The sequence below is a fragment of the Ovis canadensis genome, chromosome 8 (genome assembly GCF_042477335.2).
Source record: "Ovis canadensis isolate MfBH-ARS-UI-01 breed Bighorn chromosome 8, ARS-UI_OviCan_v2, whole genome shotgun sequence".
Taxonomy (NCBI): Eukaryota; Metazoa; Chordata; class Mammalia; order Artiodactyla; family Bovidae; genus Ovis; species Ovis canadensis.
Window position 1 is genome coordinate 17,584,740 of NC_091252.1, and position 72,089 is coordinate 17,656,828.

General features: G+C 42.4%; 1 protein-coding gene across 2 annotated transcripts; it reads right to left on the minus strand.

The window, feature by feature from the left end:
• Window positions 1-12,817: 12,817 nt before the first annotated feature.
• ELOVL4 (ELOVL fatty acid elongase 4) lies at window positions 12,818-54,283 on the minus strand. 2 transcript variants are annotated; one of them, XM_069598950.1, is made up of 7 exons: window positions 54,094-54,254; window positions 53,830-54,041; window positions 25,831-26,018; window positions 24,310-24,390; window positions 20,957-21,128; window positions 19,674-19,801; window positions 12,818-15,387 (listed from the first exon to the last, which is right to left on the minus strand). In XM_069598950.1, exons 2-7 carry the CDS (start codon window positions 53,927-53,929, stop codon window positions 15,112-15,114), a joined length of 945 nt encoding a protein of 314 aa, XP_069455051.1. In that variant the 5' UTR covers window positions 53,930-54,041; window positions 54,094-54,254; the 3' UTR covers window positions 12,818-15,111. The 2 variants fall into 2 exon arrangements, with proteins under 2 accessions (XP_069455051.1, XP_069455053.1); XM_069598952.1 differs by having other exon boundaries at window positions 53,830-54,283.
• Between the last annotated feature and the right edge of the window lie 17,806 nt (window positions 54,284-72,089).

Here is a 72,089-nt window from a genome sequence, read left to right on the forward strand (position 1 = left end):
AATTTAGCAGTCTAAGAAATTCACCTCTTTAATACCGATGGGTAACAAAGTATATAAATTGTCTTTCACTGAAAAGAAAAAAAATCTCCATCTACTATAGACCACTGGACTGCCCCAAACTGTTGATGCCATGGCTCTTGAATTTACATACTTTTTCCCGCTCCCACCACCTCTTGGGCACTTAGCAAGGAACTATGGTATTTTCTACCTCCTGGGCTTCTTTGGTAGCTCAGATGGTAAAGAATCTGCCTCCAATACAGAGGACCTCGGTTCATTCCCTAGGTTGGAAAGATCCCCTGGAGAAAGGAATGGCAACCCATTCCAGGATTCTTGCCTGGAGAATGCCATGGACAGAGGAGTCTGGTGGGCTAAAGTCCAGGGGGTTGCAGAGTCAGATAGGACTAAGCATGCATGCATATATGCAGAAATAATCCACGGTCATTCTCCAAGACTCTCCAATATCTGGCTAGGGTCAAATGGGAGAGTTAAATTCAGTTCAGTTCAGTCGCTCAGTCATGTCTGACTCTTGTGACCCCATGAATCACAGCATACCAGGCCTCCCTGTCCATCACCAACTCCCGGAGTTCACTCAGACTCACGTCCATTGAGTCAGTGATGCCATGCAGCCATCTCATCCTCTGTCGTCCCCTTCTCCTCCTGCCCCCAATCCCTCCCAGCATCAGAGTCTTTTCCAATGAGTCAACTCTTCGCATGAGGTGGCCAAAGTATTGGAGTTTCAGCTTTAGCATCATTCCTTCTAAACAAATCCCAGGGCTGATCTCCTTGCAGTCCAAGGGACTCTCAAGAGTCTTCTCCAACACCACACTTCAGAAGCATCAATTCTTCGGCGCTCAGCCTTCTTCACAGTCCAACTCTCACATCCATACATGACTACTGGAAAAACCATAGCCTTGACTAGACGGACCTTAGTTGGCAAAGTAATGTCTCTGCTTTTGAATATGCTATCTAGGTTGGTCATAACTTTTCTTCCAAGGAGTGTCTTTTAATTTCATGGCTGCAGTCACCATCTGCAGTGATTTTGGAGCCCATAAAAAAAAGTCTGACACTGTTTCCACTGTTTCCCCATCTATTTCCCATGAAGTGATGGGACTGGATGCCATGATATTCGTTTTCTGAATGTTGAGCTTTAAGCCAACTTTTTCACTCTCCACTTTCACTTTCATCAAGAGGCTTTTTAGTTCCTCTTCATTTTCTGCCATAAGGGTGGTGTCATCTGCATATCTGAGGTTACTGATATTTCTCCCGGCAATCTTGATTCCAGCTTGTGTTTCTTCCAGTCCAGCGTTTCTCACGATGTACTCTGCATGTAAGTTAAATAAGCAGGGTGACAATATACAGCCTTGACGTACTCCTTTTCCTATTTGGAACCAGTCTGTTGTTCCATGCCCAGTTCTAACTGTTGCTTCCTGACCTGCATACAGGTTTCTCAAGAGGCAGGTTAGGTGGTCTGGTATTCCCGTCTCTTTCAGAATTTTCCACAGTTTATTGTGATCCACACAGTCAAAGGCTTTGGCATAGTCAAGAAAGCAGAAATAGATGTTTTTCTGGAACTCTCTTGCTTTTTCCATGATCCAGCAAATGTTGGCAATTTGATCGCTGGTTCCTCTGCCTTTTCTAAAACCAGCTTGAACATCAGGAAGTTCACGGTTCATGTATTGCTGAAGCCTGGCTTGGAGAATTTTGAGCATTACTTTACTAGAATGTGAGATGAGTGCAATTGTGTGGCAGTTTGAGCATTCTTTGGCATTGCCTTTCTTAAGGATTGGAATGAGAGCTGACCTTTTCCAGTCCTGTGGCCACTGCTGAGTTTTCCAAATTTGCTGGCATATTGAGTGCAGCACTTTCACAGCATCATCTTTTAGGATTTGAAATAGCTCAACTGGAATTCCATCACCTCCACTAGCTTTGTTCATAGTGATGCTTTCTATAAGGCCCACTTGACTTCACATTCCAGGATGTCTGGCTCTAGATGAGTGATCACACCATTGTGATTATCCAGGTCGTGAAGATCTTTTTTGTACAGTTCTTCTGTGTATTCTTGCCACCTCTTCTTAATATCTTCTGCTTCTGTTAATTCCATACCATTTCTGTCATTTATCGAGCCCATCTTTTCATGAAATGTTCCCTTGGTATCTCTAATTTTCTTGAAGAGATCTCTAGTCTTTCCCATTCTGTTCTTTTCCTCTATTTCTTTGCATTGATCGCTGAAAAAGGCTTTCCTATCTCTTCTTGCTATTCTTTGGAACTCTGCATTCAAATGCTTATATCTTTCCTTTTCTCCTTTGCTTTTCACTTCTCTTCTTTTCACAGCTATTAGTAAGGCCTCCTCAGATGATCATTTTGCTTTTTTGCTTTCTTTTCCATGGGGATGGTCTTGATCCCTGTCTCCAGTACAATGTCATGAACCTCATTCCATAGTTCATCAGGCACTCTATCTATCAGATCTAGGCCCTTAAATCTATTTCTCACTTTCACTGTATAATCATAAGGAATTTGATTTAGGTCATACCTGAATGGTCTAGTGGTTTTCCCTACTTTCTTCAATTTCAGTCTGAATTTGGCAATAAGGAGTTCATGATCTGAGCCACAGTCAGCTCCTGGTCTTGTTTTTGTTGACTGTATAGAGCTTCTCCATCTTTGTCTGTGTAGAATATAATCAATCTGATTTCGGTGTTGACCATCTGGTGATGTCCATGTGTAGAGTCTTCTCTTGTGTTGTTGGAAGAGGGTGTTTGCTATGACCAGTGTATTTTCTTGGTAAAACTCTATTAGTCTTTGCCCTGCTTCATTCCGCATTCCAAGGCCAAATTTGCCTGTTACTCCAGGTGTTTCTTGACTTCCTACTTTTGCATTCCAGTCCCCTATAATGAAAAGGACATCTTTTTTGGGTGTTAGTTCTAAAAGGTCTTGTAGGTCTTCATAGAACTGTTCAACTTCAGCTTCTTCAGCGTTACTGGTTGGGGCATAGACTTGGATAACTGTGGTATTGAATGGTTTGCCTTGGAGATGAACAGAGATCATTCTGTTGTTTTTGAGATTGCATCCAAGTACTGCATTTTGGACTGTTTTGTTGACTATGATGGCTACTCCATTTCTTCTGAGGGATTCCTGCCCGCAGTAGTAGATATAATGGTCATCTGAGTTAAATTCACCCATTCCAGTCCATTTTAGTTCGCTGATTCCTAGAATGTTGACATTCACTCTTGCCATCTCTTGTTTGACCACTTCCAATTTGCCTTGATTCATGGACCTTACATTCCAGGTTCCTATGCAATATTGCTCTTTACAGCATTGGACCTTGCTTCTATCACCAGTTCGCATCCACAGCTGGGTATTGTTTTTGCTTTGGCTCCATCCCTTCATTCTTTATCTAGAGTTGTTTTTCCACTGATCTCCAGTAGCATATTGGGCACCTACTGACCTGGGGAGTTCCTCTTTCAGTATCCTATCATTTTGCCCGGGGTGGTGGCCAGGAGGAGCTACCCTGCATCCGAGGCCAGGGACAGCAGCTGTGAGGAGCCATCTCACATCCGAGACCAGGGGCGGCAACCAGGAGGAGCGACCCCAGGTCCAAGGAGCGGTGGCTGCGCAGGCGCAGGAGGGCCTAGAGAAGCCATCCCAGGTTGAAGGTCAGGAAGGGCGGCGGTGAGGAGATACCCCTCATCCAAGGTAAGGAGCAGGGCTGCGCCTTGCTGGAGCAGCCGTGAAGAGATACCCCAAGCCGAAAGTAAGAGAAACCCACAGAAGATGGTAGGTGATGCAAGAGGGCATCAGAGGGCAGACACACTGAAAGCATACTCACAGAAAACTAGTCAATCTAATCACACTAGGACCACAACCTTGTCTAACTCAATGAAACTAAGCCATGCCCGTGGGGCAACCCAAGACGGGGCGGGTCATGGTGGAGAGGTCTGACAGAATGTGGTCCACTGGAAAAGGAATGGCAAACCACTTCAGTATTCTTGCCTTGAGAACCCCATGAACAGTATGAAAAGAGTGAAATTAGTGTATAATAAAAATTACCCCTGAATCTTCACACCTTTGATGCTGGCATGAACCTCTAACATTCATGGAGACACATGGTATTGCTTTTGGTTCACTGTTTCAGGAAGGAGGTGATCGATATTTAAGGGCTTTGACTTGGGCCTTTAATCCATATTAGCCCTAATTCCACGCAGGGAACCAATGTTGAGATTCAGCCAAAGACTGAGAATGACTAATCCACTGAACATTCAGGAGCCAAAGAGCGTAGGTTTGGGGATCCATGAGGCCACTGTGAGATGGACTAAGGCCAAAATTACCTTTATCCCCCAGCCTCTTTAAGCCTCGGTTTTGACTGATGGTCACAGTAGCAGTTTGGGTGCCTGACGATCAGCATCAGCTCAGTGACCCAGTAATTCCTCTAGGGTCTGCTTATTTCCCTTCCCTTTGGGTGAAAGCTAGTAGAATTTATACTGCATTCTTGTGACAATGTCACAGGGAATTTTCTCAAGGGAACTCCACATTCCTTGCATTTAGGAAGTCCTGGGTCTATGAAATGATTCAAGTATAGAAACTGGTGTGGGGGCTGTGTCTCTCTATTGTGGAGACTCAAGCCACACCTGTGCTAAGTTTAGAGTGAGAGAGAGAAATGAAGTAGGTTGCCTATCTGTTTCAGGCCTAGGGACATAAATTAATAGCCACCATTAATACTTGGGCTTCCCAGGTGGTGCAGTTGGTAAAGAAGAATCCTGCAGGATATGCAAGAGTTGAGGGTTCGATCCCTGAGTTAGGAAGACCCCCGTGGAGGAGGAAATGGCAATGTACTCCAGCATTCTGGCCTGGAAAATTCCATGGACAGAGGAGCCTGGTGGGCTACAGTCCACGGGGTCATAAAGAGTTGGGCAAGACTGAGCATGCACACACACACACACAAATACAGATGAAGCTATTTTAATAATGACGCAGGGGAATTCCCTGGCAGTCCAGTGGTTAAGACTCCATGCTTCCACTGCAGAGGGCACAGGTTAAATCCCTGGTCAGGGAAATAAGTTCCTGCAAGCCATGTGGCATGGCCTAATAATAATAAATGTCAGACTCAGCTGACCATTACTATAACCATGTCCATTTTGGCAGTTAAGTACTGGCATTTGGCTTCTCAGTTCAGTTCAGTTCAGTCTCTCAGTCATGTCCCACACCTCGTGACCCCATGAATCGCAGCACACCAGGCCTCCCTGTCCATCACCAACTCCCAGAGTTCACTCAGACTCACATCCATCAAGTCAGTGATGCCCTCCAGCCATCTCATCCTCTGTCGTCCCCTTCTCCTCCTGCCCCCAATTCCTCCCAGCATCGGAGTCTTTTCCAATGAGTCAACTCTTCGCATGAGGTGGCCAAAGTACTGGAGTTTCAGGTTTAGCATCATTCCTGCCAAAGAAATCCCAGGGCTGATTGCCTTCAGAATAGACTGGTTGAATCTCCTTGCAGTCCAAGGGACTCTCAAGTGTCTTCTCCAACACCACAGTTCAAAAGCATCAATTCTAGCAATCAGCAATACCATCATTCCTACTGAAGTCAGAGAATGTATTTCAGAAATGGCACTTTCCCTCCATCGTCCTGAAGGATCAAAGTATGTTACCCCAAAGCACTTACTTTGACAACAAGGATTATTTTGAGCTGCGGGCAATTGAGAAAAAGAAGACACAGAAAGAGCTCTTTGCCCTCCCTCTGACTGCCTAATAGCAGGGAATAAATTTTCCCTGTGAGGCTGTTCCCTCTACTCCTGTATCAGAAAAGGGAGAACAACCCTTATCCCTGAAAACAAAGAAGAAACAGAGATGAGTCTGCATTAGGAAAAAACAAAACAAAAAAACCACCTTATGAAATAACCCTTATCTCCCATGAGTTTCTCCCATATGCTTCCTAGTTACTTTCCCACAAAGTATGAGCCCTAGAATCTGAGATTCCCTTTCCTTTGTCCAGTCACTTCTCTACAATTTGTTGTCTTTTGTTAAAATGGTATATAACTCTGAAGGCTAACCATTTCTTCAGGTTTTTTATTTCTTCACCTATGCATATAAAATTGAAAATATTAACATCAATAAATGCTATAAAGCTCTTCTCTTGATATCTGTCTCTTGTCAGTTTAATTCACAGATAAAGTTGGCTTAAAACTCAACATTCAGAAAACTAAGATCACGGCATCCGATCCCATCACTTCAGGGCAAATAGATGGGGAAGCAATGGAAACAGTGACAGACTTTGTTTTTTTGGCTCCAAAATCACTGCAGATGGTGACTGCAGCCATGAAATTAAAAGACGCTTGCTCCTTGGAAAAGTTATGACCAACCTAGACAGCATATTATAAAGCAGAGACATTACTTTGCCAACAAAGGTCTGTCTAGTCAAAGCTACGGTTTTTCCAGTAATCATGTATAGATGCGAGAGTTGGACTATAAAGAAAGCTGAGCCCTGAAGAGTTGATGCTTTTGAACAGTGACGTTGGAGAAGACTCTTAAGAGATACTTGGACTGCAAGGAGATCCAACCAGTCAGTCCTAAAGGAAATCAGTCTTGAATATTTATTGGAAGGACTGATGCTGAAGCTAAAACTCCAATACTTTGGCCATCTGATGTGAGGTACTGACTCACTTGAAAAGACCCTGATGCTGGGAAAAATTGATGGTGGGAGGAGAAGGGGATGACAGTGGATGAGACGGTTGGATGGCATCCCTGACTCAATGGACAGAAGTTTGAGTAAACTCTGGGAGTTGGTGATGGACAGGGAAGCCTGGTGTGCTGCAGTCCAAGGGGTCTCAAAGAGTCGGACACGACTGAGCGACTGAACTGAACCAAACAGTCATGAACCTAAGAGGGTAGACGTTTTCCTCCTTACAGTCCACAGCCTACAGAAAACAGCCACTACAGAAATTTTCAAGGATAGATGACCAATGTACACTTAACACTGTATTTCTCAAATATGATGAGACAGTGGTCAAGGGGAGTCACATGCAATAAATAACCTGCAACATTCCTAACACCCTTAGCCTTTGGAGTCTCTCCTCTGTTAATGCAATGAATTTCTAACATATGTCTCACTCTGATGCAGGCCATCAGTGATTCCAGGTTTTCCTGATTTCAGGTTAAACATTTGACAGATTATTAAAGCTACTCCTCACTGTTATGTCCTCAAATTAAAATTTTCTGATAAGTACATATATATTAATAATTTCAATCCCTTAAAATTCTTTAAAAATAATTTCAGGCTAACCCTAAGATATGTTTCTTTCTGCTTGCTTAGCATTCACAGAATCAGGGCAGGGAAAAATTAGCTAAGTCCTATAATCCTAGGCTATCTCATCCCAGGATGGATTCTGTGTTTTCTCCCTGGAGCATGCTCTAATTTTTCTGACAGATCTGATGACACTGAAAGAGAAGAAAGCAGACACAAGGAAGATCAGCACTGCTTTAGAAGGTCTCCACCTTGGGTGAGACAGTGACTGCAGCCACGAAATTAAAAGACGCTTCTCCTTGAAAGAAACGCTATGACAAACCTTGACAATATATTAAAAAGCAGAGACATCACTTGGCCGACAAACGTCTGCATAGTCTAAAGCTATGGTTTTTCCAGTAGTCATGTATGGATGTGAGAGTTGGACCATAAAGAAGGCTGATGCTTTTGAACTGGGTGTTGGAGAAGACTCTTGAGAGTCCCTTGGACTGCAAGGAGATGAAACCAGTCAGTCCTAAAGGAGATCAACCCTGGATATTCATTGGAAGGACTGCTGCTGAAACTGAGGCTCTGATACTTTGGCCACCTGATGTGAATAGCTGACTCGTTGGAAAAGACCCTGATGCTGGGAAAGATTGAAGGCAAGAAGAGAAAGGGGCAACAGAGATGGCTGGATGACTCAATGGACATGAGTTTGAGCAAGCTCCAGGAGATTGTGAAGGACGAGGAAGCCTGGCAAGCTGCAGTTCATGGGGTCGCAAAGTCGGACAGGACTTAGGGACTGAACAACAACAACCTTGGTTGAAGTCATTACAGGATCTCAAGTAACCAAGGACGAATATCTGACCAGGAAGAAAGTGCTGCTTTTCTTGGCTAGAGATATTCAATGGGATTGAGAGATTCAGGTTCTTGGATTCATCCAAATCCATCCAAATGTCTCCATTCCAATTCTTTGGTTCCCACTCTTTCCCAATTAACACCACAACTTTCACTTATTGAGGCTGTGAACTTCAGTGGTAATTCTGCCACGACTTTGGACCAAACGTTGGGCCTCATTTTAAGGTGAGATCTCCCACTACAAGATGTAAGAGGGCCTCTTAGGGCAGCTAGGAATGAGCGATTTTTCTTTCTGATAGCTCTGCAGGGCAATCAGAAACATCCGTCTCACTCAAGTCTTTGTATTCCTCATTTCTATCACAATACTTCAATAATGCTGCCCCTAGGGCTGCCAAAGACTTTGCTTTCAGTAGTAATTTTGTTCTAGGTGACCACGGTGAAATGTCAGCTCTCTGCTACATGGAAAATAGTATCTCATTTCCCACTGGTCATGAAATTGTCACTGCCTATAAACTCAACTAGGTCAGATAACCAATGCCACATTCTTATCTCAAGCAGCCTGTTTCCTGATTACATTTTGGTACTGAGTACTTCATTTGAAAGATTCACTGCATGCAATAGATACCACTCAACGTATTCAGGCAGAAAGAGCTTAAATTCAAAGGATTATACGCTTATACTATTACTGGTAACTTGGAGGCATAAAAGTCAGGAGGCCACCCCCTAAGTCTTTGACTTCAAATTCCCATGGCCACATCTGCCATGACTGTTATCACCATTACCACTGCCTGCCTTCACCAACTTGGTGCCAAGATAGAACACGCAGTTCAGCTATTGCCAACATGTATGTCAGTAAGGAGCCTATTCATACAACTGCATTACTACAGAAAGATGGCATCCACCTCCCTTCTGCCTCTCAAAAGTTTCTTAAGTGCCTCCCTGAGGGCTTCCCTGGTGGCTGAGATGGTGAAGAATCCACCTGCAATGCAGGAGTCCCCAGTTTGATTCCTGAGTTGGGAAGATCCCCTGGAGAAGGGCATGGCAACTCACTCCAGTGTTCTTGCCTGGAGAATTCCAAATACAGAGGAGCCTGAAGGGCTAAGTTCATGGGGTTGCAAAGAGTCAGACACGACTAAGCAACTAGCTCACCTGAATTTGTGAGGGAGTCTGAGAAATGTAATCTTTCATCCCCCAGACACAAAGGGAGGAAAGGACGGAAGGAGATCAGTTCAAAGGGTTAGGAATGGATTCATAGAGTTGTTAACATCTTAGCACACAAACCTAAAGATGGGGCTGGATTTCCAAAGTAGTTAATATGTACGGAAGACTCCGGGATGTAAACTCCAAATTTCAACTCTGATGATAAATTAGAAATTTGTTCCCCAAATTCAAGTCCCATACTCCCATATGGAACTAGCTCCCATACTCCTTTTCTTTCTGACAAAAAGACCAGACACCACTTTTACAAGGGCTGGTGATAATAGTTCAAGTCTAACGTAAACATGTAAACGTTGTCGAATAAATATATCTTTAATGAGCAACTATCTTTGTGACCGAATAACATCTTGAATTTTCACTATGTGAATTGAACATGGAAAATATCTGAAATTCACCTATATGTATACAGTTGATAAACCCTAACTCTATATAATCTGCGTAGAAAAATGTTAAAGTTGTGTTTGGTTCCCAGATTTATTGAGGAAATTAGAACATAATCATATTCAAAGGTGAGGTACAAATGTCACTAACATAATACTATGCAAGGCTAATAAGCTACCCACCCTTTCATTACCAAATAGCTTGGTAATCATTATTCTTGAAAGACTGGTTCTTAGGATAGCTACCTCACAGGGAGGAGAATCTTAGTCTAAGCCTACAGCATCAGGGATGACAAAGAATGAATCTCAACCGGATGCTTTCCTTTCTCTTCATGGCAAATGAAAAAAGGAAGAAAAAAAAATTAAACGGAGGAAAGGAACTACCTGACTGGATTCTCTAAAATTGAAAGAAGAGGATTCAAGGGTATGTGGAGACTGACAGTGTATAACAGAACACGCCTGTGGGCTGACAAATACTCTTTACAATGCACAGTCTTGTATTTAAAGTGGGATATCCAGTAATTTCAAGATCTTGTCTTTTTAGAAATGGTTGTATTATTTAAACCTTCCCAGAGTTTTTCATCTTAGAATAGCTTTTAATGTGGACATATTCTTTGTGGAGATGTTCAGTTACAATGTGACTTTCTGATAGCTGCATTAGGTTATTATAATTAGGTAGATAGACATCAAATGATGTGTTTCAGCATGCATTTATTCTTAAAGAAGATACTGCTTTAAGGACACATTCTTCGGGGAAACCTCACCTATGAGGGTGCTAGTGGTAAAGAGCCCGCCTGCCAATGCAGGAGATGCAAGAAACGTGGGTTCTATCCCTGGGTCAGGAAGATCCCCTGGAGGAGGGCATGGCAACCCCCTCCAGTATTCTTGCCTGGAGAATCCCCATGCACCAAGGAGCCTGGTGGGCTACATACAGTTCATAGGGTTGCAAAGAGTCAGACATGACTGAAGCGACTGACATGCATACACATACTTATGCGAATGGAAAAAATAAAAAATTGCTAGTTGAATCTCAATTTAAGATCCGATGGATCTCCAAGGAATAAAAGTATGAAGGGAACTTTGGTCACACGTGGACATGTAAACATGTCTCTATGTTGTAAAATGAAAAAGACAAAGAAAAAAGGAGACCTAAGTTCTGGGGTTTCTTTTAAACAGGTAGAAAAATGTTTAACCTCTCAAAAGATAAGCAGAATTTAGACCTGTAAGTGTAAAAGGACATCAAGAGATAATTCAGATCATCCCCCTGCCAGGATGGTAATTAGTCACCATCCAAACAAAGCTATTACCATCTTTTCATACGTCACAGTCCTCGCCTGGTATTTGTTCTGTATGTCAATTGTAACTTTTAATTTAGACCTCTGAATCTTCAGGAACACAGAATTTTGTTACAGGCTCCTATTATAAATAACTTAAGAAAAAAAGCTGTGCCTTTCAATTGACACTTGTCCCTCTATAATTTACATCAGGAAAACTGACCTGAAAAATACTTGCGTGATCTGCAGTGTTTTGACACAAGGAATTGGTTTCTACATTTCTTGCTTTTCACAAAGATTTTTCTGGTTCAGACGTCCTCCACCTAAAATTGTTGTCGCTGTTCAGTCACTAAGTCGTGTCCGACTCTTTCGCTACCCCATGGACTATATAGCCCACCAGGCTCCTCTGTCCATGGGATTTTTCAGGCAACAGTCCTGAAATAGGTTGTCATTTCCTCCTCCAGGGTATCTTCCTGACCCAGGGATCGAACTCACACCTCCTACATTGGTTCTTTTACCGCTGAGCTACCAGGGAAGTCTCTGCCTAAAGTACCTAAGCTTAATTTAAGGATGGACTGTAAAACCCAGTAGTAAGAACTTGCTTTCTGGGGTTGCCTGTCAAAACTGCTTACATGCTGAGTGGCAGATGACTGATCTCATCAAGCAGGTTTTGTGTGTCCTGCTCAGATGCTGTGTGCCTGGGCGGGTTGCTGAGCCTCTCAGCAATTCGACCCTATTGATCATCCAGCAAAATCCTAACTCTGAGTCACGCGGGTCTGTAGTGAGGATGCCACTTACAGCCTATACATCCCCAGTCATCTTTTTCTCAGTAAAGACACTGTTACAAATACGGCTGGCTGAGGTTACGGTGAGAACAAGGAAAGAGCGGAGAGACTGTGAACAGTTCAGCATGCTGTCACATTCTAATGAAGGTGAGATTCAAAAGCTCTGCCCCAACAGTCAATACCCAAGGCTTCAATTACATTACTAACAGATATGACAGCAAAATCACCTCCATCTCTAGGTTCTCTTTCTCATTTACAGGGTATCCCTCTATGAAGCCCTTCTCTGGTGACTCAGATGGGAAAGAATGTAATGTAATGTAAATATCTGTAACGTGGGAGACCCTGGTTCAATCCCTGGGTCAGGAAGAACTGGAGGAGAGAATGGCAGCCCACTCCTGTATTTTTGCCTGGAGAATTCCATGGACAAGAGGAGCCTGGTGGGCTACAGTCCATGGGGTCGCAAAAATTCGGACATGGCTGAGCAACTAACCTATATGAAGCAAGCTTTCAAATTAAAATATTCCTGACAAATAAAAAAGCATTGCTAGATTTCATGTTCTAAAATGTGAATATAATTATCTACAGGAAAATATTTTTGAATGCCTCAGAGTATGTGTGGAAAGAGTGAAAAAGAGAATAACTAAATTAATAATGCTAAAACTGGGACTAGTCAGCATCCACCAGCAAAACAGAGCCAGGAGGAACACAGAGAAGAGAAGGAAGAGAGCCACAGTTATCAGTTCAATGGGAAAACGCACTGCTAACACGTCTCAGCTATTCCTAGTCAATGCAGATATTTCAGAAATTCCCTATTTTCTGTTAGAAAACTTTTCTTAAGTTAATGACAAACTTTTACCAGAAAGAGGATGCAATCCTCCTCACTGATTTTTACATATGAGGCATGTATATTTAGTGGGGTGACAGAGAAATTATGAAAGCAATCATAAAAGGCTGTATTTATTACATCTTAAAATCATCTTTGGTTAAAAAAAAAAACTTAAAGTATAGTAAGGACTGGAGGATTTAAATATCAGAACAGGAGAACTTGCTAACTTTATTTTTAGAACAAAAAACAGCACACCATTAAATAGTGTTACCATGTAAACACTGCTATATTTAAAATGGATAACCAACAAGGACCTACTACTGCATAGCACAGGGAACTCTGCTCAATATTATATAACAACTTAAATGGGAAAAGAATTTGGTAAATAATAGATACATGGATATGCGTAACTGAATCTCTTCACTATACACCTGAAATCAATACATTGTTAGTCAACTACACTCCAATATCAAATTAAAAGTTTCTTCAAAAAAAAAAAAAGCTTACATTTGAAACGACAAATGTAAGAATTCACAACAAAATATGTCAGAATCCAAAAATTCTTTCAAAGAAACACCTAAGTTTTAAAGTAAAAACATGCTACCATAAAAAAATAAGCTTTTTGCCAGAAATTATTGACACCCAAGTTCTAGTTTCGTTTCTTTTCTACGTTAGAAATTGGCAGCAGGGAATAATTAGAATATTAACAACTGGATTAAATAAATAAATATCTAGCAGATTTATATTATAATAAACTGAGTAGCCAAAAAAATCATTTTTCCCACAGCAGTAGTATATTTATTGTGCTGAAATCAGGGAGCAGGGAATGAATAGCTCTAGGGAACCAGTACAGAATGTTCACAAAGATTTACAAATCTCTAGTCATTACAAACTGAGCGGTAAAGACAAAGGTATTGAATCCTCCTAGATCAAACTATACGTGCTGCAAATTTTCTGTAGTTCTCATGTCTGCATGCCTTGAAGCGGAGGTTGGGGGGGGGCGGAGTGTGTAATTTGAATGCACAATAAATATTTCATAGTTTACAAAGTATTCTGAAATAGTCTGCACAAACAGCATTACATCCTGCACATGCAGTTCTGATATGTTAAAGATACGTAGAAATACTCATGCCTTTTAAATTTTGGTCACAAGATCCCTGTGCAATACCCTCTACCAATTTAACCTATGTAATAAGACACAGCACAAGTTCTTTCCTAGTGAATTTCCAGTTGTGTTTTTACATTACATGAAATACTTCATTGGTAAAGAGCAAATTTAATTTTCTGGTTCTGACTACTCTCACTTTTACTCACTTTATGTCTTAGCAATTAACACCGTGTAACAATCAAGCATTGAATTTAATGATCTTTAGCACCAAGGAGTCAAGAATATTGCACCAAAACGGGTCTATACTTCATATCTAGTTACAAATAAGATCTTGCAACTCTGTCACAGAAAAATATCACTCCAAAATTAAACACATTGAAAGAGAAGGATAATTTCACAAAAAAGCTTGCTGTACGGTATTTGTAAAAAAAAAAAAAAAGTTAGTGAATTTGAAAGTTAGTATTAAAATTTACATTAGAGGACTCCTTGATTTTTTAATTAAAATTTATTTAATTTTAAATGTTCTTTCCAACAGAAGAGGTAGGTATATTTCCACATATGAAAAATCAGTAACAGCCACAAATCAAAACAAGGAAAGCCTGATAAAATCAACATACTCTCTTCTAACAGCACATAAATGTAACTATTTTATGATGTTACTAGTAGACACATGAGTTGTTTCATGTTCCAATCAGACAGTAATCTTAATTTTCATAATATATACCTAGTAGTAACAGGAGTATTGAAAGGCTGCCTTTTCATCACAAAATTGTTTCCCACAGTGATTTGTGCTGCAGGTCACAGTGAACTTTGAGCCACTGGACAGGATTTCACTGTAAATCTATTTTCACCAACACCATCATCATAAAGCCTCTAAGCGTCTACAAAGATCATCAGATTTTTAAAATTTAATTCCAACCAAAAGGGTATCTTCGGACTATAGGTGGAGAGATTTGATCATTCCAGTCAGCAAATGAATTCAAATGTGCACGTTTTAAAATATCTGCATTTCCAGTTTGGGACCAGAAAAGATAAGGGAACTGATTTTCATCAGTATATAAGTTGCAAATTAGCTTAAAAAAAAAATGCATAAAGACCGTGTTTCTGTGATCATCAAACTGAAGGATGAAGAGAAATGAAAAATCTCATGCACTGCTGGACGTGAATGCAGGGGAGGGGCGCAGGGGAAGGGCCTCCAAAGTCACGTGATGATTGCTTTGGTCTGACAACATCAAGGCTAATAGAAAAAATGTTTAAAATAAAAACTTCATAAATAAAACATCTGGGTGTTGTATTTAACACTTTACTCAATCTAAAGGTTACTAATAATACATAGAGCACATTTGCCTTTTTGCTCCCCACCCTCAAACCCTCATTTGCTTCTGTTTTCCCTGAAATCTTAAACGAAGTGGGAACTTCCTCACTGTCAACACCAGGTAAGGCCCAGTTCGTTTTACTCTCCTTTCGCTTTTCCATTTTTCTGCTTCTTGCCATTTTCTACCACTAGGTGGTTTTCGGATTTGTTCACACCATTTGCTGAAATACCATTGGCCGCTGTTTTTCCAGGTTTTGCTTTCTTAGGCTCTTTGTACGTCCGCACATAGAAGTTAAGGAAGAGGAATATGAAGCTGATCGCGTAGGCAATGAGAGCCCAGTGCATCCATTTGGGGAAGGGGCAATCGGTGTAAAGGGACAGCGCTGTGTGCCCGATGGTCACGTGGAACTGCACCTGGAAAACACAACAGCACAGGCGCTCACTGTGGGCAGCAAGCAGCTCACAGGCCCTGGCCCCTTCCTGGCTCCTTCTCACGCGGGCCGCTTCTCAAAACCACGTCCTCAACGGGGGCTTCCTGCTAAGACCCAAGTACCCCCACCCAATGGGGCCCTCCATCCCTTTAACCAAAGGGGTCTGGCTTGTGCTGGTTTTCTGTTTCATAGGAATTATGTCTTTTGCATCTGCTGACTTCTGGACTGTCCATCTCTTCCCTCGAGTACCACCTGAGGGCAAAGCTACGCACTGATCCCCATGATTAATACCAGACCACCTAACCTGCCTCTTGAGAAATCTGTATGCAGGTCAGGAAGCAACAGTTAAAAGTGGACATGGCAACAGTTAGAAGTGGACATGGAACAACAGACTGGTTCCAAATAGGAAAAGGAGTACGTCAAGGCTGTATATTGTCACCCTGCTTATTTAACTTATATGCAGAGTACATCATGAGAAACGCTGGACTGGAAGAAGCACAAGCTGGAATCAAGATTGCCAGGAGAAATATCAATAACCTCAGATATGCAGATGACACCACCCTTATGGCAGAAAGTGAGGAAGAACTCAAAAGCCTCTTGATGAAAGTGAAAGAGGAGAGCGAAAAAAGTTGGCTTAAAGCTCAACATTCAGAAAATGAAGATCATGGCCTCTGGTCCTATCACTTCATGGGAAATAGATGGGGAAACAGTAGAAACAGTGTCAGACTTTATTTTTGGGGGCTCCAAAATCACTGCAGATGGTGACTTGCAGCCATGAAATTAAAAGACGCTTACTCCTTGGAAGAAAAGTTATGACCAACCTAGATAGCATATTCAAAACCAGAGACATTACTTTGCCGACTAATGACCATCTAGTCAAGGCTATGGTTTTTCCTGTGGTCATGTATGGATGTGAGAGTTGGACTGTGAAGAAGGCTGAGTGCCGAAGAATTGATGCTTCTGAAGTGTGGTGTTGGAGAAGACTCTTGAGAGTCCCTTGGACTGCAAGGAGATCCAACCAGTTTATTCTGAAGGAGATCAATCCTGGGATTTCTTTGGAAGGAACGATGCTAAAGCTGAAGCTCCAGTACTTTGGCCACCTCATGCGAAGAGTTGACTCATTGGAAAAGACTCTGATGCTGGGAGGGATTGGGAGCATGAGGAGAAGGGGACGAGAGGATGAGATGGCTGGATGGCATCACGGACTCGACGGACGTGAATCTGAGTGAACTCTGGGAGATGGTGATGGACAGGGAGGCCTGGCGTGCTGCAATTCATGGGGTCGCAAAGAGTCAGACACGACTGAGTGACTGAACTGACTGACTGACTGACCTGGTATCTGGACCCTGAGGATTATTTTTTGGATAATGCTGAATAACATTGTCTAATGAGAGGGAATTAGTGAAGGCTCTTCAGTTTTTGTTTTCCTCCCAAATATATTGATTTCTTTCCACAAAGTTGTTAGCAAGCTGGTACATATACTTTTAAAAATGAGTTTATCAAAATGGTTCATTATCTGTTGCTTATAGGAGACAGGTAAATATGCATTTTAAAATTAATTAAAAATTTAAAAATTGAATTAACACAATCCTTTAAAAACTAAGATTCTTGGTAAAACTTAGTAGATATTTGACAATAAGTATAAAAGGAGAGGATGGTTCTCAGTATAAGAATTCATGAATTTCATGGGGTTAAACAACACTTAATTTTTTACAGGGTTAACATACAAGATTTACTGCTGTGAGAACTTCTGCCTTGGAAATACACTACCCTTCACAAAATTAACACCCTATTTAAAATGGGCAATTGCAGCTTCTCCTTTAAGGATAGCATTATCAGTATTATTACATTAAATATTATTTTTAAAGTTTACCCCATGTGTGGCTCCAAATTTGTATCACACTAAAAAACTTTAAAAGTTTCCCATGGCAAAATCCAAGTTTTAGGGACTTTTGATTTCACAATGATTCTTGGAACCTGCATCGCTGGAAAAGGGTGTGTCTGGGGGGTGACTGAGCGGGGCATCGCTCGAGGAGAATCAGGTGCAGTCTTCCCGCAATGTAGATAACAAGAGTTCACATGATTTCTGTCTTCTTCTCATTTTCCTGGGCCCATTTACTAATAACTGAGAGGAACAAATCACACAAACTGTGTAAACAGGTTACACAAAAACTGGAGGAAGCTTCCTGTAGCATTTTACTTACAGATGAATCCTGCACACCCAGCACTCCCCAAAAGCTGTGCTTCCCGTTTGGGTAGCCTGTTGTTTGGCAACTTAAAACAGAGACGAATGGTATTTCCAAATGTGATTCCACTGATAAAATTGCGCACATGCTATGATTAAAGCAAATTATAATAAATTCCAAGGCTTGAAGAATAGCTACCAGGTTGGTTTTGGATTTCCGGTTTGATTACTGGGCTGGTGCTTTAGCTCTGAAGGTTGCACTGAGTCACCCAGATGCTTCCAGAAGTCCTACTAGGGGTTGGTGCTGCGAACTGTCTCCTCTGAAGATGAACATTTGAGTATACCAAGCTCTGCTCTCTAAGGATTGTGTGTTAGGAAATTAAGAGTTCTTTGATCCTTGGTCCTTTAACTTATTTATTTTTTGGCCACACAGTGCTGCATATGGGATCTTAGTTCCCTGACCAGGGATCAAACTCACCCCCTCTGCAGGAGAAGCATGGAGCCCTAACCACTGGGCATCCAGGGAAGTTCCCCTTGGTCCCATCCTTTACCCGACCCCTTCGCTGGCTCTGTGACTTCTCTACAACCTTCCTATTCTAAATGTATAGGATCTGTTCGCAAGGACGGAAAAATGGGAGTAAAAAAACAAAGTTTATTTAAGAGAAGAATGAAGAGAGGTAATAATAACATTTTAAGTGGAAAAAAACTAAGAAAGAAGTTATTTTTCTAATTGTCAGGTGAGTATATGCTCCTCGGTTCTGTCTCGTCTGCAACAAAGATTTGGAGTGACGGACATTAAAGCACTTGGCATGTCACAGCTCTCGGGTCTTGGACAGACCGTGTTCTAGCTCTCAGGGCTCAAACGGACCGTGTTATAGCTCTTAGACAAATCAGTGTTACAGCTCCATGTTACAGCTCTATTTTATTTAGATAATGGCAGGAAAATCCATCCTCGAGGCATGAGAGCACGTGGACCCAAAGACGCGAAGAGAAGAACGCCCCAGCGACAGGGGTGGGGCGGGGCGGGGCGGGGAGAGCCCTTTGGCTCCTCTTTTTGTATGTTTTTCTGTCCCCCTGGGCCTGCCCTATGCAAACTGGGCTAGCCAAGAGTGCTGTTTGTTCTACGAGGTCCTCAGACCTTCCTTTGGAGAAGGCAATGGCACCCCACTCCAGTACTCTTGCCTGGAAAATCCCATGGATGGAGGAGCCTGGTGGGCTGCAGTCCATGGGGTCGCTGAGAGTCGGACACGGCTGAGTGACTTCACTTTCCCTTTTCACTTTCAGGTACTGGAGAAGGAGATGGCAACCCGCTCCAGTGCTCTTGCCTGGAGAATCCCAGGGGCGGGGGAGCCTGGTGGGCTGCCGTCCATGGGGTCGCTGAGAGTCGGACACGACTGAGCGACTTCACTTTCACTTTTCCCTTTCATGCATTGGAGGAGATGGCACCCCACTCCAGTGCTCTTGCCTGGAGAATCCCGGGGACGGGGAGCCTGCTGGGCTGCCGCCTGTGGGGTCACAGGGTCGGGCACGACTGAGGCGACTCGGTGGCAGCAGGCCTTCCTTTATTCTGTTTTTGCAGGGTTTTCCCTTCCTTGTCTTTTAGCCACCACCATTTTGGACTTCTGTTTCCTAGTCTAACTACCTAACACTAATCACCGACTCAATGGACGTGAGTCTGAGTGAACTCCGGGAGATGGTGATGGACAGGGAGGCCTGGCGTGCTGCGATTCATGGGGTCGCAAAGAGTCGGACACGACTGAGCGACTGAAACTGAACTGAACTGAATACTCATCATAAACGAGTATGCATTTTGTGACATGCCTAGATCTTTACTCACCCATTTCACAGAGATGTTTAAAGGACATTCCTATTAGACAGACAGGACCTGCATCTGGTCTTTCAGGGACATTTAGAAAGCAAGAGTCTGTGAACACTCAGCCTATGAACAGGTGGTTGAGAGCCAGACAGCCTCAATGCCTATCGCACAGACAAAGCCAGTCTGGTAACACAGAGTGGGTGAAAGTAACTCAGCCCTCCACAGTGAACGAGAGCCGGACATTCTCAGTCGTTAGTTGAGAACTCACCAGCTGCAGCATGGTCAGGTATCGCTTCCACCAGAGATATTTCTGAATCCACGGGCCGAAGGCAGCTAACCCATAGTATGAGTACATAATCACATGGATGAAGGAATTCATCTGGGCTCCAAAAAATGCTTTAGAAAAAGAGGTAATTACAAGACACAGAAATCTTTATTTAGGTGATAAACCATTTGAACGTAAAATAAATCAATCTACATTATTTTCCAACATTTAATACTGAGTATAGATGAGAAATAAAAGTTGTAAAATAGTTCTAATGGACAAGCCTTCTCTTCAGATCATGCCAAATATTTTTAAAGTTTAAGACTCCGGCTTTTACCATATAAATAAAAATGGGTGTTCTTCAAAGGCAAAGGACTTCCCAAGTGGCTCAAGTTTAGGCCCTAATGTACTTAAGCAGGTCCTAACACTGCCAATATTATTTTTCATTCTGTTGCTCTTGGGGGATAAGAGCCAGGGTACAGATAATGGTTTAAAGCAGATTTGTAAATCCTTCATTATTGTCTTTACACGTGCTGATACACATAGCTACAACAAAACAGTACTCACTTCTTAGATTTCTAAATAGTTTAAACGTAAAGTAGCAAGATGAACTGCAGTATGACTTGTACCCTGGGTTCCCATCAGAGGAATGGTCTGTTTCCAGCTCAGTGGTGTGAATTATCTCCAATGTACAGGCATCTGAAAAGCTGGAGGTAGATCTTGGCCAAACTGTGAGTTCAGATTCTCTTCAATACTGAGAAGGCTACATACAATTTCCTTTGAGTAAGAAGCAGTAGGTTTACTGGGGCTTGTTTGAGAGCAAGAGTGGGCTCTGGGCTTAGAGAAGAGGAGGAGCCTTCAGATGGAGAAGTTCTATCTTGGTATCCTCTGGATCAGAACCACTAGAATTGCTCCCTCTCAAAATACTGTTTGCTACACTTGGGATTCATTTATGCTAATCTCTGGGGTAAATCTTTAGGTGTGAAAGTAGTCACAGATAAACAGCTAAAGCTCTACTTCCTTCAAATTTCTTTAAAGTGACATTAACACAGGAATAATTAAGCCTGGAAGTAAGTTATATTTATGTGTGTGTGTTAGTTTCTCGGTCATGAGCCTCCTCTTTGCGATCTCATGGACTGTAGACCGCCAGGCTCTTCTGTCCATGGAATCCTCCAGGCAAGAAAACTGGAGTGGGCTGCCGTTGTACCAAGCCAAATTCTCACCACTTTCCACCCAACACATTTATATAATTCAGTGCACGGGGACACAGTCCTGAAGATGCTCACCCTGTCCCCCTGCAACCCACTTAATTCCAATCCACCACAACGTAAACATGGTACAGTGATGATACACGTGAAGGAAAGAGACTTGGTTGTTTTTCTTCCTCAGGATAAAAAACACCGTGTCCAAATACTCAATTCCTTTAGATATAAAGTACCACCACAGAGCAGCAGCTATCTGCAGAAAGAAAGGGAGAGCATTTTATAAACACCAGAATGATACTATCACATGGCTGTCTACTAAAGTTAAGTCTTAAGCAATTTTTACTGCACAAAATGTATGAGGCATAGAATCATTTTTGTTTAAGTGGGTGTGAAACCTAGGCATCTTTTCATGGGGAAAATGATGGGAAATGGGAAATAAAAGAGTCCAAATCTATATCTACACTATGCCAACAGTTCAGAGAAAATTTTCAGTCTGTTTCATAGCTGGATGTCATGGGTACCAACCTGCTGATTGCAATGCTGTGAACGCTTTCAACTGCTATGATTTTCAATGTGGTAGAGAAGCTGAGATATTTACTCTATAAAGGTATTTCAGTTGCTCATGCCTAGCCTATATTCCAGCCTCAGAGATTCTTGCAAGTATGACTGAGTGGCAACTGGTCTCTCTTTCTCACTTCAACATGTGCAACAAAATACTTAACCACATTATTTTTTATTAGGCAGTGAAATTTTTAAAACGACAAACTGCAATAAACACAAACACGCAACAAATATTTCCTAGGTCATAAATATAATCCTGCTTACATGAGTAAGTCTTTTCTTTTCCTGGGCTCTAATTAAGACACCAGATGGTGCAGAAAGATTACATTACACGCTGAGATTAAGGATCCAAGGATCCAGTGAGAGGTGACCTGGGTATATGCATTTTAAAGCACTTCACAAGACTCCCACTGCAATAGGAATCTAGATTCACCTTTCTTATGTCAAGCATTTTCTATGGCATCTGCCCCATATACCAACAGCCAAGGCCACGGCACAAACTGAAATCTGATGGTGAACCTGTGTGCCAGCAGTGCGGCAGATGCATTCACAGGAAGGCTTAGGCTGCTCAGAGCTGACAGGGTCTTTCTTCATTCGCTAAGAGCACCTGTTGGATGCCATGGGTTTGTGTTTGTTTAGGTTTGGCTGTTCGCTTTTGAAAAACAAAATTACGATTTTAAAGTGTAGGCAAGGAAAAAAGAGAACAGCCAAAGAGAAAAATAATGTCTTGTATTTACAAACTGAGAATTATTTACTGAGTGTGTTTGCATAATAACATTGTTGAAAATGATAAAAGTTGTGCGAAAACAAACTAGAAATAGGGAACTACTGACAGCAACACTATATTTAATAGTCAGTATTATGTTAGTATTTTAAAGTGTAACATTTTGGTGCAGTAAGGGGCTTCGCAAGTGGCTCAGCAGTAAAGAGTCCACCTGCCAATGAAGGAGACGTAGGTTTGATCCCTGGGTCGGGAAGATACCCTGGAGCAAGAAACAGCAACCCACTCCAGTATTCTTGCGTGGAGAATTCCATGGACAGAGGAGCCTGGTGAGATATAGTCTGTGGACTTGGACATGACTTAGCAACAGAGTATGAAGGGAAGAGGTCATGTCTTATTTTCCCTCTTATTTGGCACTCTAAATCAGCAATGATTCATAAACAGTAATTAACAATCCTCTCTAGTTTGTGAAAGTGCTAATCGCTCAGTGGTGTCTGACTCTTTGCGACCCCATGGACTGTAGCCCGCCAGGCTCCTCTGTCCATGGAATTCTCAGGGCTAGAACACTGGAATGGGTAGCCACTGCCTTCTCCAGGGGATCTTCCGACCCAGCAATCAAACCCAAGTCTGCTGCATTGCAGGCAGATTCTCTTGCATCTGAGCCACCAGGGAACTGAAGAGCTTCATCAAAGTGAAAAGATCCTTCTTAGCTACATAACAACGGATACAAAGATGAGGCTCTGAGTAAAACACTTATTCTGCCACATCTCAGAACAGCCGAGAGGGAAGAAATGTTCAAATACAATCTGCTGCCACTCTTGTCCTTTCTCCTCCTAGATTCCAGGTCTCACAGCAGCTACATTTCAAAAGAACTGATCAATTTACGCATGCCAGGAGGGCAGGCACACAATGGCCAGAGTGGTATCTTAAAAACTTTATCCCCCAAATGCTGACATGCTGTTTGGCCCGAAGGGTTTATCTAAGCTCACTCCTCAGAGAAAGCAAGGCCAACACGTTTCCTTTTCTCTCTCCAGATGCCAGCAAGACCAGTCGTGCTCCAACCAGAAGGTTCTCTAGCAACAAACTTCAACAAAGGGGCTCCCCTCAGGCAATCTCAGGTCTGAGTTCCTGGCTAACCTTCTGTTTGCATGCCTGCCTCTCCCACCTCTGCTGGAAGGTCAGCTCCACAAAGGCTGGACCCCGTCTGCCTTCCCACTTGGGTCCCCAGTACCATCGCACTATCTGTGTATAGCTGATGTTCAATACACATTTGTTGAATGAATAAAATAAAACCAACGTGACAACCAAAAGGGGTGATTTTTCATCAGCGTGTTAAGTCTTCCAATGGGGAAATGAAGACAGAGACATAAAATCATAAATACATTAAAGCAATTTAGTCTTGGGTCTTGATGAATACTGGTGTTTATATTGTTGAACCCCAATGCTAAAGAGCTATTTTTCTTTAGGGCCAGCTACTACACATTACATTATTACTACATATATTATATCTAACATAAAACACACACATAGTTAACATATGTTATGGACACATATGTTTAATATGAGCACAGTATACAAGAGGTGTTCAATAAATACTTAACAAAGTAAGATAATTTATTGTTTCTTCACTTAAGTAAAATGGCAATTTTACTGATGTAGGTGACTACAAAGTACAATATGATAACACTGTATTACTACTCTATTTTTCTCAAATATAAATAAAAACTGGGTTTATACCTATACAAGCTGTGCTATGCCTAATTTACTAAACATTAAATCATTTATATTTGTCTTCCTCATACTTGCTTAACAAATGAATTCAACTTCAAGAGTTTCTATTCTTGACCCCCAAAACCAAAAATCTAAAATATAATCTTTATACTAAACATGGAACTATTAGTATTATTATTTTTTTTTGAGTACTGCATTTCAGTAGCCCAGCACATATTCACTCTCAAATCACCAAATGAGGAAAGATAATGGGCGAAGGAAATGGATTTTAAATTATGTATATTTTTTAAAAAGTAGTTTTATTGACTCAAAACAATCCCACTGTAGTTTTACCACTACATTAAAGCATGCTTTTTTACAGACTAGAGACTACAAAATTAAACCAACTTCTACTGATTAGCAGTATTTTTAATGTACTTACCCTGACTTCATGAACATTATCAGAATAATCCACAGTCTGGCAAATATAGCTATATCCTGCATTATATGATCCCATGAATAACTGGAAACAGAAAATAACATTTGGAGTAAAGTTTTAGAAGATATAGCATTTAAAAGCACTATATACAATGTGCAAACTTTCAAAATATTTTTAAGAGCAATACTGTCTTAAAAATAAATTTCAAATGCACTAAACATTTAATATGTTGGAATTCCTAAAATTTATCATTCGTCAATTTATTCTTAAGTTGAAATCTAAATTTAAAATGATGTGTAAAATTTGGACTGAGACACTCTATCTATCTTATAATATTAAGAGAAACTGTGATTAACCACGCTGCAAGACTTGCACGGGTTTCTAGTTTTGAACCAGAGTGGACTGCATCTAACAAATTAGGGAAAGTAGCCAAATAAATTAAAGCTTTTTATGATGTTGAGTTTCTGTAGGCTACGCTGTCAGTTGAAGAGATTTTTTAAAAGGAGCATACGGTTCATTTTCTTAGCATCACCAGTTCAGTTTGCTGGGTTCAGGATGAACACTGAGGAGGAGTCTCTTGGAAAACAAATTCCTTTCAGTCTTACAACTTAAAAAGTGGTTGGGTCAGTCTAATTTTTAGGATTTCCTCTTAAAATGCCATAGAGAACTTCTTGGTGTCCAGAAAAGTATACACTGATCAGCAGCAATAGTTGTATAACAGTTAACGCATTTTAGTTCCAACCTAAAATTAACACACTTATATTATGTGGTAGGATTTAAATTTGAAATCGGTATTTCACATCTGCATATTTTCATCAGTTACCAAACCTGAAACTGCTGAATGACAAATAGAAATAGCCACAACTATTTACTGAGGTCTTAATATGTTCTAAACACTATGCAAAAATTATCTCACTTACTTCTGATACCTTAGAAGCTAGATATTATGCTCATTTTACAGATGGGGGAAATGAGCCTCAAAAAAGTTAAGGAACTTCCAATGTCAGAAAAGGCAATGGCAACCCACTCCAGTACTCTTGCCTGGAAAATCCCATGGACGGAGGAGCCTGGTAGGCTGCAGTCCTTGGGGTCGCTAAGAGTCGGACATGACTGAGTGACTTCACTCTCACTTTTCACTTTCATGCACTGGAGAAGGAGATGGCAACCCACTCCAGTGTTCTTGCCTGGAGAATCCCAGGGACAGAGGAGCCTAGTGAGCTGCCGTCTATGGGACTGCACAGAGTCGGACACGCCTGAAGCGACTTAGCAGCAATGTCAGAAAAATCAGTAAGGGTTATTTCAGAATCCAGTTTGTCTGCTTCCAAATTTCAGTTTAAACAAGTCTTATACTTTATGTATGTTTCAGATTTTTGTTGTCCATGCTTATGTCAGTAACATAAATTCACTCTTAGAGGAGCTAACAGCTATCTCAGGGCACAGCATTCCAATCGTAGTTTTACACATTCTTATTTTTCAATTTGCAACAGACCTGAGGGAGTATAAAGTGAACTTTAGTAAACCTACCTCTCTGAAGATAAAAAGGTTAAGCAAAACCATCCCGAAATTATAGAGAATGAGCACTAAACGCATCTGGAAAGGTTCTCGGTCCTTCATCCATTTTGGACCCAGCCACACGAAGAGGAGGTACAGGGTGCTGATGCAAAGTGTAGGCAGTGGAGACTGCATCAGAGGCCAGTTCTCGACGCGTTTATCTACAGAGGGGACACAAAATTCGTTACATGATAAACGTTTTATCAAATGGAATTATTAGGAAGCGGCACATTTCAACTTAGCTTCCCTCCGTGACCAAACACAGATCCTTAGAGGTCCAACAAAAACACATGACATACAGCTCTAATGACGTGGATGAACCTAGACCCTATTATACAAAGCGAAGTAAGTCAGAAAAAGAAAAACAAATATTGTATATTAACACATATATATGGAATTTAGAAAGATGGTACTGGTGAACTTATTTGCAGGGCAGCAATGGAAAAGACTCTGATGTTGGGAGGGACTGGGGGCAGGAGGAGAAGGGGACAACAGAGGATGAGATGGCTGGATGGCATCACCTACTCGATGGACGTGAGTCTGAGTGAACTCCGGGAGATGGTGATGGACAGGGAGGCCTGGCGTGCTGCGATTCATGGGGTCGCAAAGAGTCGGACACGACTGAACTGCGCTGAACTGAATGGAGATGCAGACATAGAGAACAGATTTGGGGACACAGTGGGACAAACTGCGAGAGTAGAATGGAAACATGTATGTTACCATATGTAAAATAGCCAGTGGGAATTTTCTGTATGATGCAGCGAGCTCAGGCCAGTGCTGTGTGACAGCCTAGAGGGGTGGGACAGAGTGGGAGGGAGGTTCAAGAAGGAGGGGACATGAATACCGATGGCTGACTTATGTTGATGTAAGGCAGAAACCAACACAATACAGTAAAGCAATTATCCTCCAATTAAAAAGATATACATTTTAAAAATATATGACATTTAAACTAAAGAAACAAGAAGTAATTCCTGGGAGTAGCTTTTGGAAGAGAAGTTGCATTATATAAGGTACACCTTATATGTTTATTTGACAGAGAACCTTGACAACAAAGAGACGAAACAAGGTTCATTGAAAATACAGAATAGGCTTGGGATGAAAAGTTAATCAAAGGTTTCATAGACAGAAAATACTTAAAGGAGAAACTTGACCCTATACTAAATATGTGAAATAAATCAGCACAGTTTGGAAGCTGCTCCCTCCTATGCTAAAAGCAGGAAAACCTTAGTAAACTGAAAAGGTCTGGAGAATGGACGCCATCCCCTGCAAGATATCTGGATGCTGAAGACAAGAGTATGGTAATAACCGAATTAAGTTGAGGATTAAGTTACAGGTCATTACAGTTTGATAATCTATTTAAATGGCAACCACCATATTCAAGACATTTTTCTTTCCTGAGAACATGAATTTATTCTTTTCCCATGAATATAATCAACTTAAGTGCTTTTCTCTAAAGCTATAAATCCTACCTATGTATGTGTAAATATATATATCTCCAATGTAACACATTATTCATTTAAATTGAATCAGCTGTCTTTAAATTCAAATATGTAATCTTGAATCAAATTTATAGCAGAGTTTTGCCACAAATATTTCTGAGATGCATAACAATAAAATATGAGGTAGACAAAAATTTACATTACAAAAAAACACTGAAGTCAATTTTTATATTTCTAAAAGCTAAATGGCATTTTGAAGGTTGTGAATCTAATGTCTAATTTATTCTTGGTAATACATATTATTTTTATGCTGTGTTTTGAGGAAAATAATATATTTCTCAATAGTTAAAAAATTTTAGCCAGTTCCTAAAAGCTAGCCTAAAGGAATGTAATTTGATTGCTCATTACAACGTCTCTCTATTTAAACTGTCCGTTTTATATATATATGTGAAGCAGCTCTGGATAAGTTAATTATCTTTCAAAATACTTTACATAAAAATAAATTAGCCTGTTCTTTTATTACTGTCAACAGAAAATAAGACAGAACATGTGAGACACAGGTACAAAAATATCTAATCACATAGCTTCCGAAGCTGGGAAGTAATTTAGTAACTATGGTTTCCATAAAAAAAGAGTTGCTAGAAGAGTGGGATGGGGCTTCCCAGGTGACTCAGCCGGTAAGAATCCCCTCGCAATATAGGAGACTTGGGTTCGACCCCTGGGTCAGGAAGATCCTCTGGAGAAGGAAACAGCAACCCACTCCAGTATTCTCACCTGGAAAATCCCATGGAGAGAGAAGCCTGGTGGGCTACAGTCCATGGGGTTACAAGGAGCCGGGCAAGACTTAGTGGCTAAACAACTGCAAGGATGGGATACTGACTCGAGAAGAAGAAGAAGAAAAAACACACAAGTATGAGAACAAGAATAGAAGACCCAGAGGAACTGATTTTACTTTATAGTTTACAGGGGAAGCCTACCATCTATCTATCCACAGAAATTATGGTTCTGTCACTCAAATCAAAACACATTCCAGAACTAAAAATAAACGAAAATACTTAAAGACGGGAGGGACGGTAGTCCTCTTATAGGGAGGGTAGTTTAAGAGGCGGAGGGGTGGCTTTTGGTGAGGGCACTGTGCCGCCGTGGCCTCACTAGTGGCTGGGCACTCTGCTCTAATGTCACGATGCCATTCTTCTGCACCCGTATCTTTCTATGTCAAAAGGCCCCTTAAAACATGGGGTACTGATCTACTTAGACCTTTATTTTTCCATATTACAGAAAAAGACTAATACAAAGCCCCTAAATCCTAAAGCTTGGCTCTACTTCCGGTCACGAGAAAAGGAGCTGCCGGGGTGTCCCACCTCCATCCACAAACTAGAGGGCTTTTCCCATGGGATGGATGCGAAGAGCAAAAGAACTCTGCTATGAGATAATCTATGTAACAAAGAAAATTACAGAGAAAGATCGATCATATTCTTTGCAGCTGAAGATGGGGAAGCTCTATATAGTCAGCAAAAACAAGACCAGAAGCTGACTGTGGTTCAGATCATGAACTCCTTACTGCAAAATTCAGACTTACATTGAAGAAACTAGGAAAAACCACTAGGCCACTCAGGTATGACCTAAATCAAAATCCCTTACGATTATACAGTGAAAGTGACAAACAGATTCAAGGGATTAGATCTGACAGACAGAGTCCGTGAAGACCTATGGACAGAGGTTCATGACACTGTACAGGAGGCAGGGATTAAGACTATCTGCAAGAAAAGAAATGCAAAAAGGCAAAATGGTTGTCTGAGGGGGGCTTACAAATAGCTGAGAAAAGAAGAGAAGCAAAAGGCAAAGGAGAAAAGGAAAGATCTGAATGCAGAGTTCCAAAGAATAGCAAGGAGAGATAAGACCACCTTCCTCAGTGATCAATGCAAAGAAATAGAGGAAAACAACAGAATGGGAAAGACTAGAGCTCTCCTCAAGAAAATTAGAGATGCCAAGGGAACATTTCATGCAAAGATGGGCACAATAAAGGAAAGAAATGGTGTGGACCTAACAGAAGCAGAAGATATTAAGAAGAGGTGGCAAGAAAACACAGAACTGTATGAAAAAGATCTTCACGACCTGGATAATCACGATGGTGTGATCACTCACCTAGAGCTAGACATCCTGGAGGGCAAAGTCAAGTGGGCCTTAGGAAGCATCACTATGAACAAACTAGTGGAGGTGATGGAACTCCAGCTGAGCTATTTCAGATCCTAAAAGATGATGCTGTTAAAGTGCTGCACTCAATATGCCAGCAAATTTGGAAAACTCGGCAGTGGCCACACGACTGGAAAAGGTCAGTTTTCATTCCAATCCCAAAGAAAGGCAATGGCAAAGAATGCTCAAACTGCGATACAACTGCCCTCATCTCACACGCTAGTAACGCTCAAAATTCTCCAAGCAAGGCCTCAACAGTACATTAACTGAGAACTTTCAGATGTTCAAGTGGGATTTACAAAAGGCAGAGGAACCAGAGATCACATTGTGAACATCCACTGGATCATAGAAAAAGCAAGAGAGTTCTAGAAAAACATCTACTTCTGTTTTATTGACTACACCAAAGCCTTTGACTGTGGATCACAATAAACTGTGGACAATTCTTCAAGAAATGGGAATACCAGACCACCTTACCTGCCTCCTGAGAAGTCTGTATGCAGGTCAAGAAGCAAAAGTTAGAACTGGACATGGAACAACAGACTGGTTTCAAATTGGGGAAGGAGTACGTCAAAGGTGTATATTGTCACCCTGCTTATTTAACTTATATGCAGAGTACATCATGCGAAATGCTAGGCTGCCCAAGTTGGAATCAAGATTGCCAGGAAAATATCAATAACCTCAAATATGCAGATAACACCACCCTTAAGGGAGAAAGCAAAGAGGAACTAAGGAGCCTCTTGATGAAGGTGAAAGTGAAAGTGAAGTCGCTCAGTCGTGTCGACTATTTGCGACCCCATGGACTGTAGCCTATCAGGCTCCTCCGTCCATGGGATTTTCCAGGCAAGAGTGCTGGAGTGGATTGCCATTTCCTTCTCCAGGGGATCTTCCCAACCCAGGAATCAAACCCGGGTCTCCCGCATTGTAGACAGACGTTTTAACCTCTGCGCCACCAGGGAAACCCTGATGACGATGAAAGAGAAGAGTGAAAAAAAAATTTGGCTTAAAACTCAACATTCCAAAAAGTAGGATCATGGCATCCGGTCCCATCACTTCATGGCAAATAGATGGGGAAACAATGGAAACAGTGAGAGACAATTTTCTTGGGCTCCAAAATCACTGCAGATGGTGACTGCAGCCATGAAATTAAAAGATGCTTGCTCCTTGCAAGAAACGTTATGACCAACCTAGACAGCATATTCAAAAACAGAGACATTACTTTGCCAACGAAGGTCCATCTAGTCAAAGCTATGATTTTTCCAGTAGTCATGTATGGATGTGAGAGTTGGACTATAAAGGAAGCTGAGTGCCAAAGAATTGATGCTTTTGAACTGTGGTTTTGGAGAAGACTCTTGAGAGTTCCTTGGACTGCAAGGAGATCAAATTAGTCAATCCTAAAGGAAATCAGTCCTGAATATTTATTAGAAGGACTAACGCTAAAGCTGAAACTATAATCCTCTGGCTACCTGATGGGAAGGACTGACTCACTGGAGAAGACCCTGGTGCTGGGAAAGATTGAAGGCAGGAGGAGGAAGAAATGACAGAAGACAAGACAGCTGGATGGCATCACCAACTCGATGGACATGAGCTTGAGCAGCTGCGGGAGTTGGCGATGGACAGGGAAGCCTGGTGTGCTGCAGTCCATGGGGTCCCAGAGAGTTGGACAGGACTGAGCAACTGAACTGACTATGTAACAAAGAAAGGAAGATAAATTTACCTGTAAGGCTTTTCTAATTTCAAACATTTTACATTATTTCTTACTCTTATACACACAATTCCCATTGACTTCAAAGGCAGTTCCGAGCAGCAAGCAAGGGAAAAATTAAGAGAGGTGGGCCCAAAACTTCCCCCAAATCAATAATAAATAAAAATGCACATTCTTGGGAGGGAGTTTGGATACATGGATACATGTATGTATATGTATGGCTGAGTCCCCTTGCTACCCACCTGAAACTAGTACACCATTGTTAACTGCTGCTGCTGCTGCTGCTGCTAAGTTGCTTCAGTCGTGTCTGACTCTGTGCGACCCCATAGACAGCAGCCCACCAGGCTCCCCATCCCTGGGATTCTCCAGGCAAGAACACTGGAGTGGGTTGCCATTTCCTTCTCCAATGTGTGAAAGTGAAAAGTGAAAGGGAAGTCGCTCAGTCGTGTCTGACTCTTAGTGACCCCATGGACTGCAGCCCGCCAGGCTCCCCCGTCCATGAGATTTTCCAGGCAAGAGTACTGGATTGTTGACTGGCCCTGCTCAATACAAAATAAAAAGTTTAACAAAAAATTTAAAAAGAAAGAATGTCAATGGAATCATGGTGTCACAAAGAGTTGGACACGACTGAGTGACTGAACTGAACTGAATCTTCAAGAGCTCATGCTCATTCTCAATCATGTCTTACTCTTGGGAACCGATGGACTGTAGCCTGCCAGGCTCCTCTGTCCATGGGATTCGCCACGTAAGAATACTGGAGTGGGTTCCCACTGCCTACTGCAGGGAGCTTCCGGACCATTAAATGCAAATAGTTCTAAAAAACACACATTGGTTGTTGCAATCCATGAACTTAAGCCTCAAACTTTGCTTAAAATATTAACTTGAATATTATTTTCCTTAAACCTGAATAGCAAGTTTACACATGACATAAATGATTGGTTATATCATCATAATTTTGTAAAACCAAGAACAATGAACTCTGCTTCATCAGAATGGTGGGAGAACTGAGGTTCTCTTTAAGACTCTCTCAAACAACATAAAAGTTACCATTTCATTCAGGACTTACTTTTCAAGGAACTGAAATCTTTCAATAAAAGAAAGTTCTTTTGGAAAAAAAAAATGCCCACTTAATGCATGGTGTTACTCACACAACAGAGAGATTTAAAGAGACACGAGTAAGAAGCTGAAGGTCTAGACAGGAAGAAATACCGACAGAAGCCAACAGGGGTAAAAGAGGCGGCGGGGGGGGGGGGGGGGGGGGCGGACAAGGAGAAACAGTCGCAACAGAGAAGGCATGCGAGACTCCACTAGCAGACGGGCGGGCTGTTTTAACGCCAGCTCTGTGGCTGTGGGTGAGACCTTAAGGGCACAACTTGTCCTCATTCCCTTCATCTGTACAGCCTGATGAGGGGCAGGGAAACTGGATCAGCACTTCTCCAACTTCAACAAGAGAAAGAACCACTTGGAGCATAGTTACAATGCAGGTTCTGACGCAGTAGCTTGAGGGTATGGCTCACCTTTAGGAAGATTTTGCACTTTCTAGAAGTTCCAAGTGAGGCTATGCCAGTGTTCCATGGGCTATCCTTGAGTAGCATAACACTAGGTGACCCCTTAGGAATTTTTCTTCTAACTTCCAAAAATGGCTACTTTTTACAACCGCAAGGAGAAGAAGGGTTCCCTGGTAGCTCAGATGGTTAAGAATCCTCCTACAATGCAGGAGACCCCAGTCTGATCCCTGGGTCGGGAAGATCCCCTGGAGGAGGAAATGGCAACCCACTCTAGTATTCTTGCCAGGACAATCCCATGGACAGAGGAGCCTGGTGGGCTACCATCCATGGGTTCGCAGAGTTGGACATGACTGAGCAGCTTTCACTGTTTCACAGAGAGAAAGAATGGGATTGAAGGTAAGGAACACTGGGTTAAGAAAACGAGCAGCTTCTGCTGGCCAGGGACCCACTTCTCACGGTCAGAGCCCAGCACATGCTCTCCTTACAGCGCATCACACTGTCCTGTGGCCGGCCTCCGACACCCCACCCCCACACCCTCTGCCTCTGTGGTCTGACCTCTTCTTCTGCGTTTGGTGTTTATTTTTTTTAATAGTCACTTTTTCTCTCTATTTATTGCTGGCTGTGCTGGATCTCTGTGGCTGTACAGGCTGTCTCCTTCTAGCTGCGGCTGCTAGGGGCTACTCCCTAACTGTGCTACGGGGGCTTCTCGTTGTGGCGGCTTCTCTAATTGCCGAGCGAGGGCTCTAGGGCATGCAGGCTTCAGTAGCTGCAACCCATGGGCTCAGAAGTCGCGGATCCCGGGCTCCAGAGCACAGGCTCAGTAGCCGTGGTGCACGGGCTCAGTTACTCCACAGCAGCTGGGATGTTCCTGGACCAGAGATCGAACCCACGTCTCCTGCATTGGCAGGCGGACTCTTTACCACTGACCCACCAGCGAAAGTGAAAGTGAAGTTGCTCAGTCGTGTCCGACTCTTTGCGACCCCATGGACTGTAGCCTACCAAGCTCCTCTGTCCATGGGATTTTCCAGGCAAGAGTGCTGGAGTGGATTGCCATTTCCTTCTCCAGGGGATCTTCCCGACCCAGGGACTGAACCCGGGTCTCTCGCGTTGTAGACTGACACTGTACCGTCTGAGCCACCAGGGAAGTCGCCCTTAAACAATCTTTGGAAGGAATTAAATCCTCTAGTTATTTGAGTTACACGGGATCCAAATACAGATCACGCGTATCAGAGTAAAAGAAGACACGTTTCTGGGATGCTGTCAGGACGCTGGGCGGGGTTCCACACCATGAATTTATTAGGGGTGGAAAAAAAGAAAAATTCTATTGAAACACTATCCCTCTTGCCAACACTGAAATCAGATTCTGTCATCCAGGCATATCAAGATTCAAATGGGTTTTATGTAACATTCTTGGGGATGCTCTCTATGAAAAGCTCTTACAGGGGAAGGAGAGGGTCAATAAGGCACAAATAGTATATAAACTGAACTCCAGTTGATTCATCATATTGTCTTCTTTCTATATTTTATTTTATTAATATGTTTACTAACATGTCTATGCCTTCATATTCTGATTTCGCTCTTATTTTTGAGTCTATTTATTAACAATTTTGGGCCTTCCTCATGCCTCAGATGGTAAAGACTCTGCCTACAATGCAAGAGACCTGGGTTCGAAACCTGAGTTCAATCCCTGGGTCAGGAAGATCCCCCGGAGAAAGGAATGGCTACCCACTCTAGCCTTCTTGCCTGCAGAATTATAATGGACAGAAGAGCCTGGTGGGCTACAGTCCATGGGGTCACAACGACAAAGACATGACTTAGCAACTTTCACTTTCATTAACAGTTTTAAGCCTTTCATGTTGCACATCCCTGGATATTCATTAGAAGGACTGATGCTGAAGCTTCAATACTTGGCTACCTGATGTGCAGAGCTGACTCACTGGTAAAGACCCTGATGCTGCGAAAGACAGAAGGCAGGAGAAGAAGGGGATGACAGAGGATGAGATGGTTGGATGGCGTCACCAACTCAACGGACATGAGTTTGAGCAAACTCTGGGAGATGGTGAAGGACAGGGAAGCCTGGCGTGCTGCAGTCCATGGGGTCGCAAAGTGTCAGACATGACTTAGCGACTAAACAACAATAAATTAGATGTGTAGAATTTCAGATTTAGAAATGATCCCTTTATTTTAAAAATGAGATGCATAGAGACCAAGAGACTTGTAGGAGAAGGTGGAGCCCACCTTCTCAGTCACCATGCCCACTCATTTTATATGCCCGCAATTATAGGCATGAGGAAATTTTCAAATAGAACTCTGACTATCCATCATGGCCCTTCAAGGGAAAGAAAACAAAAGAGACTTACAGAAGTCCCCTGAGCAGAAAGAAGGACAAGAGATAAACACACTGAGCCTCGAGCTTTCTCAGGTGCTGCATCCGGCAGACCGGGTCTAGGGTCACGATGCTCTGGAAGACACGACACCAGATACCAAGGAAAGACCAAGGACATGTAGCCTTCGAAAGAGGAGGCCTCATCAAATACTGAAAGACCTAAAGAGGCACCAGATTTATTCTCTACTTCCAGAGAACCCATGAGAAGGGCTTTAGCAAAATAAATTACGCCTATAAATTCAGAGATTTCTAACCATGAGGTCTCTCCTTCTATAAGTAGAAAGCTGTCTCCTTTGGAAATGAGTTTCCTTTATTTAAGTATTAATAATTAGATTAATTTTAAATTAAAGTTAAAAAATCTAAAATTAAATGTTACTGTAAATCAAGTTTCGGAGCAAGGAAGTTTATTTTAAAAATAAGAATTACCAAGACACATTACCTTAACCTTCCAGACCCTTAAGGGTTAACCTCTTTCTTAAGAAACTGTTTCCCCCTAAAACACTTTGTTTCACAAAGCTCATGCCAAGTGAGACTGGTTTAGAAACACTAGTTTGGTTAACAATCATACAATTTTATCTATATTAAAAGGCCATGTAATGGTTAACAACTATGTGCTCAAGAGAACTCACAAGCTGTTCACTAGAAAAGAGTTCACTTTATTATGTGTAAATTATACCTTTATTTTTAAAATGGTACCCAAAAAATGGTCCATCTGAAGTGGGGCTTCCTTTGAATACCCTCCCCACCGACAGTTTCGTTTATTCTTAACCTGACTTGCACCTTAAAAATCACCCAGCATAGTAAACAGAACAGCCCTTCCATCCCTTCTGAGCTCAGTGACTGGGGACAGGTCATTCGGTCCTTGACCTCTCAAAATGCATCATCTATTAGAGGAGACAGACATGACCAATCAATTGCTTTGCAGGATTCTGACAGTGGCATCAGAGGCCAGTCTGGGGACAGGAGAGAGGCGACAAGGGCAGCTTCCGGAGCTGACGCCCAAACCATTCCTTGAAGAAAAGAGGAGAAACCTGGCGAGCAGACAGGAAGGTCGGAAGGCTTTCCTGCAGAGAGAACCATATGTACAAGGAGCCACAAATCAAGAAACAAAACACTTCCTCTGGAATCTAAGCAGGCCTGAGGTAGAGGGTGTGAAGTGAAAGTTCGTGTCCGACTCTGTGCGAACCCATGGACTATACAAGTAGTCCATGGAATTCTCTGGGCCAGAATACTGGAGTGGGTAGCCTTTCCCTTCTCCAGGGGATCTTCCCAACCCAGGGATCGAACCCAGGTCTCCCACATCGCAGGCGGATTCTTTACCAGCTGAGACACACAAGGGAAGCCCGAGGTAGAGGATGTATACAAGGAAAGATGGCAGGAAATGACCAGAGATTTACAGGTCAGATCAGACCTGGGAGAGTCTCACAAACTCTGCTGAAGACGCTGGAACTTGTCCTGTAGATAACAGAGAGATGCTTCCTTGGTTAGACTGGACACCACATGTGGCTTTCAGCAGATGCTGATGGAGGCAGCAGGGGATGGACTGAAGGGGAAAGGCAGGAAAACCAGCTGGGTCCGTGGTTCTCAAGTATCTGTCTGTTGCCCACAGAAGAACCATCTGCTCATTAAAAATGTAGATTCCTAGTTTCCACCCCAGATCTACTGAATCAACATCTCTGTGGGTAGGGCTCAGCACTACAGCCTTCAAATTTCCCTGCTGATACTGATGGGCGGGCAGCCAGCCTTGGAGACCACTACACTGTGCAAGAAATGAGCGCAACCTGGATTCAACGGCTGCACTGCCAATGGAAAAGACAGGCGGATGTGAAAATCACAAGAGCAAAATCTACAGGCTGGATGGCTGATGTGGATGTGAGAAGTGAGAGCGAAAGAAAAGCTCGGGGTTACTCCCAGATTTCTGGCCCGGCCGGTGGCACATATGGTGAAGTTGTGGGTCTGGGACAGAGCATAAAGGAACTGGAGCAGGAGGTCATCAGGTGCTTTCTAAACCTCTTCTGTCTGAAGCACTTGTGGGACACCCAGCGGGAGGTGTCCAGCAGGCTCTGGAGCTGCAGATGACTGCCAGGGCAGCAGAAACCGAGGAGTCACTGGCAGTGAGAACCCCTCCGGGATTTCAGGTCACAAGGGGAAGAACACACAGAATGAAGACTGAAACAAATGAAGTCTGCACCCTGCGGAGCACCTGAGGGAAGAGTGGGATCGACGGCTGCGAAGCAACCAGAGAGGAAGGAAGGGAAAACAGAAAGAGACGTGAGGACCAAGAGACGGGACGGGCAACAGACTCCATGGACGCAGAATCAACTGTTCTTCCCAGCTCTTTTTAATCAGAAGAAATAACTGTCTCACAAAGTTGTTGGGTGATAGTTAAATGGGTGCGTGCCCAGCACACGTGGACGCCACAGGCCCTTCATTCTGTTGCACCCTGTTCCCTCTGCATCTCCACGCAGGTGGGTCCTGGGTCAGGGATCCCCTGGCAGGTAGGTCCTATGTCAGGGATCATCTGAGCCCCTCTGGCTAAGAGCCAAGCCCTCTATGTCTTCTAGGCCTTTTCTTCCCAACCTAGAGGCATTCTCTAGGCTCTGAATATGAACTCTCAAGTCAGACTAGCAGCCTATGACCCCAGCTTTCTCATTCACCATCTGAATAAGCCCCAGCAAGCTACCCAGTCTCTGACTTAATGGGTGATGCTAGGGGTGCCGGGAGGAGTAAAACACAACATACAGTGTCTGACAGAGAATAAGAGCTCAGTACATGTCAGCACTGTCTTTACTATTAACAATAATCAAACCACTAAATCCTCCTCTCTCCCAAGAGAAGAGTTAAAGCAAATTAAAGAAAAATCGCCATCAGCAATTAATCTTAGCAGAAGACTATAAAGTGAGAAGACAGAATATTTTATAACATATGCTGAGAACACAGCAGATTTTATAATTTATTCAGGAGAGCAAATGCATAGCAAGTCTAACTCTAAATTTTTAATTATTTGAAAAAAGTTGTTTTAAAAAACAAAAGCATCCTTTTAAGAACATGTAAGCCAGATCTTAATAAGTAATAAAATATTTTTAGTTCAATAGTTTTGAAGTAACCCAAGTCCTTGGAAACTTCTACTTGTATACAAACAACTATAATTAATTCTTACAACAAACCATGTATAGTAAAGCAATTTTCTTAAAAATCTCTATAGGCCTCTTCTTTCTTTGACAGTCTTATTTCTTTTAAAGCTTTTAAGAACTTGGGATTTCCACCAGTTAGAATGAACTTTCTTCTGCAAGTAGTCTAAGCTGACAGTTGATTTACAGGGCTTCCCAGGTGGCTCAGTGGCCATCAAAAGAAAAATTAGTAAAAATTTAAAATTTTAGAAGATCCAAATCCCCAGAATTGATAGGGAAGGACACGTGGTTACAGGAGGAAATAATCTTAGTTGGGTGACGGCTTGGGGAGTCACACGAAGCAGAGGGAATACGGCACCAAGGGACAGAGGACACGACCTGACTTGACAACAGCTGGCTTCCAGCTCTATCAGTCATTTTCCAGCCCCGTGACTCTGAACCTGAAACTCTTGGGCCACCGTTTTCTCCCATGTAAAAGGGGGGTGATAATGTGTGTGTTCAGCTACTCAGTCACCTCTGATTCTTTGCCACCCCATGGACTGCAGCCCGCCAGGCTCCTCTGCCCAGGGAACTCTCCAGGCAAGAATGTTGGAGTGGGTTGCCATTTCCTACTTCAGGGGATCTTCCTGACCCAGGGGTCGAATCCACACCTCTTGCATTGGCAGGTGGATTCTTTACCACTAGCGCCTCTAGATTACCCAAATCACAGAGCTGCTCTGAGGTTCAAACTGAAAACCCTCTGTAGGAAGCCACTCCAACATGAACCCTTTTTGCACTTAAGATTCACTAAACATGAATATCTTCTGAAACTTCTGAAGCACGCTGCGATTGCCTCTAGCATGCCACGACGCTGTCCTGGCGCTGTCTGCTTAACTATGTCCCACGCCAGACAGGGCAGGGGCCGTGACCGTGACCTCTAAAACCACAGAGGTTCCTACGGTGGCCACATCCACGAATGGTTGAGCCCAAGCACACTGGAGGCCACAAGGTATCTAGAAAATAGCTACTATTATTATGGCTACTGTGAGAATCGACATCCAAGACGTTTTATTTTTATTCAAGTATAGTTGATTTACAGGGCTCCCCAGGGGGCTCAGTGGTAAAGAACCACCTGCCAGTGCCGAAGACCCAGGAGACGCATGTTCAATCCCTGGGTCGGGAAGATCCTTTGGAGAAGGAAATGGTGACCCGCTCCAGTCTTCTTGCCTGGAGAATCCCATGGACAGAGGAGTCTGGTGGGCTACAGTCCATGAGGGCACAAAGGACCTGCCACGGCTGGGTGACTGAGCACACAGGCAGCTGATTCACACTGTTGTGCCGATCTCTGCTGTACGGCAAAGTGACTCAGTGTTATAACTATACAGATTCCTAACATTCAGGATATTTCTAAACTGCCCTTTTGATTCCTATATAATGAGCAAGAGTCCTTGATCAATATCATTCTAAAAGAAATACAAAGTCTCTGCTGGAGTGGACAAAAACCTAAATATTCTATATAAATCCATGCCATTGCTATGGTTCTCTTAAATAAATTTTAATAACATTATTTTTAAATTCTTAAAAATATTTTAAAATTTTAAAATGATATTTTGAAATCTTGTTCTTCTATCATAGTGCATAGTGATTGTGGCGTCAGTCTCTCGGTCGTGTCTGACTCTTTGCGACCCCACGGACTGTCTTCCGCCAGGCTCCTCTGGGATTCTCCAGACAAGAATACTGGAGAGGCAGCCATTCCCTTCTCCAGTGGGATCTTCCCAACCCAGGGAGCGAACCACTGCACTGCAGGCAGATTCTTCCGCCCAAGCTACCAGGGAAGCCCTTGCATATAGTACATAGATTACCAAAAACATTAACACTCCATCCTTGAGCTACTTGCAGTGCGGTCCCAGGCTTTCCTTGTGGTCCGGTGGTTAAGAATCCACCTGCTGGTGCAGGGGACCCAGGTTCAGTCCTGGTCTGGGAAGATGCCACATGCCGAGGGACCACTAGGCCCGAGCACCCCACCTACTGAGCCCAAGCTCAGGGCCTTCAAACTGCAACAACTGAGCCCACGAGCCCTAGAGCCCAAGCTCCACAGCAAGAGAAGCCACCGAGACAAGAAGCCCGCACACTGGAACTAGCAAGGGGCCCCTGCTCGCAGCAGCGGAGACCCAGCACAGCCAAAAATAAATGCATAATTAAAAAAAAAAAAAAAAGCGTGGTGTCTGCACTAGCAGAGAAGCACCTCTTGGAAACGTACTCGAAATGCAGAATCTCAGGCCTCACTCAAGACTTACTAAGCCAGAGCTGTGCTCTAATTAGTTTTCTGGGTGATTAACACATTAAAGTCTAAGAGCTGCTTTAGTCAATTCAGAAGTGTGGGCCTACTTTCTATAATACATAATCAAGTCATGTAATTTTGATTTGTTTGTTCCTAGAGCCTCCCTGAATAAACCAGCTAGTGGCTCCTCTGTCCATGGAATTCTTCAGGCAAGAATCCTGGAGTGGATGTCACTCTGTTCTCCTGGGGATCTTCCCGACTCAGGCATCGAACCTGGGTCTCCTGCATTTTAAGTGTATTTTTCACCATCTGAGCCACCAGGGAAGCCCTTAACCTCCCACAGACGAAAGAAAAACACAAGTCCAGCAACCAGCTAGAGACACTGAGCAGCTTCTGTAGTATAGTCAAGACGTCGAGAAGTATGCGGTACACACTGCTCTCTGATAAGCCAGAACCAACAGCTGCAAATCAACCCCATGCTTTTAACACCTGGAAGCTAATCACTAATGTTCAGGCGATACTGTTATGAATCCGTCCGCCTCTAAAGACTGTACAAGGTAACAGTGGCTTCTTGCTGTGCTGTTCACCGACAGCAGCCCACACAGGAACTGCTACTTTTCCGAAGGGCGCAGTCAACGTCCTCCTCCCATTATCAGAAGCATCGTGAGGGCCAGGGCTACAGCCCTTGCTCCTTGGTGAGTCTCTACAACAAGACTTGCAAAAACTTGCTAAAAGAAAATTGTAATGAGCAAATGTAGGTAACAGTTGTCAAGAAGAGTCTGAGAAAGATCTTATCTCCGTGACAAGGATAAACTAAATACCACCTCTTCTGGGTACCAGTCTAAAATCTGATGCTTAATACATTCTTCAAGCCAAGGAAGATTTGGGGTATCAGCGAGATGAAATAGGCAGAAGCAAAGAAGAAAGGGCTGGATACAAGGAGACAGGTCATCAGCTGAGATTTACTTTAGAAATGAAACATTCTGAAGATAGTGGAGGACTGGGGGGTGAGTCAGGGTGATGACCAGGGGGGAATGTCTGTCTGCTTTAACCCACTCTGGGCTCAGGGCAGAGGATGCTGCTTTCAGTTTGGAAGAATGCCTAGATGAACTGAAGGAAAGGGCAGCTCTTGAAGAAATTCAGAGGCTGAGCTAGAAAAGACTAAGAGGTCAGACTGTGATGGGCAGACTGGAGGGAGTGGAGGTCATCACCAGCATGGTGAGGGGAAGCTGCGGGCTCTGAGGGGTTCAATGGCCAGCGTGGAGTTTTATGAACTCAGCTGATACTAGTCACCCAAGAGCCTGCAAGAATGCAGAGAGGAGTTAACAGCAGAGAAAAGAGAATTCTGGTTCCAAGTTTATCTGTACAGAGAACACAATAAAGGTGAAAAGCGAGAGAAATTATAAAATTTCTCATAGAGAGCAGATAAAATAGGGACAGACTCAGAAGCTTCAAAGGAGAAAAGGCAATACCACAGACAAGGTGAGTGAGTCAATGTGTGATGAGAGGTGCAGACCATTTACACGAAGGCTTAACTTGGGAGGGCTGGTCCTAGATGGATATTATCCAGAAGCTTGGTCTATCTGCTTAGAAAATGGGGATAGTAGAAACTAACGCAAGACTGTAAAGCAGCTATACGCCAATAAAAATTGCTGTTGCTGTTGTTTGGGCTTCCCAGGCGGCTTAGTGGTGAATAATCTACCTGCCAATACAGGAGACGCAAGAGACATGGGTTCGATCCCTGGGTCAGGAAGATCCCCTGGAAGAAAAAAATGGCAACCCCCTCCAGTAGTCTTGGCCTGGAGAGGCCCATGGACAGAGGAGCCTGGTGGATTACAGTCCATGGGCCACAAAGAGTTGGACACGACTGAACAATTGAGCACCCACACACGCTGTTGTTTCATTGTGAAGTCATGTCCAACTCTTTGCGACCCTGTGGACTATAGCCTGCCAGGCTTTTCTGTCCACGGGACTTCTCAGCCAAGAATTCTGAAGTGGGTAGTCATTTCCTTCTTCAGGGAATCTTCGTGACCCAGAGATTGAACCTGCCTGGGAAGCTCCAATAAAAATTAATTTAAAAAAAAAGAAAGAAAATGGGGATAGTAACATACTAAACCCAAAGGAGTATAAGGATTAAGTGTGACACATACGGAGCACTGGTCAGAGAGCCTGGCACATAATAAACATTCAATAAGTGTTCACCATGATGACTGGACAATAAAGCAGTATTTGCAGGACGAGTAAGGAGGCTGTGTTGCTTTATGCAAAGGTCACCAATGAAAGACGGAGGTGAAAGATCTCAATTCCATCCCAGCTCCGTTACTTTCTAGTTGTACAGTTTTAAGTCTATCTCTTCATCATGGTGGTGGTTTAGTCACTGAACTGTGTCTGACGCTTGCAATCGCAAGGACAGCAGCCCACCAGGCTCCTCTGTCCACGGGATTTTCCAGGCAAGAATACTGGAGTGGGCTGCCCTTTTCCAGAGGATCTTCCTAACCCAGGGATCAAACCCAAGTCTCCTGCATTGCAGACAGATTCTTTACCGCTGAGCCACCAGGGAAGTCCTCTTCTAAGGACACTAAGAAACATTAAACAATACAAAGTGTACAAAATTCATATCATAGCATTCTATAATTCATAACAGTCCTATAACAGAACTTCAATAAACAGTAGTGAGTCCTACCATGAGCAGACAGTATCTGTATTCATGGTTTGAAAAATTACATATTCATAAAGCCAGTGGGGAGATATAGGGCAGTCATAGGTCACAGGGAGAGAAAGATGTATATGCCTGTGTATAATATATACTTTTTAACCATGAATTTAGACATCATCTTCATATTTTGAAACTCACTGCTATTTACTGAGCTTCTAGTATAGGATCATTATGGACTATAAAATGCTGTAATATCACCTAAGTTAATGTCCACAGTAGGCATTATTTAACAACTCTATGATGACGAAATGGACTTAAACACATTTGATAGAGAAGAATAATGCTATGTGTACAGGAAGCCAAGACAGAATGCAGGCAAGTAATCTTCTCACCCCATTTTCACACCTTGCTGGGCTTCTCAGAAAAAGCAGTCATCAAACATCCTCCATGTGCTAATCTGAGCGTTCGAAGTCCAAATACCACCCTGAGTGCTATCAGTGTGGCTTTAAAAAAAACTAAAAGTAAAAAAACATCGAGATACTACTGGAGTATGAGGTGTGTTTTAACGGGAACTTTGGTTAAGATCTTCTCTTACTAACTGTTCTATTTGCCGAATATCCATAATGGATTCTGAATTCCTCTTCACTAATTAACTAGTTAAGAAGTTTCTAGTTCTTATATTATGAAGTTTGGCAAACACTTTCATAATTCACTTTGAATATACTTTTTTTTAAGGTCCTAGGTGAGTCCATAATATGGAAGTCACCTTCACCTTCTCAGGCTAAATACCACTACCACTTTTTATATTATATATATGGTATATGAACTTCCCAGGTGGCACAGTGGTAAAGAATCCACCTGTAATGCAGGACACATGGGTTCAATCCCTGGGTCAGGAAGATCCCCTGGAGAAGGAAATGAATGGCAACCCACTCCAGTATTCTTGCCCGGGAAATCTCACAGACAGAAGAGCCTGGCAGGCTACATCTCAGTTTAGTTCAGTTGCTCAGTCATGTCTGACTCTTTGAGAACTCATGAACCGCAGCACGCCAGGCCTCCCTGTCCATCACCAACTGCCGGAGTCGACCCAAACCCATGTCCATTGAGTCGGTGATGCCATCCAACCATCTCATCTTCTGTCATCCCCTTATTCTCCTGCCTTCAATCTTTCCCAGCATCAGGGTCTTTTCAAATGAGTCAGCTCTTCACATCAGGTAGCCAAAGTATTGGAGTTTCTGCTTCACCATCAGTCCTTCCAGTGAACACCCAGGACTGATCTCCTTTAGGATGGACTGGTTGGATCTCCCTGCAGTCCAGGGGACTCTCAAGAGTCTTCTCCAACACCACAGTTCAAAAGCATCAATTCTTCGGCACTCAGCTTTCTTTATAGTCCAACTCTCACATCCATACATGACCACAGGAAAAACCATAGCCTTGACTAGATGGACCTTTGTTGGCAAAGTAACGTCTCTGCTTTTTAATATGTTGTCTAGGTTGGTCAAAACTTTCCTTCCAAGGGGTAAGCGTCTGTTAATTTCATGGCTGCAATTACCATCTGCAGCGATTTTGGCGCCCAGAAAAATAAAGTCAGTCACTGTTTCCCCATTCTATGCAGTCACAAAAGAGTTGGACACAATTTAGCAACTAAACAACAAATATATATACATATATACGCACGTGTGTGTGTGTGTATATAATACTTTAATTTCATACAACGGCCCTTACAGCACCATTAAGCATTTCAGATGCTTTTCTTTAGATTACCTCTAGTGGTATAATGACTCTGTTCAGATTTAGTATTCTAAATAGTGATACTATGTCCATAAAAAAGCAGAGTAAGGTAAGGCAGAATAAGAAGGTACACGTCCGAGGACTTTGCCTTCTTGCTGGGCAAGCACAACGGGAAAAACAAGGGCACTGGGCTAAGAGATGAAACAACCTCTTTCGATTCATTTCCACTACACTGCCACGTGCAAGATGTTTAACTTCTAAACATGGAAAATATCACTGCCTGCCAGACCTAAATCCCAGAGTTGTGAAGTTCTTGGTAATCCTGTAAAGCGAAATACAAAGCCGAGGTTGTAGTCCCTGTCACTTGCTACTTTCTAGCCATCTGCATGCATGCGTGCTAAGCCGCTTCAGTTATGTTCGACTCTTTGCAACCCCATGGACTGTAGCCCACCAGGCTCTTCTGCCCATGGGATTCTCCAGGCAAGAATACCGTCGTGGGTTGCCAGTCCCTTCAGGGTACCTTCCCGACCCAGGGGTCAAACTCACGTCTCTTACATCTTCTGCACTGGCAGGTGGGTCCTTTACCACTAGTGCCACCTGGGAAGCCCTCTAGTACCATTTGGGTACTTTTTTAAAAAAGCAACAGCTATGAATACTCCACAGAGAGAGACATTTTATGATTAAAAAAAACCACTTTTAGTGTTTTGGCAATGAACACCAAAGAAAGGTCATTTCTGAAGACGCTATATTAATTTTGCAACACATGACAATCTTCTTACAATTGTAGTAAAAATACGTAAACTTTACTATCTCAACCATTTCTACAGTATACATTTCATTAGTGTTACATGCATTCACATCGTTGTGCAATCAGCCTCCAGAACTTTCTCATCTTGTGAAACTCTATATCCGTTAAACAATTCCCTGTCTCCCCATCACCTTCCCAACCCCTGGCAATCACCACTCTACTTTCTTTCTCTATGAATATAACTATTTTAGGGACTTCATAATCACAAGTATTTGTTTCTTCCTGACTAGCTTTTTTTTACTTAGTATAACGTCCAAAAGGTTCAGCCATGTTGTAGCTTGTGTCAGAATTTCCTTTCTTTTTAAGGCTGAATAACATTCCACTGTATGCATGTATCACAGTTTATCTATTTACCCATCAGTGGATATTTGGGTTGCTTCCACTCTCGGCCATTATAAACAGAGCTGTTCTGAATATGGGTAAACAAATGTACATGAAATTCTTTAACAATACATGCCTGTGCCTAAGTTTTCATCTGATAAACAAACAAAATGAAAAAAGAGAAGCTTACTCCTTCAAATACTCTAGTTCAAAAATCACAAATGCTTTGACGTGATCACATCTAACAACAAGAAACTGATTCCTCAGTGGATTAATGCATTTGACTTTCAAATTCTAATTAAATGTGATCACAAATGAAGTATTATATTGAGATTTTTTTTTAAGAATTACAGTATTCCATGGAGAAGAATAAATGACAAAAGTAAGATCCTTTAATACCAAAGTGCCTAACCAAAGTTAAGGAACACAGTTACACCAAAACCACTTAATTTCTTTTGTTTTCCCTGTATGCTAAAACCTACATATTAGTAGCAATTTTACAAAAAATTTAAGCCATACTTCCAAATTTGTTAGAAATGCTCAAAAAGTGCTTAAAAATGAAAACCTTTTCTAATAATGTATGATAAAATCTGCATGTTCTATAGAAAAAAAGTATGAAGTAAGATTAAGTTTAGACTATCTAAGCCATTGCTTTAGGAGATATTCTGAGACTTCAATAAAAAGGCCTTAAGGGGACATGTAGTTTCGAATCTTCTCATTGTACAAGCAGAAATATGAGCCCCCTCAAATCATGAGTAACTTGTCCAAAACCATGTAAAAGCCATCCTCAGAATAATAAACTTATTCTTTAATGTTACTGCTATTATTTTTGACTAAATAGTTAACTCCAGGTTGTTTGGGAAATACCTAGCTCATTAAAGTAGAGTAGAGTATTATAGCAACAAACACAGTACTACGTCAAAAACACAGGGGCTTAAATATCTGTATCTCTGTGTTTTTTATTCCTTCACCTATCCCTATGGAGCAGATAAGAGAAAGTGAAAAGGACTAAACATGAACCTCTTATTTTTAACATTTACACAGCACTAATAACAGTTTTACTGGTGAAGATTGGAATTGTTGCCTAGAGTCAGGTTTTCAATTACTTATCAGTATATGTTTATTTGAAATTGCTTTATCTACGTAAAGAATTTTTAAAAGCTGCACCTATATTTAGAATTTAAGAGCCAGGAGAGACCTCAGAGATTACCTGCTGCTGCTGCTAAGTCGCTTCAGTCATGTCCGACTCTGTGCGACCCCATAGACGGCAGCCCACCAGGCTCCCCCATCCCTGGGATTCTCCAGGCAAGAACACTGGAGTGGGTTGCCATTTCCTTCTCCAATGCATGAAAGTGAAAAGCGAAAGTGAAGTCACTCAGTTGTGTCCGACTCTCAGCGACCCCATGGACTGCAGCCTACCAGGCTCCTCCGTCCATGGGATTTGCCAGGCAAGAGTACTGGAGTGGGGTGCCACTGCCTTCTCCGCAGAGATTACCTAATTCAACTCAATTTTCAGATGGAAAAAGCTGACCTGGAAAAGCAAAGTGCCTGCTATACACACTCACTGGCAGTTGCAGGTCCAGGACTGAAGCCTGAAGTCTAAGCCCCAGTCCAGGGCCCTCTCCATCTCCTACACCGGGTGCCCGCCTCACTTGCACACACACCCCAGTGCTCATGTGCAGATGATGGAGAGAGAGGAAGAACGGCATCCGGTTCTACATCTCTTGAGAATATTCTGTGCTACTGATTTTATGGTTTGATTCCTTCATTAAATTGCATCAACACTGATTGATTTAAGACTAACTTATGATAAAGATCATTCTTAAACGCTCCATAGCTTAGTGTAACCCCTTAAACTCTCCATAATTTAGCGTAATCCAAGCCTTACTAATATTTATCAATCAGAATGTATCTGAAATTTCACTATCTGAAATCAAGTTAGATTAAGGGAGTCGTGTCAAGTCAACAAACGTATGGGCTCTCCCTAGTGTTGGGGAGAAAAGTACAAAGAAGGGAAAAGATAAGTAATAATGAAGGTTAAAACAGTGTAAGAAAACAGAGTCTCAGAAGAAACTGCACCAAGGAGGTACATGAGCGATCGCTCAGGGTAATGGGGTCAGATGGAGCAATGAACTGCGCTGGGTACCCGGGCTGAGAAAGGCTCCACGTGGGAGGGAGACTGAGCCAGGGCCTGGTGAAGGGCATGTGGGAAGGGAACCTGGGAAAAGGGCAGGAAAGGCAAGGGCAGTGTGACAGCCGACATCACGTGCACCTGTTTAACTCAAGCGCGAGCCTTCCAGGCTGGCTCGAGCTGCAGGCCTGTGGGCAGGGACCAGCACAGACAGGAGAGCTGGAAACTGGGTTTTGAGAGGCTAAGTATTTCTTCCTCCCCTCTCTTCTCTAAAAGTCAAGATCCATATAATTTTTTAACATATATATTGTAATACATTCTCATTCTAACGGAAAATGAAACAACGGCACCTTAATTGAACAGGAAAAAAATGTCCTAGTTAGGAAAAAGAAAAAAGAGCCACCTCAACGTGAGAAAAGACAGATTCTGCTATCCAACTCTTCTCTATGTGACCACAGACGTCCAATTCGAAATAATAAGTGACTCAATAAGATAACACTTTGGTTAACATTAAATCATTCACTAATGACATTAGCATAGGACTTGAGAAAAAAAACAAAACACTGAATTTTAAAAGGATGACCAACTTCTTGTGGCTCTTAAGATCACAAAAGCACTCACTGATATAATTATCTATGTAATTCTTAAAACCTTGTTTCCCAAAGCCAAGACTCTAACTGTGTAAAACTGTGTCCCGATGCCAGTTTTAGAGCATGCATTGTTTTCCCCTCCTGGCATTTCATCTGTGGTTGGACATTTTGGGGGAATGGACGAGAGTATCAGGCATTAGAGACCAGGACCAAACAAACAAACCAACAAAACCCTACCGCGGCATGGACTTCCTGGAGGCTGCAGAGAGGCTATGAAAAAAGGTAAGAGGAGGACGTCGCTGAAAACATGGCCTCAGGGAGACACCACGTCAGAAGATGAACGTGTGTATTTGTCTTTCACTGTCTTGAACTTAGAATGTCTTTTCTCAAAGGAACACTGAAAATGATGAGTTCCCACGCTAGTCCAAACAGAAAACCTATTTTAGATAATGACGTGGATTTTAAAAAAACAACTATACATTAACTGTGACAAATAACAAGATCAATGCAAAAAATGCTCTGCTGTGTTCAATCGTGCCCACTCTTTGCGGCCCCATGGACTGTAGCCCGCCAGGCTCCTCTGCCCATGGAATTTTCCAGGCAAGAATACTGGAGTGGGGCACCATTCACTACTCCAGGGGATCTTCCTGACCCAGGGATTGAACCCTTGTTGTCTCTTGCTTCTCTTGCATTGGCAGGTGATTCTTTACCACTAACGCCACCTGGGAAGCCCCAGTGTAACTAAGTAGCCTGTTTAAGACCCATGCCCCTCTGGGGCCCAGGAAACTGTGGAACAGACCCTTGCCTTTCTGAGCTGAGTTAAACACCCCCTTCCGTGAGCCCTCAAGTTTCGGCACACCTGTCTGACTCACTGGCCCTGAAACTCATTCTTAGTTTCCATGGACTTTTAGTTTTGACATCCATTTTTAGTCGACCTAATAAACGCTCTCCAACAGCATCCACATCAATTTCACATGGTGAAACAGCTTAAATACTCTAAAGACAGAGCCATACACTCCTCTCACGACTCAAGACTGCCAGGCAAGTGGAAGTGGAGACACGGAGAGCAGAGGAGCGTCCTGACCTTCCCCAGGCTCTAGCGAGGCCTGACCCTGACTCTGACCACACTGCTGTGAGACCATGACAGCAAGGAAGTTGGAATGGGCGTCATCCCCAGACTCCACAAGCTGCCTGGGGTGGTGACCACTTGTCCTCATTCTATCCCAGAGCCCAGAACAGTGCCAGCACATGGCAAGTGATGAGATAAGAAGAAAAGCTTATACAAGCCTCGTCTCCAGATTTCAGCATCACCCCACAAGAGGCCTCCATCCTCTTGGACCACACATTCTCTTCTCCCATCTGACCCTCCAAAGTGAGGGGGAAGGTCAGACAGACTGGCTTTTCACACTCTGATCTCAGGTCCTACTCATTTACGCACTCTGATCTCAACTCCCAAGTAGACAACTCATTTTTCACCCAACTATAGTCTGCTATATTAGTGAACATAGAGCAGTACTTCTGTCTGGAAAATCCCATGGACAGAGGAGCCTGGTAGGCTGCAGTCATTGCTGAGAGTTGGACACAACTAAGCGACTTCACTTTCACTCTTCACTTTCATGCACTGGAGAAGGAAATGGCAACCCACTCCAGTGTTCTTGCCTGGAGAATCCCAGGGACGGCGGAGCCTGATGGGCTGCTGTCTATGGGGTCGCACAGAGTCGGACACAACTGAAGTGACTTAGCAGCAGCAGCAGCAGAGCAGTGCCTTGCCCAGCACACATGAAATGTGCAAACATATTCCATGAACAATGGCTGTTTACAAACAAACACGTGGTCAAAAAGAAATATAGTACCTCCAGAGACAACTGGCCTTAGAGTGGACATGCTGGCTATTAACTTTCTAAGAGATTTCTTTGTTAATGCTACTAACACAAAATGCTACTAATAAGTAATTACTAAAATAACAAATGCAATGGAAAATATAGATAATTAGGGTATTTGTAAGTCGGGGATCTTGACTCATCAGTTTTGAAATCGTACATACAATTTTTCTTCAGTAGATATACACTTTAAGCCTAGGATCCCAGTCCAATGATTTTAATGTATTCATAAAATGAAAAAACAGAAGGAAAATACCACAATGACATCAGAGTACCTACTCTCGTGCCACCAACTGGTATTAAAAAATAACTGTATCAGTCTACACTTTCCTTTATATTATAAACTAAGACTCACTTCCTTGTTCAAAATACCTAAAAATACAGAGGAAAAATTATTTTTGCAGGTTTTCTAAGAGTATAGCTCTTTCACAGTTTCAATTCCAAGGTATGCACTGTTAATTACATGGTAAAAATAACATTTTGCATGTTCATACACTGCAGGACATATTCTGCATTTGCTAGATATGTGTCTTTGAAAAGCCCAGTTTTTATGCATTGCTTTGGACATGTGTTATTAAATACCATCATTTAATATAATAGCAAAATTTTTAATTTTTCCAGACATCGCCCTAGGGCAAAAATCTTTGGAATCATCAAACGTACTCCCCAAGTGTGTAACTATTCCTATTAGACTGCTCAAAGTAGATAGAGTTAGACAGAAACCTTGACACTAACCTTACACTTAGGCAGACACTTCAGGGGAGAGAAATATTTAATGACCTGATAGAACAGAAAGCAAGAAGCCCACAGCTACCGCGTGGGGATGAAAGCACTCCAGGGCAGGCAGCCTTGTTCATCTCTTGCTCTCCCAGGAGGATCTGCATCCTTTCACCATACTCACCACTATTTCTCAAGACCATCTTTCTCTCTGCCCACTTTTATCTTACCCTCCTTCCAAATTCATCAACTTTTTCTTCAGCCTCATCTCCTAAGCTACTTTTCTGCTTTGAAACTCCTTCACCCAGATATTCATGAAATTATAGGAAGGAGGGCCTCCTGGAATCAGTCGTGTGAATCAAGACAGGAGAGCACAGAAGCGGGGGTGTGGCGACAGGGTGAGAAGAAGTGGGGCAGCGCTGGGTTCAGACCAGCTCTTCAGCCTGAGTCTGAAATAGTCCTCCTTACACAGCAGCAAGGCAGAGCAGACTATATCCCACTAAGCCTCTAAGTTGGTTAAGAAATACCATCTACCTACACTAGGTAGCTCATTACAGAAGGCAAGGAAGCAGTCTCAGGTTTCGTAAGTGGATAGCCAGAGCATGGGCAAGTACCTTCCCTCTGACCTGCTAGTGAGAAGGCACTTCTTTCTGGTGGCTACTCTCGTTTCTCAGGCTCGGTCCACAATATGTTATTTTATTTGCCCTTCACAGGCCAGTGGAAAGCTTTCACATGAGGCAACTGCACGAGATTTCCCACTTCATTTGTGATTTTTTTTAAATACCAGCATCATTAGGAAGGAGCTAACCATCACAGAAAGGTGCATTCTACCTTTGCTCTCGATGGTTCTGAAATTGGGCCTTCCCAAAGGTGGGAAAGCTCTGAGGGAGGGAAGGCAGACAGGCATGAGAAGTCCTGGGTGTGGCTGGCTATATGGAGATTGGAGGACCTTGACAATGTCTGGAGTCTGAAATATGCAAAGTGCAATTATCTGCCAACCAATTTGCCTGATGTTCAGCTCTGCACAATTGTGTAATGGGAAACCCTGATGCAATGTTTAAATAACCAAAATCACAGAGATGAAGGAAACGATACATCTCCCCCAGTTTTTATAGGCACCACAAAACCTCAATGGACACTACATAGAAGGGAGACTTCAAAAATGAATGACTCCATTAAAAACTGCTTTTTAACCAGTTTCAACTGCAACAGCTAATTAAATCGCTTATTTCTCACTGTCAAACTCAACATCTTCTGAAAAAGAACTTTGCTGAAGAAGTTAAAACCGAGGGAATGCCAAAGAATCATTTTGTCTCCCACAGAAATAATTTCAGAATACGTTTTTTTTTTCCCCACAACATATATCCATGTATTCATGCTGCAACCATTGCCTCTAACAACAAACACCAAACTATACAACAGACACCAAACTACAGGAATATATTTCCATTTCTAGGGAAGGGAGGTACGATGGTAACATGTCATGTAAACCTCCTCCACTGTTGGCATGCAGGGCAATACTGCAAAAAGGATTGGCAAATGATAAAACATAAGATCCCTCCTAAAATCCTGTTAGCCTCGTTTATTATTTCAAAATTTTGTAAATGCTTTAAACCCAAAAGTAACTGAAGCAAATAAAGAAAATAAATGGTAAAGTGTAACAACTGCGTCCCCTTAGGCAGGAAAGCCGCCTAGCTCAGTTAACTAAGGATCCCTGTCACACTGCGAAGGCGAAAGAGAAAAGTTGGCCAATTTAGGAAAATGATACCCATGCAGGTTTCTGGGACCACCTCTAGGTGCTGCTGTAGAGAACCGCCCCCCAATCCTACAGATTCCCCATTTCTCTCCCGGTTGTTTTAGCTTTCCCCCCTCCCCCTGACCGCACTGCACTGCGCAAAGCCTTCGCAGACAATCACTTGGAACCTCCGTGCAGATAAAAAGCCTCAGAAACTAACCCCCTCCCAGGTTCAAGGAGCCGAACAATGGCTTCCGACTTTTCCTTCCAAACGATGTTGCAAACGGACTAGCCAGACAAGAAAATTACGGGCAGGTGTGTCAAGGCAACCAAGAGCCCAAAAGGACAGCGATCCCCAACCCCCACCCCAGGGCCCTGGTTCCCTTCCCCGAGCCCCATCGCGGAATGTTCCTAAAGGTTACAGCAGACCCCAGAGCCGGAGAGAACGGTCAGAGCCTGGCAGGTGCGCGGCCACAGGGTGGGGCGGGCCTGCGCCAGGCTCCAGCTGCGATCGCAGCGCCTGCATCCGAGAAACCTGCCGAGACCCGCTGGAAGCAGCTCAAGAGGGAAACCGTGCGGGCGCCGGGGGAGGGGAGCGCCTTAACGTTCGGATCCGATTTAACCAGTGCCCGCCCGCCCGCCCGCCCGCCGGTCCTCGGATCCGCAACACCCCAACAGCCGCCGGGCGGGGGGCGGAGGGCAGTCGGGGCTGAGGCCGAGGTCCCCCCGGGGGAGGATGGAGAGGACGGCGAGGATGGTGAGGATGGCGAGGAGGCGGCGTTACCTGTGATGGTCAAGGTCCAGCGGTAGAACTCCACGGTGTCGTTGAGCGCCGTGGACATCACGTTCAGGACGCTGCCCGGCTTCGAGTCCAGGAGTCCCATCCCGGCCGAGAGCGGGCGCGGCGGCGACGCGAGGAGGAAGCGGAGACCCCGCGGGAGGGCTGGCCTCGGCAGCGGCGGCCGGGGGACTCCCTTCCCCCGCGAGTCCCCCCGTCTAACGGCGGCGGCGGCGCCGCAGCTGCGTCCTCGCCTCCTCCTCGGGGCGCCGCGGCGGCGGGGACGAGGCGGCGAGGAGCCCGGCGGAGGACAAGGGACCGTCGAGGCTCCCGGGAGGAGGAGGAGGGAAGGAGAAGCAAGCGGAGGAGATGCCGCCGCGCGTGCCGGGCGCTGCACAAGTCTGCCGCCGCGCGCCGCCGCCGCCGCTCCAGTCTCCTCGGCCGGCGTCACGTGGCCGCGCGGGGCGGAGGGGCCGGCACGCCCCTCCTCCCGCGCGCGCGCGCGCGAGGGGACCCGGCGCAGGGATGCTGCGGGGGGGAAGGGGGGGCGGCGGCCGCGCAGGCGCCCCGGATCCCTGCTCTGGCCGCCGCGCCCGGGGAGCCCCGTACGGCGGCTTACCTGCGTCCTCTCCTCCCTAGGCTCCCGCCCCACCGCATCCCCAGCCCCTTCTCCGCCTCCCTCTCCCTCTAGGCCGCTGCGGAGAAGTCCTCCGCCTGCCCACAGGTGACCTCGCATCCGCCCGGGATGCGACTTAGGAAACAGGACAGGGGAAGGATGGACGTCTTGTGGGCAAGGCTGAGATGGGCGACGTGCTTTGGTCCTTACCTGTCAATCATTTCGATGTCCCTTGGGTTTTTGCTTTTGATTTTTGGTTGGTTTGTTTGTTTCACCTCCGCCTGCACTGATGTCACCACGATAAAGGAGATGCTGAAGTTATCCTTCTAAATAAGTAAAAGGATATTTGTCTCCTGAGCTGCGGTGATGGAGAATGGACTTTGGGGAGCTAATCATTAACAAGTTAACAAATAATTTGAATGAATACTTGCGTTTATTGTTCGGTAGAGTCTTCGGTAGAGTTCAGGGAGTAATCAAAGCAGTGTAATTGTTAAATGAGGTTATAATAATTAAACGAGGTCATTAGGAGAAGAAAGAGGGCCTAGAGGGGCCTGACGGAGAAGTCTGCTCAGACCTGAAGGAGTGGTGGTGAATCTGAAAGGATGATTACTCAGGAGACAAAAGACAATCTAGGCAAAAGAGGGAAGAGGTGTTTATGTGTTTATTTATTATTTAGATAAGAAGAAGGTAGGAGGCCACAAGATAATCTTACCCCTGAAAAGTGAACCTCTAAAAAGTAGCAAAACTACACTACACTCAGTTCATAATTAGCTTCTGACATCAAACAAGACCTTTGAGAATAGTCCGATAACCTTTTCACCTACTTGATATTTAAGCATGTCACCTACTTTTTGTGTAATCTTTTCCCCAATTGTTGATTTAGGATGCTCCATTTAAAGGCCATTGATTGATCAACAAATACAGGCCTTTGAGTGCAGTGTTAATTTCTTGTGCTCTTTGACAGTATTAATCTGAATACTATCTTTTGTCATAGTTATTTGTTTTCCAATTGACCTGTTATATGATCTTTGATTTTATTTTATATTGGAAGCATCCTGGAGGATAAGAATTATTTTGGGTTCCTTTTCAAAGACCCAACCCAGTGCTATAAATAAGTATTTATGATGATGTCAAAATGATAATATATTTTTTCAGAACATAAAAAGAACTGTAAGTGGCAGACATTTTAAGGAAAGAAGAGAGAACTAAAAGTAACTGATTTATTGTATCACACAAGCAACCATAGTCTTCATTAAATGCTCTCTGGTTTTTGGAAATTAACCAAACAAAATGTAATTTATCAAAAAAACAGATTGAAGGTTTTTGTATTGAAATTATGGTTTCTCAAGTCTCAACCTAAATGTATGTGTATCTGTCCAATTCTAGAAGCTATACACTATGTATAAAACATCCTGTCAAGTTTGGAGAGTGGATTGTTGTTTTAGTTCCTAAGTCCCATCTGACTCTTGTGTGACCCCATGGACTGTAGCCGGCCAGACTCCTCTGTCCATGGGATTTCCCAGGCAAGAATACTGGAGTGGATAAGAGTGAATAATGATCAACAATTTACTCGTCTATTTTGATGGTCTGGCAAGGTTCAGATTAGTTTGAATTTCATCTAGAAAATTGACTACTATTTCTGCATTGTGAGATCCTGAATACTTTCTATGGAGAACAGATCCCTCCCCTCTTTTCCTTTCACATTTGCAAAATCTCGGCATCTCCGCTTGTTTAATAAAGTATCAAATTCTTAAAACCATTTCAGATGGGATTTCCCCAGCCCCTTTTTTATAGCGAGGCCAACTTGAGTGCCTCTGTTCACTAGGGGGCGCCTGTCACATATATGAAATTCTTACGTGAGTGATGACAGATATGTCAGGCAGGGCGCTTGCACTGCCTCCATGACCTACCTGGTAGAGTAGTACGTTTGTTTGCATTTATGGGCTATCCAAACATACACCAGGAACCAGAGCCCTAGAACTTACCTGCCCTGGCCTATCACCCAGCATGGAGACTGACAGGCCAGTCCTCAATTCACAAGGTGTGTGCAGACACCACTGGCTGACCAAACCCAAAGTCTACCTACCCTATTTGTGCAACAGAAGGAGACTTGCATGTCCACTCAGCTAGACTGGCAGCCATCTAACCAAGATCTTGGTGGCATTATGTCAGAACAAAATCAAATACAAGCATCCATGGTTGGTATCTGCAAAATTTCGAGAATGAAGTTCTTTCTTGGGGAATGAATATAAATACAACACAGTTACCTACAAAAACTAAAGGAGAGGATATGATTATAAAAATATCATTTCACATAAAATAGAAAAATATGTTTTAAATGTCTTCCAGCCCATACAGAACATAAATCAAGCTATCCACTCTTTTCCCCTGGTGTTTCTATATTTCCATGTTGTCAATATTGTCAGCAACCTATGCTTTCAAAGAAAGCAGAACCTAAAAATCTGTTGAGTCAGAAGTGAAAGGAAGTCTGATAAAGAGCAGTAGAGAGACACTGAATCTTATAGAAGTAAATGTTGCCAAGTGGATCATACTCACAGAAAATGAAGAAAATCGATGGTAATAGTAATTGCTGTCTATTAGTTCCAGTTTTCTGTTCATTGCACTGGCCATTCCACCCCTACTCCAAAAAGGTAAAAAAGTATGTAGTATCCATTACACCATGAAAGGAAGTGAAAGTGAAAGTTGTGTGACCTCATGGGCTATTCAATCCATGAAATTCTCCAGGGCAGGATACTGCAGTGGATAGCCTTTCCCTTCTCCAGGGGATCTTCCCAACCCAGGGATCGAACCCAGGTCTCCCATATTGTAGGCGAATTCTTTACCAGCTGCTGCTGCTAAGTCGCTTCAGTCGTGTCCGACTCTGTGCGACCCCATACACGGCTGAGCCACATATATTCTTAGCTAGTTTGGAATTACAATTTTGCCTTAACGCACCGTTCATGAAAAGATTTTTAGGATGTTTACTTTTTTGTTACCTTGTATATAATTATTTTTATTATATGAAGTGGATATTGATTCTCCTGATAATTCTTGTGTATTGAAAAAATTACAAATAAAACAGTGAAGTGAAAATCCCTCACAATCTCGTTTCTCTTCTTTTTCCAGATTTTTACACATCTATTGGAGAAGGAAATGGCAACCCACTTCAGTATTCTTGCCTAGAGAATCCCATGGACAGAGGAGCCTGGTGGGCTGCTGTCCATAGGGTTGCACAGAGTTGGACACGACTGAAGTGACTTAGCATGCATGCATTACACATCTATATAAGCTCTTTTCTCTTTACACAAATGTTTATTTATTTTAATGCTATTCTATAATCTGCTTTCTGATCATAGAAATCTATTTCTTAACAATAGATTAGGAGCACTTTTCAATGTAAAAATACTGACTTGTAATATTCCATTATATGGATATACCACAGTTTATTTAGTCTCTGAAATTTAGATTGTTTCCAACTTGAGCTATTATAGCAATTTAACTATTAGTACCCCAGTATGCACAGTTTTGTGAACTTGTCTAACTATATTCTTAGCATAAATTTCTACAAGGGAAATTTCTAGGTCAAGGAGCTTTAATTTAAAATTTTGGGTATCTGATGACTGATTAACCTCCAGAAGCGTATCAGTTCATAATTCCACCGAAATTATGAAAGTGTGCTCGTTTCTTTACACCCCATTATTCTTGCTGAATTTAATTATGTTTTATAATCATTACCAATGAGATAGGCTGATAATGATATTTACTGTTGCTTAACAGTTAATCATGTTTATTGGCATTTAAGCTTCTTTCTTTTGAAAACTGTCTACTTGTATTCATTGCACACTTTCTATTAGTTGCATATATTTTTCTTACTGATTTATAAGAGATTTTATGTAATAAATTATTGCTCTGTGTGTGTGTGGTAAGTTGCTTCAGTCATGTCCTCCTCTTTGCGACCCCATGGACTATAGCCCTAATAGTTTGCTATATATGTTGCAAATGTATCTTCCCAGTTTATTTATATTTCACTGGATTTATTATAATAATTTTTTTCTGTTTGTCTTTTTTATCTTTTCTTTTTTTTGGTGGCCAGACCACTTAGCATGTGGGATCTTAGTTCCACATAAAATACAATGCTCAAAAAAATAAGTACCAAGAAAAGAATCTTTGAAGACAGAGTTAAACGAAATGAGAAAGTCATAAATGCAAAGGCCTTGGTTAGCTCTGATTTCTCCTCAATCTAGAATCACATGTTTCTACTGTTTATTTATTTATTTGGCTGCACCAGGTCTTAGTTGCAGCATGCAGGATCTTTTTGTTGATCATGAGGAATCTTTTAGTTGTGGCATGCAGGATCTAGTTTCCCAACCAGGGATCAAACCCACACCCCCTGCAGTAGAAGCCTGAAGTCTTTAACAACTAGACCACCAGGGAAGTCCCTATAATAATTTTCAACTGCACATATTGGAGGCTGGGGATAAAGTATATGTTAGGCTCACTCAAGGCTGTATATTGTCACCCTGCTTATTTAACTTATATGCAGAATACATCCGGAGAAGGCAATGACACCCCACTCCAGTACTCTTGCTTGGAAAATCCCATGGATGGAGGAGCCTGGTGGGCTGCAGTCCATAGGGTCATGAAGAGTCAGACATGACTGAGCGACTTCACTTTCAGTTTTCACTTTCATGCATTGGAGAAAGAAATGGCAACCCACTCCAGTGTTCTTGCCTGGAGAATCCCAGGGATGGTGGAGCCTGGTGGGCTGCCGTCTATGGGATCGCACAGAGTTGGACATGACTGAAGTGACTTAGCAGTAGCAGCAGCAGCAGAGTACATCATGAGAAATGCTGGGCTGGAAGAAGCACATGCTGGAATCAAGATTGCCTGGAGAAATATCAATAACCTCAGATATGCAGATGACACCACCCTTATGGCAGAAAGTGAAGAACTAAAGAGCCTCTTGATGAAAATCAAAGAGGAGAGAGAAAAAGTTGGCTTAAAGCTCAATATTCAGAAAACGAAGATCATGGCATCCAGTCCCATCACTTCATGGCAAATAGATGGGGAAACAGTGGAAAAAGTGGCTGACTTTATTTGGGGGGGCTCCAAAATCACTGCAGATTGTGATTGCAGCCATGAAATTTTTAAAAGACACTTACTCCTTGGAAGGAAAGTTATGACCAACCTAGATGGCATATTGAAAAGCAGAGACATTACTTGGTCAACAAAGATCTGTCTAGTCAAGGCTATGGTTTTTCCAGTAGTCATGTATGGATGTGAGAGTTGGACTATAAAGAAAGCTGAGTGCCAAAGAATTGATGCTTTTGAACTGTGGTGTTGGAGAAGACTCTTGGGAGTCCCTTGGACTGCAAGAAGATCCAACCAGTCCATCCTAAAGGAGATGAGTCCTGGGTGTTCATGGGAAGGACTGATGTTGAAGCTGAAACTCCAATACTTTGGCCACCTGATGTGAAGAACTGACTCATTTGAAAAGACCCTGATGCTGGGAAAGATTGAGGGCAGGAGGAGAAGTGGATAACAGAGGATGAGATGGTTGGATGGCATCACCGACTCAATGGACATGGGTTTGAGTAGACTCTGGGAGGTGGTGATGGACAGGGAGGCCTGGCATGCTGCGGTTCATGGGGTTGCAAAAAGTTGGACACGACTGAGTGACTGAACTGAACTCATCACCACCTCCACCAGAATTATGAATCAGAATGGTCTTTTTCAAACTGTGTAGCTTCTGGAAATTCTGATCTACAATTCCAGGAGCAAACACTACTCCCTTCCCAAGAATCTCAGCTCCAAACATCTTGCACTGAATATTCATTATTTTGAGATGCCCAGTACGTCTAGACTCTTTTATAGATCAGTGCTACTGGTCCTCTCTCTCTTCACATAGCTATACTTCGAGGCCATATTGTGCATTCAGGGACATAGTGATGAGTGCAAAGCACAGTATTGCTCCCATTTCTTCTGGCTTGGTTATAATCCAGAAAGATTCTATCACACACAACTGAGTATTTCTAGGTTTACAGTTCTTCCATTTACTACATCCTATAATATCACCATCTTCACCAAGGATATTGACCTTGACCACGAAATCTGATGACAAATGCAAAGTGTTAAGGTGAACACTTCTTCACCTTGCTCTTACCTTCCCGTTACTGACAGTCAGTCTGGTTTCATCATAGCAGAAGACAAAAGAGACCCCTGAGAGAAAACCAATTCACGTGATAAAGAAAGAGACTGGCTGAATTTCAAGGACTTAGTACTGAAAATCTGACTCTTGATTCCAGGCCAGCATTTAGCTGACTGCAGAAGGCATCTTTCACCAGCCATCTTGATATTTATTCTGGGGATGCCTTTAGGAAAATGGCCATATGTGATTGAATTTAAAGAAAGTTGCTAGTGATGAGTTGCTAGTGATGAGCTGAAGTGTTTGGGGCCCAGCAGCTATTCAGTAGGACATTCGCATGAGAAGAACAACTGCACAAAAGTGAATGACCTCCCTTAGACCTTGGAGAAACAGCCGTGACCCTGAAGAATCCATGGACAAAATTAAATGGCAATAACTGAAGGAGAGTTTTGGCTTCTCTGCTGTCATTTATATCTGCTCCCCCTTTCTCATTCTTTTTCACTAGCTCCTCCTCATCTTTCTGATCTTTGAATATCAGAATTCTTATATTACACCTCCTGCCTTTTGATCCATTCTTCTGGCATTGGTTGCCATCTCTGTATAACTCCCAAATGTGTACTTCCAGTGTACAGCCTTCTTTCAAGTTCATAAATCTCACAGCTTGTGTGGTACTTTGTCTTTGATGGGCCTCAGGCGTCTGAACCTGAGATGTTAGAACATATTTCCCCCACGTCTGTTCTTGCTTCATATTCTTTCATTGCTACACATGCCCCAAGCCATCACCGACACTTTGCCCTCCCTTACCACCCATATCCAATCCATGACCAAGTCCTATCACTGCTACTGCAAAACGTATCTTGACTCCTTCCGCTTCACTCAGCTCCACTGCATACACTTTAACCCAAGCCTCCATCATCTCCTCCTCACCTTAATCACTTCATCCACCCCTTAACTGCTCTCTCTGCATGCATTTCTTTCCTCCTTCTCACACAGACGTTTAAATACTCTTTTAAAATTGCCCATCAGATCATGGAAAATGATGTATCTGATAAGGAGTCAATAACCAAAATATACAAAGAATTCAGTATCAAAGAAACAAGCTGATTAAAAAGTGCTGAGATTTGACAGAAAACAAAATTCTGTTAAGCAATTATCTCTTAATTTAAAAATAAATAAATTTTAAAAATAATGTAATTGAAAGAAAAATAAAATTCAGAAGTCAATAAAAAAATAAAAAGTGAGCAGAGTATCTGAATAGATTTTTTTTTTCTGGAGATGACATACAGATGGCTGACAGGCACATGAAAAGATGCTCAACATCTCTATCATCAGAAAAATGCAAATGAAAACCACAACGAGATAGCACCTTGCACCTGTGAGAATTGTTGTTATCAAAAAGACAAGAAATAATACAAGGGCTGGCAAGGATGTGGAGGAAAGGGAACCTTTGCACACTGTTGGTGGGAATGTAAGGTCACTATGGAAAACATATGAAGGTTCCTCAAAAAATTAAAAATAGAACTGCCATGTGACCCAGCAATCCCATTTCTGGGTATCTTCCCAAAGAAAATAAAAACACTAGTTTTATTGCAGCATTATTTACAATAGCCAAAATATTGAAGCAATCTAAGTACACATCAATCAGTTCAGTTCAGTTCAGTCACTCAGTCATGTCCGACTCTGTGACCCCATAGACTGCAGCACGTCAGGCCTCCCTGTCCGTCACCGACTCCCGCAGCTTGCTCAAACTCATGTCCATAGAGTCAGTGATGCCATCCAACCATCTCATCCTCTGTCTTCCCCTTTTCCTCCTGCCTTCAATCTTTCCCAGCATCAGGGTCTTGTCCAATGAGTCAGGTCTTTGCATCAGGTGGCCAAAGTGTTGGAGTTTCAGCTTCAGTATCAGTCCTTCCAATGAATATTCAGGACGGATTTCCTTTAGGATTGGCTGGTTGGATCTCCTCACAGTCCAAGGGACTCTCAAGAGTCTTCTCCAAAATCACAGTTCAAAAGCATCATTCTTCGGCTCTCAGCCTTCTTTATAATCCAACTGTAACATTCATATGTGACTAAATGGACCTTTGTGGGCAAAGCGATGTCTCTGCTTTTGAATATGTTGTCTAGGTTGGTCATAGCTTTTCTTCCAAGGAGTAAACGTCTTTTAATTTCATGGCTGCAGTCACCATCTGCAGTGATTTTGGTCTGTCACACCCATCCATAGATGACTGGGTAAAGAAGATGTGTATAGCTAGACAGATGATATAGCTATAGATATAGATGGGCTTCCCAGGTGGTGGTACTGGTAAAGAGCCCACCTACGATGCAGGAGACTGGGGTTCAATACCTGGGTTGGGAAGATCCTCTGGAGGAGGGCATAGCAGTCCACTCCGGTATTCTTCCCTGGAGAATCCTATGGACAGGGGAGTCTGGTAGCTGCAGAGTCAGACGCAAGTGTAGTGACTTGGTATACATACACTCACAGATAGAGATACATCCACACACACAGTAGATTTATTATTCAGCCATAAAAAAGAACGAAATCTTCACATTTGTGACCACATGGATGGACCTAGAGGGTATTATGCTAAAAAAAAAATCAAATTTAGAAAGACAAATGCAGTATGATTTCACTTATATGTGGAATCTAAAAGCAAAACAAATGAAAAAATGTAATAGAACAGTCATAGATAAAGAGAACAAATGTGGTTGCCATAGGGGAAGGGCATAGGGGGTGAGTGAAATAGGCAAGGGAGATAAACTTCCAGTTACCAAAAAAAAAAAAAAAATTGAGTGACAGGGATTAAATGTAAAGATGGGGAAATACAATTAATAATATTGTAACAACTTTGTTGGGTGACATGGTAACTAGACATCATGGTCATCATTTTGTAGTGTATGGGTATATTGACTCACCTGTGTAATGCACCTGGAAATAACATAGTCTTGTAGGTCAGTTCGGAGAAGGCAATGGCAACCCACTCCAGTACTCTTGCCTGGAAAATCCCATGGATGGAGCAGCCTGGTGGGCTACAGTCCATGGGGTCGCGAAGAGTCGGACATGACTGAGCAACTTCAGTTTCCCTTTTCCCTTTCACGCATTGGAGAAGGAACTGGCAATCCACCCCAGTGTTCTTGCTTGGAGAATCTCAGGGACGGTGGAGCCTGGTGGGCTGCCGTCTGTGGGGTCGCACAGAGTCAGACACAACTCAGGCGACTTAGCAGCAGCAGCAGCAGGTCAATTATACTTCAGTTAAAAAAAAAAAAGAGAGAGACCTAGACTAGCTAACACAATACTGAAAAAGAACAAAATTGGAGAAACTACGCTGCTTGACTTCAGGAGTCGCTATAAAGCTACAGTAATCAAGACAGTGCAACACTGAGAAAAGGATGCATACACAGAACAATAGAAAAAGTACCCCAGAAATAGACACACATATATAGTCAACTGATCTTTGACAAAAGTACAAAGGCAATTCAATGGAAAAGGAATAGCCTTTTCAACAAGTTGTTCTGGAAAAAATTGTGTCCATATACAAAATAAAACAAAAACATAGAGACCATACATCTTTCACCAGAATTAACTCAAACTGAATCACAGATCTAAGTGTAAAATGTAAAATAATAAAACTTCTAGATGAAAACATAGGATACAATCTAGGTGACCTTGGTTTTGGCGATGAGGTTTTAGATACAACACCAAAGTCACAATTCATGAAAAAAAAAAAATGAAGAGGCTGCCCTGGCAGTTCAGTGGTTAAGACTCTACACTTCCACTGCATGGGTTCAATCCCTGGTCAGGGAACTAAGATCCTGCGTGCCACATGGCACAGCCAAAAACAAACAAACAAACTGACAAGCCATTAAAATTAAAAACTTCTGCTCTGTTAGAGGCTGTTTAGAAAATGAAAAAACAAGCCACAGACTTGGAGAAAATACTTGCAAAACATTTTTCTGATAAAGGACTTGTATCCAAAATATAAAAAGAATTCATAGCATTCAACAAATTCTTAGTATTCAACAATAATAAAACAATTCAGTTTAAAATTAAGCAAAAGAATTAGACACTTCACCAAAGAAAATATACAGATGGCAAAGAAACATGTAGGAGGCTCAGTATCATGTGTCATTAGAGAACAGCAAATTAAAACAATGAGATACTGCTAAATGCCTATTAGAATGGCTAAATTTAAAAAAAAAGAACAAGGAAAAGAAAACTTGGTAATACCAACTGCTGGTTAAGGTACACATTAGAAGAAACTTTCATTCACTGGTAGCAGAAATGCAAAGTCGTATAGCCACTCTGGAAGGCAGTTTGGCAGTTTTTTTACAATGCTAAACATAGTCTTACCATGCAGTCTAGAAACTGTACTCATGAATATTTCCCCAACTAATCTGAAAATTTATGTCTACACAAAAAGCTGCACATAGATATGTAAAGTAGCTTTTTCATAACCACCAAAAACTGAAAGCAACCAACCTGCTCTCCCATAGATGAATGGATACAGAAATTGTGGTACATCCATACAGTGGAATATTATTCAGCAAAACAAAGAAATAAGGCATGAGAGACATGGATGAAACCTAAATGTATATTGCTAAGTGAAAGAAACTAGTATGAAAAGGGCTACATACTGTATAATTCCAATTACTTGACATTTCTGAAAAGGCAAAACACTATGAAGAAAGTAAAAAGATCTGTGGTTTCCAAAGGGCTCAGGGAGATAGGAAGAGGCTAAATATATCTAGTACAAGAAATTGTGTGGGTGATATAACTATTGTATATGATACTGTGATGGTAGACAAATAGCACTATGCATTTCTCACAATCCATAGACCTTTAGAGCAAAGAGTGAGCCTTAACATATTATTCATTTAGAAGGTTGGGGAATAGCAGGATGGAATACAGGCTGTGATAAAAGAATGTAATTGTATTACAGAATGCTTGGAACAACCACATTGAAGAGGGTCAGGGTAAAATTTGCTGCCCTAGTAGATTTGGAAGTGAGTAGAGTCTATAAGACTAAAGGCAAAAGGAAATGCTCATAAGCAATGTACTCTAGTTGCTAAGGTTGTTTCCCACAGGAGTACAATCAACAGTTCTGATACTCTATATGAGTCCGCTGGAACTGAACAATTAAGTAACTGGATGGAGAATAGCATGAGCCAGGTTTCTCATTGTTGAGGTGGAAGCTTATAAATAAGCAAGGAAAAGATTATTATAAATTAGCCATGTGGTAATAGAGTTGGAGAAATCCATATAAAATCATGATTAGCTTAGTTTATTGATAGAGATGTGTATATACACATATATCTTTGCTCTGTCAGCGGAGAGGGCTTAGAGGCACTGACACCCTTCTGGCAACAAGCACACCTAGTACCCAGATTTTTGTTCCTAACACTATTCTCCTATCAAAGTAAACAAGGATAAAATGACTGATTCTAGGACTTGGGTAGGAATGTATAAGATGATCTTGGAACATCTTTTAGTACCAGGAAGTCAAGAAGTGTTCAAGAAAAGAAATGCAAATTGGTGTGAGTTTTGACAAAGGGACACAGGAAACGACTGGAAGAGCTCCCAGTGCGCAGAGCTGGAACACTTTGAGCAAAAAAAAATAGAGAAAGTAGTATTGCCTCGTAACCCAAAGTGTAAAATAAGATCCACGAGTCCATACAGATAGAAATGAGTGAACAAATAAATATACAGGGAAGAAGAGAGAAATCCCTTGCAGAAGAATTATAAAAAATTAGGTAGCTACTCCCCACTCGATGGGATGGGGTATAACACCCCATTCCCTAAGTGAGGGGTGCTTGTAGTAACTTCTTTCCAGAGAGTACAATGTGGAAAGGGAAGAAAAAAAGTAACTTTTTGGTAGATAAATCTGATAAATACTACCTAAGCTAGTTGATCAAGGTCAACAGTGACAGTGATAAGAAAGACTGACAATATGTACCCTTGCTTTGATGTGAAAAAGATGACACTTCACCTCTGTGGTCTTATTCCCCCAAGCCCATAACCCCAGTCTAATCACGTGAAAAACATTAGGTGAATTCCAGTTGAGGACTAGTCTACAAAAAAATAGCTTGAAAAGGTGAAGTCGCTCTGTCGTGTCCGACTCTTTGTGACCCATGGGCTATAGCCTACCAGGCTCCTCCATCCATGGGATTTTCCATGCAAGAGTACTGGAGTGGGTTGCCATTGCCTTCTTCAGGAGATCTTCCCAACCCAGGGATTGAACCCAGGTCTCCTGCATTGTAGGCAGACACTTTACCGTCTCAGCCACCAGGGAAGTCAAAATACCTTAGTTCTCCACAAAACTAAGTTCATCAAAAGCGAGGAAAGTTTGAGAAACTGTAATAGACAAGAGGAGTTTAAGGAGACCTGAAAACTAAAAGTAACGTAGTATTTTGGATGGGATCTTGGAATGGAAGAAACACTGAGAAAGTTTGAATAAAGTACTGACTCAATATTGGCTTAGTAACTGTGACAAATATGTAATATTAAAGTGAGATGTTAATAATAAGGGAGACTGTAGGGTATATATGGGAACACTGTACTTTGCAATTTTCATTTATATTCAATCTATTCTGAAGAATAAAGATTATTTTAAAATCATCAATAAATAAAATGTGAAAAATAATTATAGCCTTTTGAAATCATTTCAATTATGTGGTTTATCTTAAAAGAAATGACTATCAAATGTATCTTATGGTAAAATCAGTTGAATAATGGTACCTAAGCATACGTATGTTGTGAGATTTAAATGAGGTCAGACACGTAAAACAGCATGACTACTCAAAGAATATTGGTTGCTCTTGTTATTGTAGAAGCTGATTACTCAGATGTAATCCACAAACAATCAACAGTGCAGCAGAGAGACGAGTAAAACGAGTATAATAAAGGGTAGTAAGTGATGACTAATGACGCTTCCTTTACCAACCTTGGAAGATGAGTTAATCTCACTGCCTCAGTCTCTGGCAGCCCCAGTAAATGTAGTAATAAAAATGATATGAATCTCAACAACATCATTGATGACAAATTGCTACGGAAGTATGTTGAGGTGCGATAGAAACAACAGGATCTCCTAACCTAGACTGTGGATATCACTGGTTTTCTAGAAAAGATAAAAGCTAAGATATATGTCATGAATACATGTTAAACTAATTCATATACAAACATTCAGTGAGTTTCTACTACCTATATTAAGCTCTACCCCGTTATTTTTTTGAGACTCAAATCAAGAGTAATTTCCCCATCACATCTCTGCCTTCTATAACTTTTACTTTTCTTTTAAATGTTTGACATCATTCTATTTTATATCTGGAATCAACAGGCATTCTTTAAAGAAAAAATGTCTTTGTAAATTGGACAGTGTTCTCCCTAGCCAGAGCAAGTATAGAATAAAATTGCAAGGGTTTAGCAGTGAATAGGGCCTAAACAATCATTAAATTATCCCTAGTTCTAAACTCAAACTAGAAAGTGAAAGAAACATTATTTTCTCATGCTCTACTGAGAAGATCATTTTTACCAAGAAACTAAACCATCTGTAAGTCATAAGGCCTATTGGGTGGAGCTAATTTAATTGATCTGCAATGTCACAAATTTTAATTATAAAAAATGAATCAGATTCAGCAATATTTCTAATATTACTAGAACTATTTTGGTCCAGAATAATACCAAAGATTTCCAAATAAAGGATGATATATGAATTAGTACTGGGCACAAAATCCTCAAAACTGTGAAATAACCAGTTTCTTGGTAAATTTCTGGTAGTATGAATTTATTTATTCCTTTTTGATCTAGAATAAGTAAGAACAAGACCGAAGGAAAACAACATAGTTTGATCATATTTTGTTAGATTCCCAACTAGGACATTGCTCATTTTACTGACAGAATTTTTCTTTGGCACTTCCTTTGTATGCAACAGATCACAGGTTTTAGGAGCAATTAGGGGGCTTCTCTGGTGGCTCAGTGGTCAAGAAACTCTATCTACCTAGCAATGCAGGAGACATGGGTTTGATTTCTGGTCTGGAAAGATTGCACGTGCCACGGAGCAACTTAGCTGGTATACCACAACTACTGAGCCTGTGCTCCAGAGCCCGGGGTCTGCAACAGGGAAGCCACCGAAGTAAGAAGCCCAAGCACCACAACCAGACAGAAGCCCCCACTTGCCGCCACTAGAGAAAAGCCCACAGCAATGAAGACCCAGCACAGCCAGTAAATACATAAGCAAATAATTTTTTTTTAAAGAGCAACTAGGAAGATAGATAGTATGTTATAATGGAAAGCATCCTGGTCCAGGAATCAAGAGACCTCAGTTCTGTTTTTATCTCTGGCCCTAAGATGTGTGGGCATGGACAAGGCCCAAGGCATGTACAAGAGTCTCTTTAAGGCTCTCCTTATCTGATAAATGATGATAATACATTCCTTATCTTCTTCAAATAGGTGTTGTGTGTGTCGAATGAGATAAAGATCATTAGAATTAAATTATGACATTTTACCACTGAAATTGCTATCAATGATTATACTTTAAAGAGAACAAATTCATCAATAGATATTGAAAAATGTTTTAAAAAGCTATTGTGATATACCTCTCTTCATTAACAATTGAATTCAGTTCAGTTCAGTTCAGTCGCTCAGTCCTGTCCGACTCTTTGCGACCCCATGAATCGCAGCACACCAGGCCTCCCTGTCCATCACCAACTCCTGGAGTTCACTCAGACTCACGTCCATTGAGTCAGTGCTGCCATCCAGCCATCTCATACTCTGTCATCCCCTTCTCCTCCTGCCCACAATCCCTCTGCCCAGCATCAGAGGCTTTTCCAATGAGTCAACTCTTCTCATGAGGTGGCCAAAGTACTGGAATTTCAGCTTTAGCATCATTCCTTCCAAAGAAATCCCAAGGCTGATCTCCTTCAGAATGGACTGGTTGGAGCTCCTTGCAGTCCAAGGGACTCTCAAGAGTCTTCTCCAACACCACACTTCAAAAGCATCAGTTCTTTGGCACTCAGCCTTCTTCACAGTCCAACTCTCACATCCATACATGACCACAGGAAAAACCATAGCCTTGACTAGACGGACATTAGTTGGCAAAGTAATGTCTCTGCTTTTGAATATGCTATCTAGGTTGGTCATAACTTTTCTTCCAAGGAGTAAGCGTCTTTTAATTTCATGGCTGCCGTCACCATCTGCATTAAGTAACCACAGACAATGTTCTAAATTTTACTTTGTAAGTACAAAAAAATGACCATTGCAATAGCTAGTTAACAATAGTTAACCATTACTAACTATTTCTTCCTGTGGGGGAAAAATTGTAGCCCTCTGAATACTCTGTAGTATATTCTCATGTTGAGAAAAACACACCCAAAACCAAGATAATTAAAAGAATTATATAGATTGACCACCACAAATATAATTTTAGGTAGATTAGCATTGTTAATGGTCAGTATAGTTCCTAAAAAGAATAACATGAGCTACATTCTCTAAAATTTGATGAAATACTGTATTAACATTATTTTCTCTCATACAGAATTATCAAGGGATTATATTGGGAAAATAAATTATAAATTTTCTTTAGAATTGTATCTGTCCCCTGACAGCAAATGTTTTTCTCCCTTTCCTTTATATCATGTTTTCTGTCCATGTCATTTCACTACAGGTGGGAGAAATACACAATTCCTCAAAGAAGTCATCTAAAAAGGAGAGGCCAAGAAATGCTACTTAGCAGTTCTCAGCTTCCTAGAAAGTGAAAGTAAAAGTAGAGTCACTCAGTTGTGTCTGACTCTTTGCGACCCCATGGACCGTAGCCTACAACGCTCCATCCATGGGATTTTCCAGGCAAGAGACCTGGAGTGGGTTGCCATTTCCTTCTCCAGGAGATCTTCCCAACCCAGGGATCGAACCTGGGTCTCCCGCATTGTAGGCAGATGCTTTACCATCTGATCCACCAGGGAAAATAGCAGACAAAGATATCGCTGTAGTTCAGTCACTAAGTCATGTTCAACTCTTGGTGACCCCATGGACTCTAGCAAGCCAAGCTCCTCCGTCCTTCACTATGTCTCGGCGTTTGCTCAAACTCATGTCCATCAAGTCAGTGATGCCATCCAATTGTCTCATCCTCTGCTGCCCCCTTCTCCCGCCTTCAATCTTTCCCAGCATCAGGGTCTTTTCCAATGAGTCAGCTCTTTGCATCAGGTGGCCAAAGTATTGGAGCTTCAGCTTCAGCAACAAACCCACCAATGAATATTCAGGACTGATTTCCTTTATTTATTTTTTTAAATTTAAATTTATTTATTTATTTACTGGAGGCCAATTACTTTACAATGTTGTATTGGTTTTGCCATACATTGACATGAATCTGCCACGGGTGTACATGTGTTCCCCACCCTAAACCCCCCTCTCACCTCCTTCACCATCCCACCCCTCTGGGTCATCCCAGTGCACCAGCCCCAAGCATCCTGTATCCTGCATTGAACCTGGACTGGCGATCCGTTTCACACATGATAATATACATGTTTCAGTGCCATTCTCCCAAACCATCCCACCCTCGCCCTCTCCCACAGAGTCCAAAAGACTGTTCTAGACGTGTGTCTCTTTTGCTGTCTCACATACAAGGTTATCGTTACCATCTTGAAATATCAATAACCTCAGATATGCAGATGACACCGCCCTTATGGAAGAAAGTGAAGAGGAACTAAAAAGCCTCTTGATGAAAGTGAAAGAGGAGAGTAAAAAAGTTGGCTTAAAGCTCAACATTCAGAAAACAAAGATCATGGCATCCGGTCCCATCACTTCCTGGGAAATAGATGGGGAAACAGTGGTAACAGTGTCAGACTTTTTTTCTGGGCTCCAAAATCACTGCAGATGGTGATTGCAGCCATGAAATTAAAAGACGCTTACTCCTTGGAAGAAAAGTTATGACCAACCTAGATAGCATATTCAAAAGCAGAGACATTACTTTGCCGACTAAGGTCCATCTAGTCAAGGCTATGGTTTTTCCTGTGGTCACGTATGGATGTGAAAGTTGGACTGAGAAGAAGGCTGAGTGCCAAAGAATTGATGCTTTTGAACTGTGGTGTTGGAGAAGACTCTTGAGAGTCCCTTGGACTGCAAGGAGATTCAACCAGTCCATCCTAAAGGAGATAAGCCCTGGGATTTCTTTGGAAGGAATGATGCTAAAGCTGAAACTCCAGTACTTTGGCCACCTCATGCGAAGAGTTGACTCATTGGAAAAGACTCTGATGATGGGAGGAATTGGGGGCAGGAGGAAAAGGGGATGACAGAGGATGAGATGGCTGGATGGCATCACGGACTCGATGGACGTGAGTCTGAGTGAACTCTGGGAGTTGGTGATGGACAGGGAGGCCTGGTGTGCTGCGATTCATGGGGTCGCAAAGAGTCGGACACGACTGAGCGACTGAGCTGAACTGAACTGATACTGTATTGGTATTTTTCTTTCTGGCTTACTTCACTCTCTATAATCGGCTCCAGTTTCACCCACCTCATTA

Bases quoted from the DNA above. Each gene is read 5' to 3' on its own strand.
- ELOVL4 (XM_069598952.1), bottom strand. From the start codon at position 53,929: ATGGGACTCCTGGACTCGAAGCCGGGCAGCGTCCTGAACGTGATGTCC. The intron at 26,019-53,829 runs GTAACGCCGCCT...TCCCCTCTGTAG, and splicing joins CTGGACCTTGACCATCACAG to ATAAACGCGTCGAGAACTGG. The intron at 19,802-20,956 runs GTGAGCATCTTC...CTTTTTCTAAAG, and splicing joins GTGGGTTGCAGGGGGACAGG to CATTTTTTGGAGCCCAGATG.